This window comes from Microtus pennsylvanicus, chromosome 6, assembly GCF_037038515.1.
Source record: "Microtus pennsylvanicus isolate mMicPen1 chromosome 6, mMicPen1.hap1, whole genome shotgun sequence".
Classification (NCBI taxonomy): domain Eukaryota; kingdom Metazoa; phylum Chordata; class Mammalia; order Rodentia; family Cricetidae; genus Microtus; species Microtus pennsylvanicus.
Window position 1 is genome coordinate 125,736,149 of NC_134584.1, and position 71,637 is coordinate 125,807,785.

The following is a 71,637-nucleotide window of genomic DNA, read 5'->3' on the forward strand; positions in this document are numbered from 1 at the left end:
TGCAAAGGGATACTTGAATCTCTTTCGAAAGGTCTCCGTACTAGTTACTTCCCAGTTGCTATCACAAGATACAAAAGCCACTTCAGGATAGAAGGGCTTGTTCTGGCTCACAGTTTGAGGGTCCACAGTGCATCAGGGCAGGAAGCCATAGTTGCAGGAGCGGGAGGCAGCTGGTCATGTTGTGTCCACAGTCAGGAAGCAGGAAGAGATAAATGCCCATGCTCAGCTGGCATGAAGCCTGGGGCTCTAACCCATGGGGTAGTTCCCTCCGTAGCTGAGGTGGATCTTCCCACCTCAGCTAGTTCAATCTGGATGACTCCTTGGCCCCTAGATGATTCCAGATTCTGTCGAGTTTGTGCTATTAACCATCATTTCAGTAAGTTAGCTGTGACTTAGCCGTTGTGGACGATTGTATGTTCACTTGGCTGGGTCGTAGTGCAGATACACCATCACGCATTGTACCTGGTGTTTCTGGAAGGCATTTTTGGATGAGATTAACATTTAAATCAGTGGGCTTATTCCATCTGGTGAAGGCCAAGTGATGTCCTCAGTAACGGAGGCATTCCGTAGTGCATGGCCTACATCTATAACCTGTGTATTCCCCGTTGTCTGGCCTGCCGATTCGCCCTATAGATCTTCCCCTGCTTCACCCCCACACCCACATACTCTGGAGAGCCTTGATGGACATACCATCGCCACCTGGCATCCTCCACTAGCTCTGGGGTACAGTCTCAGTCACCACGAACGTGAATTCTACTATTGCACAGCTGGGCCTAAGCTTTGCTTCCTTCAGAATCCTCAGCACACCCTTGAATGGGGATCCTGCCCAGAAGAACGGTTCACACGCATCACCTGGGGGACAGGAAAGCAATGAAACTCCCAAATGACTTATAAATTCATGGTTACAGAATCATAGAGTTTGAGGATCTGGGAGAGGTCTAGTTGGCCATTTGGTCACATGGATCCACACTCTCTCATCTGCAGTTCCTATTATGGAGCCCCAAGTGGGTGCTAATTAAGAAACTTAAAGGAAGAACAACTTTCACCTGAAAGCAATATTCATTTTGCAGTATATCTCATGGGTTCGTTAATCATCATGGACATCTGGACATAATCCACCCACCCCACTATACATTTATCTATCCACCCACCCCTCACTCCAATATAGCACTGAGGCAAGCATACAAAAAGTATTTATGGGTTTATCCTCCCTGTTCCTTCTTTCTTTCTTCTTTCTTCTTCATTCAGGATACACGGGCTGCTATATGGATATGGGAGCAAGGCCACTTATATCAAGGCTGTGATGCTTCGGGGACTCTCCAGACCCCTCGGGAGCTACGGCAGGTGCCACCTATGCCAGGCTGCAGAGCCTTGGCACAGCATAATATTAGAGGGAAACCTGAAGATGTCTAAGCTAATTCAGGGGAGAACATGGCCCTTCCCTTCTCTTTGTAACCTGCCAATGACAGGACAGAGGGTGATTAGATGGAGCTGAGGGTAAATTAAATAAGCCACCCGTGGGAGCCGATGGCTCCTGTTTCTTGGGACCTGTTGGAGGTCACTGAGTGAACCATTACCTCTGACTGTGAGAGGGACTAAGCCCATCTGTGATCGATAGTGAAGCTGTTTTTTTTTTTAATACAAGCTAGGTTAAAGGTAATTAAATACTGTGTTCCAGGCATATAAACTGATCCCCACAGGAGGGAAGGAATTAATTTAATTCCACATGCAAACCCCACCCAGGTCTCCCCACAGCTCCATATAATGGACTGAGTGCATGATGAAGAAAGAGAGAGGGAGAGTAGAAAATTGTATTCCAGATACTAGGTATTAAAGCCACCACACTTATCAGGAGCTTGAACTTGATGGGCCTCAAGGCTGATCCGGTATGGCAGACCCAAGCTTCTCTCTCTGCACTTTGGTTTATTACACACAATCTGTGCAAGGGCTGTTTTCTTCGTTAATGGCAATCCTGAATCACTGTCTGTTTCTCATCTCCGCCTGCAGAACAGCCACCCAGAGCAAGGGCTGTGCCATAAATACGGGCCCCATAAAGCCACTGTGGTATAGATTTGCCTTTCTGTGCGCGTGTGTGTCTGATTCACGGATGCGCTGGCAGCCTTCCAGGCTGGAGGAGAGGGAGAGCGCATCCAGCAGCCTCACTCTCATCTGTAATACGGAGAGACTCATTTCCACTTCACAGGCTCAGCTGAGCTGTGTGTCTCGGAAAGACAAATCCCAAATGTGGCCGGCGGGCGGGCGGGCAGGAGGTGGAGGGAGGGAGCGAAGATGAAAGTGGGAAAGGATTGCATTTATTAAGCTGTTTTTCTTTGGGTGAAAAGAAGTATTTATCTGTGATTTCATATATCATGTGAGAGGTGGCTTCCTGCCAGTTTCCAAGATGCCAAACAACCCACTGACATCATATGCTAAATATAGTCCAGCTTTCTCTGGGGTGAATAAATGAGGCTGCTTCTGGAAAGGGGGAGGCCCTTCTCTGCTATGTGTTGATTATGGTCAGGCCGTCAAGCATGTGTAGTCAAAAGCATAGTGTTCACGTCCAAGGAAGGATGGGGAAGGGGCTGGGCATCTTCAAATAATTCTGCAGGTGGCGTTTTTACCACCTCCCCAGGTCACTAGCTGAGTCTGTCGGATGGTGAGTGCTTCTATACTTGTAGGACACACTGGTGTAAGTGTGTGTGTGTGTATACTTGTAATCACTGCCCTGTCCTCCAAATAGCACGGCTAACCTCTCTAAAGGTGAAACAAAAGAATAAAGATAGACACGGGAGTCCCTGTATGGCCAGGAACTTCGCAGAGGCTGAGGTTGGGTGGAGAAGGGGCAGGGTTTGGCATAAAGGCAGCCAGGGCTGTCTGTGTACATTGAAAGTTTGCCAGTAAGGTCACCGTGGACGGTGACTGGTGAACCAGTCCAGCCGGATCTCAGGAACCTTTGATACCCTCCCCTAAGGAAAGCCTGTCTTGTCTGGGACTTGTCCTTGTGTGAAGCCACCTGAAAGATAAGATTGTACCCTCTACTGGCGCCATCCTTTACGCCTACCCTACAGTCTAGCGTGGCAGAAAGATGAAGCCATCCTGGAGGCTTCTAGTGCCCAAAGAGGGGCAGCTGCAAGGAGGGGCGTGGGGTGGGGAAGACAGGCAAAAGAAAATCCACGCAAGGAGACGGGGAGAATGCTTCCAAATCGCTCTTCCTGGAAGGCGCAGCATCCCTAGGACGGATTCTCTTCACAGTCAGGGATAGACTAGACATGGTTACTATGGAAACTGGTGTAAAAGGAGCAAGGAGAAAGGAGTGGCTGACTAGAGAGAGGGAAGGACCAAGGCAGCAACATCAAAGGGGGACACTGGAGAACCTCCATGTCTGATGAGAAAAACAGCTTGTTACTGTCCTAGAAGGGGTCAGGGGTCACCGGGCACCTAGATCCTTTCTCTGGAAACCTGTGTGCCAAGCCCTCTCTCCCATAGTACAGCCCATCAGCTGGGGAAGAACTTCCAGCTGCTGGGGGTGGGGAGGGAGAAGGAGGGCTCAGCTCTGCGGTGGTCAGTGCCGTTTGGTTTGCACACAATCTTCGGGGACAGGCTTAGAGAGCAGGTCATTTTTCTGTGTCCTGATTTCATCACGTGCCTTCCTCCCAGGCATGACGAAGCACCTTGCTCGGGAAAGAAGCCATAGAATTGCTTAAAGCCAAGACATGATGGCGTCGGGAGTTGTACAGACCAGGGAGAAAAAAGTGAACTACCCGGCGGGTCCCTGAGCACACCCTGGAGAGAGGAGGAGGCCAACGCCCTGGTCACACCAACTTCACTCTGTTTCACTGTGGTCATCTGAGGGGCGGGAAAGGGTGATTGCACCCCCTCCAGCTAGGGACAGCCCCTCCCCCCCCACAACTTCCACCCTCCCCACCCCATCATTGCCCTTTGCGCTAACCCACACACAGCCCTGACAACCCACTGTCCAACTGAAACGCACAAGCTGCACAGATGGGCTTTAAATGTTCCAGTAGCCACAGCTGAAGGGTAAAAAGAGCGAACTGAATAGCTTTTACTTAAAGTCTTTTAAGCCAGTAAATCCACAACTGCTTTTGTTTTTGCAGTGTTGGGGGATTGAACCCAAGGCTAAGCAAACACTAGACCATGGAACTATAGCCTCTGGCACAGAGGTTTTTAACGAGATGTTTCAGATTCTTTCACAGCGTGTCTTTGAACCCTGGTGTGTGGGCTCTACCGGTCAAGTATCCGGTGAGTCACATGTTAGGTGCTTCATAGCCAGGCGGGGCTCCTGTGTTGGACTGCAGCACAGCTCCAGAATTTTCCATCCCAGTGACGGGCAGCATCTAGAAATAAGGAGACAGGAGCGTGCGCTTATCCTATGGCCATGAGTGGCCAGGCTGGGTATCTTCTGAGTTGAGACAGCACCCAGCTTTCTCCCAGGAGTGAATCTTTGCAGTAAGACAGCTTCAATTCTTGAGGCTCCAGGGGCTTTGTGACCATTGGGAGAAATGGATAGCCCTAGGAAACCAGAGCTGGGTTAAAGGGGTGGGAAGGGGACAAACCGCAACAGCACCTGTTTCTTTAGGCTTGGTGGGAGGTACTTTAATCCTAAAGCTGCCGGTGTCCTGTGTAATAGCATCCCCAGCCCACAGTCCAGGGCTGCTCAGATGTTAAAACACTCTCAGAAGCGTGTCTGATGACACAGATCTGTAACCATAGCAGCTTGGGAGGCTGAGGCAGGAGGTTCTCAAATTTAGAGGCTGGACATTGGCTTTCCCTCATTGTGCTTCTGGTCACTGTTAGTGCTCGCAAAGTCAAATGTTAGCATCTTCCCTGATGGCTCATCTGCGCATGCGCAGCGCATGCCCAGCACATTAGTGTGGAGAAAATGCTAGAGCTTCCCCAGAATCCCGGAGGCCTTGTCAGTCTTTGGAGGAGACGCTCTTGTGGCAGCTCACTGCCCCCAGGACCAGTAAGCACAGCAAGCAACACCAGCTGAGGGGGAAAGGAAAAGACAGGGAGTCGCTCCTGGTCCAGGGGCAACTGAGAGGACACACTGCCGGCATGGTGATGAGCCTCCAGCAGGCCTGTGCCACAGCATTCCCAGCTAACCCGCTGGGCTTCGAGCGCCATTAGCAGCCCTGAAGATTCAGACACTGACTCCCTCGGCAGGCCAGACTGAGTCCTATGTTTTTCCCTGTGGATCACGGGGCCGTGACTTCTCCGTGGGCTTCTAGCTTCACTCTTGGCTTTCCCCTCCCTACCAGCTGTTGCTAAGAAGGGAAGATGCTTTTCTTGGCCAGAGTTCTGTTTGATTTTTTTTCTATGAAGACAGGATCTCATGTAGTCAAGGCTGCTCTCCCTAGCTATACAGTGGAGGACCATGTTGAATGTCCTCTGGCAGAACTGCAAGCACTCTCAGATATTGAACCCTCCTTCCAACTGACCTTGAACTTCTGATCCTCCGCCCGCACCTCAGAAGTGTTGAGATTATAGGCCCGCACTGCCTGGTTTACATGGGTCAAAACCCAGGGCTTTGTCTGTGCTAAGCAAACCCTCTATTAACCAAGCCTTATCCTCTGCTCTGATTTTGTCTTTTGAGGCAGAATTTCAGTCAGCCTTGGCCGGTCTGGCACTTGCTATGCATGAAGCCTGTTGAATTCCTGGTCCTCCTGCCTCAGCCTACAGAGTACTGTGATTCGATTCCAGGTGAGGGCCATTGAGCACAGCGAGGCAGGGCTCTGCTGAGTTTACTTTCTCTCTTGCAATCTCATCTGGCGCTTTCCCCAAGCCTCGCAGATTAGAGGCTCTCTGAAGGGCACCTGTTGTCCAGGTTCTAGCGTATACTCCCAGGTATAGTCAGTCCTGGGCCCTGACTCTTTGGGTCCGCTGGTCACCTGCCCTGTTCAGCCTTCAGTGGCCCCACAGCAGGCCGAGAGTCTGCCTGAGCAGTAGGCAAATTGAGAGTTGCCCTCCTTTCCCAGAAAAGAGTGTTGTGGCATTTAAGACAACGAAGGACAGGCTAGAGTAGGCATTAGCCTGTGGCCTCTGATGTTTTGATCAGAGGACAGGAGCTGGTCCAGAGACAGAGATGCCTGCCCATTGGCGTCTTGCCAGTGAGCTTGGGGTTACTGGGGGCTGGGGAGTTCGGGGGGGGGGTGTTGCAGAAAGAAATGAGGGAAGAAAAGGGAGGCGCCATGTCATGACTGATGAATGCACGTGTGTGCTGTTCTGATAATAAATCCACTGGCTCTCTGGGACAGAAGTGGGACAGGGTCCTGAATGTAGTGTAGGCCAGTACCTTGGTGTAGATACTTCTGGCTTAGCAAACACCTAACAATCTGATTAAGGGAAGATGGGCTGTTTTGGCTAACGGTTTCCATCCAGGCTGGAAATGGAGAGGCGTGGTGATAGCAGCTGGGGACCACGATTTTAAGAGTGTAAGCGCATGGGGGTGTTTCACATTCAAATGAGTATAGTTTTCATGGTTTACTTCTGCCATTACGGTGACAGCAGGGATGCTGCTGCGGTGGTGGTGGTGGGGGCCCTGCAGATGGCTCCTAGGAGCCCTGCGTCCTGTATGTTTGTGCTGAGTATGGAACTGGCTGTGTGCACAGGGTACCCGAGACAGCGTGCTAAGGTGGAGGTTGAAAGATATCCGGCAACACTAGGAATCCCGCTCTCCCTCTGGAACTCCCTCTGGAATCCTGACCATCTCACATCTTGAGGTTTTCTCCAGAAACAGGAATCATAAGTGACAAGAGTCAGTTGTGAGGACACGAGTAGTTTGGCTTTCTAACGGCGTAGGATATATTCCACAGCAAGCCAAGGCACCGCGAGAGCCATGTTCTCTTGTGGAAATAAGGAAGAAAGGTCTGGGCATGGGCACAGTTAGTAGAGTGACTGCCCAACATTCCTGAGGTCCAGCCCTGCCTAAACCAATTGTGGAACATGTCTATAATCCCAGTCCTTGGGGAGACAGAGGCAGGAGGATCAGAACTTCAAGGCCACCTGGACTGTGTAGTAAGTCTAGGGATAGCATGGGCTCCGTGAGTCCTATCTCAGAAAATAAAAACAAAAATAAGGAGGAAATGAGTGAAATAGTGGCATGGATGAAATATTGGAAAAGATGGCCAGGCTTTTCCTTCACCGCTGGAAAACTTTTTTATGTGGGTAAAACAAAGAGAACATAGGCTATAGTGAACCTCAGAAAGGACCTCCGTTTCACTCGACAATGAATCAAGCGGTGTTTGACGGGTTTGATGAAGGCAGTAAGTCACACAGAAAGAGCCTGGCACGTGAATAAAGCCCAAACCACAAATCTTATTAAGGAGCGTTTTACATATAAAATACGTGAAATGCGAACAAAATTTAGTAGCAAAAGCAAAATTAAATATTTAACGACACAATTAAGTCTTATTAATGGTATGTTCTTTATTTTGCTGATTAAATATTCAGGAGAATTATCATCTCTTTCATCTTTATTACTTAGGCGATGTGTTTTTCATAATTATTTGTTAGGTATTTTCATTAACATTTGATGAATATTAATAGTTAAGATAAAAAACAGTTTTTATTTCTGCGGTAATGACTTTATGGCGGTCACAATATATAACTAAGTGTGTATAATGTGCTCCACTTGTGAGCCAGTCACTGGGTGGTGGTGCCGCCGAGCAGTGGAAACCTGGCTCTTTATGGTGACAAACAGCAACCATCGGGCTCGTCCATTATTTATTTATTTATTTATTTATTTAATCTGCTCCTCTCATAAAGCTTCCTTGCAGGAGAAATATGAGCTGCGAACTTACAGCTAAAACTCGTGAGTCGGAGCAGGGAGACAGGGAGACAGCTCCATGGGTAAAGAGCGCCTGCTGTGCAACTGTGAGGGCCTGAGTTCAGATCCCACGTAGGAGCTGGGCGTGGCCGTGTGCATCTAGAGCCCCAGTGCTGGGGTCAGAGACAGATGAGTCCTGGGTAGACAGGGCAGCTGAAATGGCAAGATCTGAGCTCAGTGAAGAGACCCTATCTCAAAAACTAAAGTGGAAGACATGATACTAACCTCTGGCTTCCACATGTGCCAACATGGGCAAACACATGTATATATATATACACACACACACACATACACATACACACACATGCAAATACGCATACACACAGTGTACACAGAAGCCTTGTACACACTCCCTGAGTCATCGTATATTTTTGAAGATGTATTTTTTAAAATTATGTGTGTTTGTATGTGTAGGGAGTGCAGATGCCCTCGGAGGCCAGAGAAAGGCTTCGGAGCTCCTGAAACCACAACGACAGGCTACTGTGAGCTTCCCAACATGGGTACTGGGACTCTTGGTTCCTTTCTAAGAGCAATACATGCTCTTAACCGCCGGGCCACCTCCTCGGCCCCCTACCTGGTGTCTTAAGATACAAGTTGATTCCCAGTCGGCTACTGATGGCCTGTATGTCTTTCTATCATCCTCACTGGGTCTCATAGTTTAGCCCTCCACACGACGTGCGGCTTACAGTGGCTGCACAGATATTTGTTTCCTCCTGGATTGCATGACTGGAATACATATGGGTGACCTGTCTCAGTCATGTAGTATTGGAAGAGAGCAAACTGGGATGAGCCCAATAACATGCTCTAAGGATGGAGAGAACATGTGTGATCACACTCCCCGCACCGCCAACATGGCCACCACGAAGAGCTGGAAACTTCCTTTATAGTGGGCAGTGCTATGGACAGCGGTCAGTGAAGACCACCAGGCTGACCTCAGGCTCTCCAGCATTCATCTGCAATGTCTCTTCTAGCTGAGCCACAGTGAGACCGTTGTTTACCACCTGCATTGCTCTCGCACCGTATTTGGCTCCCTGTAGAAGATGGGTAGACTATTCTCACCACCTGTCTCTGGTTAGGGGCAACCCTCCAGGACTCTCCATAACCTCCTCCTTCCTCCCTCTACTGTCCACTAACCAGAGCTCCAAAGAGCTTTTCCTACCACTTCCCCCGTGGCTGCAGACCTTTGGAGGAAGCTGCCTCTACATTCAGGAGCTAACAGGGCCCAGTGAGTCACCTCCAGCAGGGAAATCACTGACAGTCGCTGAGAGCATTTCTAGGTTAGTTCCCCTCCCCACCCGCTGGGCTCCTGAGTCTTCAGAAAATAGAGGCACAGGAACTCACAGGCTTGGGAAGAAATATTCTCAGACACTGTGGCCAATTACACGGCCTCATAGGGTAGGGATCTTGCCTGCATCTGAAGATAGGGTGATTTCTAGCTGGAAACTGGTTTCTTGGTGTGTCCTCAACCAAGTGGCTGGTGGCTTGAGCATGTGATGGTGCAGTGGGAATATTGTATCTGGATCTGGGGAGATGGCTCAGCCAGGGAAGGGCCTGCCTTACAAGCACAAGGACCTGAGTTGAGCCCCCAGAACACACACAAAAGCCAGGCATGGTGGTGCACACTGGCCATCCCAATGCTGTGGAAGTAGAAACAGGAGGATCCTTGGCATCCACTAGCCAGTCAACATCGCCTATTGGTGAGCTCTAGGCTAGCAAAAGATGCTATCTGAAAAAAAAATAAAGTGGATAGGGCCTGAAGAGTGACATCTAAGGTTGATCTCTGACCTCAAATATCTCATATATGCAGGAGTGCACATGAGAGCACACACACATGAAAACACACACACACACACACACACACACACACTGCTTCTTCTTTCTCCCTCTGACAGAATGCTCAGAGCTTTACACTGGGACCTCAGTGGGGAGGAGGTCTGCCCCTCACATCACAACAACAGTGTCTGGTAACTGCTGACTGCTGGAAGGGACAGGCATCTAGCTGGACTCCTGCATTCTACAGTTTTGACTTGAGCGCCCAGCATAGGGCAAACTGGCCACTGCTAAGCTGCTGCCCCACACTCTGGCCTGGCCTAAGCCAGAGCCAGTCATCTGAGCTTGTTTCCTGATGTCACCACACAGTGAAAGAATAAACCTTAGACGACCAAGGAGCTGTGGCAGCTTGGGGCCTTGTGATGCTACTGGCAGTCCGCTGGGGCCTCACAGCCTGCCTGGAGGCAGGCACGCACAAGGGCTCTCAACAGCAGAGGGAATTAGATGCTCTCTCACGCACACAGCTGTGGCGGCAGCTCGGCTCTGCCCCTTCTGGACTGCCTCGGGGAGCTGCGTGCTTGCAGGCTCCCTTTGGGGTTCAGAGTAATAGATACTGGCCCCATTTAGGAAGCCCTAGTCCTATTTTTAATACATATTTTTAAAAAATTTTGAGACAGGGTCTCAAGTTTCCCAGGCTGGTCTTGAACTTTCAAACCTCCTGTCTCAGCTTCCAGAGTCTCCAGGATAGTATGCCTGTGATTCCAGACACAGCCCATAATGAACAGACAGATATATGAGAGATACCAGATTCCGTCCTTAAACTCCTAAACTGAGCTAAAGAATGTATACATGTGTTTATAATTCCTGATGATTAATACTAAATCCCCTCCCCCAAAAGTGGCACTGACTTATACTAGTTCAAGTTTTGGAAAAGATGATTTTGCAGAAAACATAATTATTTCTATCACCATTTTGGACAACTGAGTATTAAGGTTGGGCTATATAACAAGTCAAGGGCTAGGGTTACCTTCATAAAGGTCACGGAGGTCAGGAGAACACTGTTGTAATGCTTTATACCATATATAATTTATAATGTATAATATGTAATATTTAATCGCATTTAAATTTCACACTGAAAAGAGAACTCTTTGGGTGTACACGTATGTATGTGTAGATACACACACATGCTTATCTGTGCATGTTCACACCTGTGTAGAGGACAGAGATCAATGCTGGGTGTTTTCTTCAGTAGTTCATACATGTAGTTCATACAGTAGTTCATACATGTTTGGGTGTACACGTATGTATGTGTAGATACACACACATGCTTATCTGTGCGTGTTCACACCTGTGTAGAGGACAGAGATCAATGCTGGGTGTTTTCTTCAGTCGTACTTTGTGTTATTTTTTGAGTCATGGTCTCTCACTAAATCTGGAGCTCATGAATTCAGCTAGACTGGCTAGCCCCAGGTTTTCTCCGGTTTCCATCTTTCCAGAGATGGGCTTACAGGGTGTGCCATCTCACAGAGTCCCGGGGATGTGAACCCAGGTTCCCATGCTTTACCGTCTTAGCCATCTCCCCAGCCCCTAAAGAGAGCTGCCTTGTCCCCCAAGTCCAGATAAGGAAAGGGGAACTCAGAAATCCAGCCCCTGATTCCTCGCTATTTCCATGACAACGCGTTGAGCAGGGTCACCTAGCTGCTATGTGGTCCAAGTCCTATGTGCAGCCCTGATTCTCCAGCAAGTTAAACTCTGCAGACACCGAAATTTAATGTTAACCACACTGAGGTCCTGAAACCGCCTGTATATGTGGAAGGTAAAAACAGACCTGCAGTTCTGCCCTCTTTCCCTGAGAGTAAGGGAAGGGATGGGACTGAGGATGAGAAAAACAGCTTCGAGCCTCTGAGGATTGAGCAAGGTGTAAGGGTGAGTATGGTATGTTCCGGCTGAGCTGGCAGCCCTCCAACCCTTGACTCAGAAGCAGGCAATCCACTCTGGTTTCCTTTTCTGGTTGCCTCGCTGATCAGCCACGGGGCAGGATGCATGCTGAGGCAATGAAATTTGGGTGACAAGTCACCCCGGGGGAGAAGCAGCTACTCATGGGCTGAGTCACGGCTCTGGTGCAGGTATTGAGTGATACACAGTGGGAAAAATGCAGAGCTGTCTGCCAGGCTACGGCCAGAGTCCCAGAAGAACCAGGTCTCCTGGTGACCTGACACTCCCTGGAGATGTGGAAACAGAGAATGAAGATGTCTCCGTGAGACCTAACTTCAGACCTGATTGGAACAAAATCAATCCCAAGGATGCATGGACGTGAGACACGGAATGCCCAAGGGTGACAGCAGTGACGAGGCTGGGAAGCCCAGCCTAACCCTCCCTAGTTTACGAACGCTGGGTTTCAGACACTGTTGTTTGTTGATTTACTCTTTGGGGGGCTCACCACCCAGCTCCCAAATAAATACGTAGACACAAGGGCTTATTATTACTTATAGATGCCCGGCCTTAGCTTGGCTTGTTTCTAGCCAACTTTTCTTAAATTATCCCAACTACCATTTGCCTCTGGGCTTTTTCTTTTTCTTACTTCTGCATATCTCAGTTCTGCTCTTACTCCGTGACTGGCCTCTTCTTTTCTTGCTCCTTCCTCCTCTTCCCCTTTCTCCTCCTATCTAGTCTCTCTGCCTGCCAACTCTCCCCATCCTTTCTCCCGCCTTGCTACTGGTCATTCAGCTCTTCATTAGACCAATCAGGTGTTTTAAACAGGCAGAGTTAACACAACTTCACAGAGTTCAGGAAATGCAACATAAAAGAACGTAACTCATCTCTGCCTCATTAAACAAATGTTCCACAGCAGAAACAAATACAACGCGTCTTAAGATAATATTCCACAACAGGTTACAGCTCAGCGGGCAGAGTGCTGGCCTAACACACACAAGCTCTTAGCATCCATCCTCAGCACCAAATAAGCCCGACTTCATGGCGCACACCTGTAATCCCAGCACTTGGAAGGTAGAGGCAGGAGGGTCAGAAATTCAAGTTAGTTTTCAGCTTGAGGCTAGCCTGAGCTACATGAGATCTTGTCTTGATGAGATAAAAATAATAATAATAATAATAATAAATTTAGAAAAATCCACGGAGCCAGTGAGATGTCTGAGCTGGGCAAAGCCCTTGCTGTGTAAGCCTGGAGCAGCCCCTGGAGCCCACCACAGTGGGTGAGAGAGAGCTGACAACCAGAGGCCCTCCAACCTCCACGCAGGCACCCGTCACAAACACAGACACCTATGCTAATAAATAAGTAAGCAGAGAGGTTAATAAACTTAAAAAAAAAAAAAACCACGAATGAAGATCTTGGTAGAATCGCAGGTCTGTATGCTTCTATATCCCTTCCATAGCTGTCATTGACGACACCTGCGCTGTGTTCTCTGCAAAGGTGAACTGTCAATCAACACGTGCAATGACGAGCGGAGACAACACGCTCTCCCGGCCGCCCTGCTCATTCTACCGACACACCGGCAAGACCCCTGAACACTGACCCCCTCCCAGAAAGACTGGTTGACCTCGGGAGGATGATATCACTCTCTGCTCTTGGATAAAACAGGACCAATGATGGGTACATTTGATCACTTGACCAGTCACCAACACCACTGTCCTGCTTAGTCATTCTGAGTCCTCATCATCTTCCCCCTCCCAAAGCTCAGCTACCTTACGCTATGAGTTAGGGAAAATCCGGAGATGGGCACCGTGCATTCCGCACCCGCTTTGTGATCTATATACCCGTGGCGGCGGCGGCAGCAGCCACAGCCAAGCCCTTTTAATCATAGTACTGTGTTTATTTATCATCTAATCTCTGACTGACTACCGACACAGGCTGCGTATCCTCTTCTTGTAAATCGGGAGGTTTTCTGACCTGCCGCGGCCACACAGGTCATAAGCAGGAAGCTCTGGAGCTCACCCAGGAAGATGTTCCCAGAATCCTCCAGGGTCTTGCTTTATTTGCCAGTGCCATGGACACTGCTGCCCTGTCCGTCCGTCTGTGTGTGTGTGTGGGGGGGGGTGAGCATGAATGCCTGTGAGCGAGCAGACCAGTGGACCGATCTTGGGGCACCCTTCTTCCTCAAGTGCTGTTTGTCATTTGTTGTTGTGTTGTTTGTTTTTGTAAATTTTTTTTCCCACTCTGTAGCCCTGGCTGGTCTGGAACTCACTAAGTAGACCAGTCTGGCCGTGAATTCACAGAGACCCTCTTGCCTCCGCTTCCCCAGTGCTAGGTACAAGCGTGTGGCACCATGCCTGGCTACCATTTGCTTTTTGAGGCCAGGTCTTTCACTGGGACCTGGGTCTCTCCAGTCAGGCTGGTCTGGCTGAGCAGAGAATCCAAGGGATCTGTCTCTGCCTCCCCAAGGCTGGATGACACAGTGGGTCCTGAGGACTGAGTCCAGGTTCTCCTGCTTCCAAGGCAAACGCTTTCCTGACTGAGCCGTTTCCCCCAGCTGTGCTTTGTGGTTCTTGGGCATCCTTTGAGAGGGAGAACTGCCCTTTGCCTATCCCATGGATTCTTTTGGGAGGCTCTTGTCAGTAATCATCTGGCCCTCAGCGATGGAGGCTGGCTGAAGAGTAGGCTGCTCAGTGAGAACTCCTCCTGGCTGGGTACATGTTCATGTGGAAGGAACTTTCCCCCATGAGTAGCTTGGCAGGGTCTGTTGGGGCTGTGTTCCCATCATGAGCAGTGGAGGGAGTGTGAGATCTGTAGGTAAAGAGGAAAAGAAGGAAAGAAAAACAGGAAAGAAACTGGGAAAGGAGGATGGTACGTGGCCCTTGGGAATTTCTAGTTCCAGAACAAAGACCCTGATTTGATTCTATTTGTTCTCAATTGACTATTGTGGTCATCCCAGCACTTCCAGCAATAACACACACACACACACACACACACACACACACACACACACACACACACACATGCACGCACGCACCTGAAATGAAGTTATACCACCTGGGCTAACAATTCTTCAAAGAGTCATAAATCATCTAACAAAAACCCCAACAGCAGGTATGAGAAGCCTTTCTGCAGCAGAGATCATCACATAAAAATACAACTGGTCACAACCGGTCACAATGCGGACGTCTGCTCCTGGGTGCCCAGCCCCAGTGGATATGTCTCCAGTTCCTGCACCTGAGGATCATAGACCATCTCAGAGGCAGAGAGAGGAAGAGTGTAAGAAGCAGAGGACCCGAGAGTCCGCTGTGAGATTGTGTCTCCTAGAAAAGACAGACAAGCCTCACCCACGATTCTGCAGCAATCTGGCCGCCTACACGAGACCCAGGAATAACAGCATCAGTACAGGGGCGAATGTGGAGTGGGGAGTCTCGCCGGGCCGCATCCCTAAGTGGAGAGCTACAGGCAGCTAATGGCTGTGGTGGAGAGGAGAATTAGTCTTCCCCAAGGAGGAGCCCTGTAATTGGCGACACAATACCCAGTGGTCAGCCCTGAGATCATGTGCATACAAGCCATACTGAATGGACTCAGCGGGCTGCCTTTACATATTTATGCATATGTATGCAAAATAGTAAGAGCAGAAGAGGCCCTGTACTTGAGAGGGAGTAAAGCCAGGGCACAGTGGGGGTTGGATGCAATTCGAGTGTAAACTAAAATATGAAAAATAGAAGAAAAAGTAAGCAAACTCTTCCCACAGATCCCGTCTTCCTCTCACCCTTTTCCCGCGTTCAGTTTTTGTTTCCCGTCGCTTTGGTTAGTGTCTTCTGGGGTTGTTTGTGTTTGTTTCTGAGACAGGACCCACCATGCAGCCCAGGCTTGCCTAGAATGTCCAGTGCTCCTACCTCCGCCTCCACAGAGAGTGGGGATTTCAGGTGAGCCCCACCACATGGGCTACCCTTGGCTTGATATATATATATATTACATTTTAGTTGTTTTGCATGTGTGTGGGGGACAGAGAACAGCTTTAAAGGAGTCTGTTTTCTCTTCCGCCACGGGGTTCTGGGGGTTCTGGGGGTTCTGGGGACTGAACTCACTCAGGTCAGCAGGCTTGGTGGCAGCTACCTTCATCTACTGAGCCATTTCGCTAGCCCCACTCTCGACTTTTTAAAAGATGGTGTGTGTGTGTGTGTGTGTGTGTGCGTGTGTGTATATGTGTGCGTGTGTGTGCGTGTGTATGTGTATATGTGTGCGTGCGTGTATGTGTGTATGTGCATATGTGTGTGTATGTGTGTGTGCATGTGTGTGTATATGTGTGCATGTGTGTGCGTGTGTATGTGTATATGTGTGCGTACGTGTATGTGTGTATGTGTGTATATGTGTGTGTGTATATGTGTGCGTGTGTGTGTATATGTGTGCGTGCGTGCGTGTATGTGTGTATGTGCATATGTGTGTGTATATGTGTGTGTGTATATGTGTGCGTGTGTATGTGTATATGTGTGCGTGCGTGTATGTGTGTATGTGTGTATATGTGTGCGTGTGCGTGCATGTGTATGTGTATATGTGTGTGCGTGTGTGTATGTGTGCGTGTGTGTGCATGTGTATGTGTGTGTGCGTGTATGTGTGTATGCGTGTGTGTATATGTGTGCGTGCGTGTATGTGTATGTGTGTGTATATGTGTGCGTGTGTGTGCATGTGTATGTGTATATGTGTGCATGTGTGTGTGCATGTGTATATGTGTACGTGTGTGTGTGTGTATATGTGTGCATGTGTGTGTGCATGTGTATATGTGTGCATGTGTGTGTGCGTGTGCGTGTGTGTGCATGTGCATGTGTATGTGTATATGTGTGCGTGTGTGTGCATGTGTATGTGTATATGTGTGCGTGCGTGTATGTGTGTATGTGCATATGTGTGTGTATATGTGTGTGTGTGTGTGTGTGTGCATGCGTGGTGGCCAGGGAGAGGGTGTATCCTCAGAGGTCTGAAACATCAGATCCCCTGGAGCTGGAGTTACAGGCAGTTGTGAGTTTCCTGACACCAAATCAAACTCAGGCCCTGTGCAGGAGCAGCAAGTGCTCTTTAACATTGAGTCATTTCTCAGGACCCCGCTTTGGGATTTATTAACAGCCTACTTCCGCCCAACCCAACCATCGAGAAAGGTGAAGGGGACAGAAGTCTCTCTCTATCTGACTGTCTCTCTGTCTGTCTGTCTCTCTCTCTCTGGGACACTTGGTAAGACGTCCACCTGCACCCCTCTTGCTTCTGTGTCTGCTCTGATGTTCACACTCTCAGACCTTGAGGATTAGAACTCAGGTTCCCAGTGCAGTCTGAGGCTGCTCTCCAAGTTCTGCCATCTGCTTGTGACATTATGAAGCATCACGGTGACGCTAGTAGCCGCCCACACGGCAGGCACCTTCTTAGGACCGTCCCTCCAGTTAGTTCCACAGTGCTTCTATGAGGTAAGTTCCATTTCTGTGTCTCCTTGACAAATGAAGAAACTGAGGGAGAGAGATGAGTCATTTGCCTGTGACCATCTGCTGACAAGTGGCAGGCTGAGGGCCCAGCTGCCTGACTGCATGCAGACCCTCTACCTCCTCCCTACGGCTGAGGCCTTGGACCCTCAGGCTTCACAGACCTCAGCTGTGGGTTTCGTACCTGCTGTGCTGAGCCCAGAATCCTAGTTAAGAACATCCCCCACTAGTCTTTCTCCAGAAACTTGGAACCCCAGAAACTAGGTGACATCACAGGCCTTGTGGTGATCACCCCTCTGGTCTCTCTTCAGAGGGGACCCTCACTTTTCCAGCTGCTGGGTCAGTGACCATTGCGTGGGTCACAGTAGACACCCTTTCAGGGTTTGTCCTGATGAGATCCATCTGGCTAAGGTCAGCTTCCTTTCCAGGGAGAAGCCCACATCTCAAACTTGCTCAATCAAAGGCCCCAGTGGGGTTCTCCTTGGGAGATGGACCCCACCCTGGGACTGAGTGAGGCTCCCTCCTACTGCCTCTCAGAACCACCCTCCCTCTCCCCAATCATCTTCTTTCATCATTGACAGCTCCAAGCACATATCAGTAAATGTTCAAGAAACTGAGTGTCAAGAGTCCAGCCTAGCGGGGCGGTGGTGCCTTAACCCCAGCATCCAGGAGACAAAGGCAAGCGGTTCTCTGTGAGTTTGAGGCCGATCTGGTCTACAGAGTGAGTTTCAGGGCAGCCAGAGCTACGCAGAGAAACCCTGTCTTGAAAAACCAAGTATAACATGGAGACTCGGGCAGAACGTGAGCTTGAGTCTCCCTGGATTTTCCATTTTCCTAACAACGGTATTTTGGCTGTTCTATCTTTGGCATGAACTCTGTGAAGGGGTCTTGCTTGTACCTCCCCAAAACAGCAGGGTGATATTTCTAGGTCAGGCCTCCACTTACCCTGCCCATCTTTCTCGCCCCAGGACGACCTGGAACCATTCTGTTATCTCATTCCTGTGACCCTCTAACGTGTTGGGCAATGGGACCGTCTCAACTGCAACCACATGAGACACACAACAGACAGACCCAGGAGGATTCTTGACTGTGTGGATCTCCTAAAAGAATCCCTAGGGTGTGGTCTCAGGGTTCAGTCTGTTTTCTTAGCTCAGATCCTTGTGCCTTCCATGCTGAGGTACCAGAAGTTTTCTGTCAGCCTTTGGCCTCTTCCTCTTGTAACTGGGTAGCTACCTTCCTATAGGAAGCTGACGTCAGAGCATCCCCTCTCCCCTGCTCTTTGCTTCACACTCCCCAGTGTCCTCCATGACTTGCATGGCCTCACCCTGCACATCTGGGCCTGCACCAAGAGGCTCTGAAAGGGACCATTCTTGGCCAATGAAGCAGCATTTGCTGTCCTTGGAATAAGGCTCATTCTCTTTCCCTCTGACACCTTGTGCAGGACGCTCTTCTCTATCCAGAGGAAGATCTGCCGAGAGTGAGGACTGTGGGCCTTCCATCCCTCTACCTAGGCTTTGCTTCTATGATGGCCGTCTGCTGATCGGCAGAGGGGAGAAGACATCCCACCCACCTCCACCCAGATGCAATGTCAAATGCACGGCAGGTCCCTCTCACCTGGTTACAGTGGTTCCAGATTTGTGGGGAGCCAGACGGACCTAAGACTGTCTCAGAGGCCCTGATGACAAAGGGAACTTTAGATTTGTGCTCTTGTCCAGAAGTAGACTGGCCAAGGCTGGTCTAGTATTCAAAGGAGTCCAGGTTGTGACTTCTGGTGACCCGGCTCTTGTCCCTGGGCTGTGGTCACCGATGTCTGCGGTATCCTGTGTTCTTTCTGGCAGCATTGTCTGACTTAGATCTCTAAGGTCATTTTCTCTCTGCAAACGGTATATAAGATGCACTCATCCTTCTCCTCCTCCTTCTCACTTTTTTCAAGACAAGGTTTCTCAGAATATCCCTGGCTGTCATGGAACTCATTTTGTAAATGAGGCTGGCCTGGAACTCAGAGATCCACCTGCCTCTGCCTCCCAAGTGTTGGAACTTAAGGCGTGTGGATGCTGTACTTCTGAATAAACTTGCTTGGCATAGCCATCCCCTTATGTAGGACCTCATGATCCCAGCTATTGTCTTCTTTAATTCTCATCCCTGGTCCTACTTCTCAAACGCCTCACCACTCAGGGTCCTTATTCTTGTGGGCTTGGGTCACAGATCCTCTCTCCCTACCTTCCCATCTGTCTTTATGCTCTTGAGATAAAAAACAGCTGGTGCCATGTGAAGCCATCACTTCATGATAAAACAAAGTAGAAGAGGATGTGGTGATGCTCTCCCCTAAATCATATCTCGGGAAAGGAAGACTAAAACAGAAGGTCCGGGCTGGGGGACGACTTGATGGGCAGAGCACCTTCCGTGGAGCTTGAGGGCTTGAGTCCAGCTCCCAGAATCCACGTAAATGCCAGATGTGGTAGCGTGCATCTGTAGTGTTTGTGAACCAATGAGAGAATCAGACGCCAGTTGGCTGGTGTGCACAGGGGCAGACAGCAAAGAAACCCTGCCTCAAATGAACAGGAAGGACAGGGCATGTATGCCCATACATGGGCCATGGCATAAGCACGCCTGCTCTTGCACACAGCAACCTCTCCTGGCAGAACAAAACTGAAGGCTGACCTTTCAGCCACTGTCGATTTAAAAGTTAAAAAAAAAAAAGGAAGAAAACTAAGCTAAACCTCAAGTAAAAATGAGGTCACTGCCTTCACCCGACAAGAAGAAAAATGGTGATTTTGAAATGTTGATTTTCAAAAAGTGGCTGAACCCAGGGTAGAAAGTGGCCGTATAAAAACACAGTGCGGGGCCTGTAAATCAGACCCAAGCAATGACAGACACACTGGCAGATCCTAGAGAAAAAACCACAGTGTTCCCGAAGGAAGCTGAGGCCCCACCCCTCCCCCCCCCCCCCCCCCCCCGGGCTGACAAGACTCTAGGGATGCTAGCCACCTCAGCCAGGCAGCTCGGGTCACTGTCTTGTCCTCTGCCGAGTGCCCAGAGGCTCAGCTTTGCAGACAGTGATATCATTATGTCATTGCCCAGACTGGGGGGAAAAAAAGCTGTCTTGTATTCAGACTTATTTTCTACTTATTTCCTTGGAGCCTTGTTCCCGTGGCTAATGGCTGGGAGCTTCTGGAAGGTGGCGAAGCTTGGCTTAGCCTGGAGAGAAAAGGGCAGGTTCAGAAAGAGCTCCAAGATCACAGTGGGGAATCTGACTCACGCTGGACCTGTGCCTCCTTCTCTGGGCTTTTGCCCTCTGCTTGGTGTAGGGAAGCAGCTCGCCAGATAAGCGGCCCTGTTTTAGGGCTGGCTGTGGCATTCTAGAAGGCCCTGGTGGTGAGGAAGGCGGGTCCTGTCTTGTCCACTTTCCTGTAACAATGAAGTCAAGACTGACACAGGAGCTGGAGAAATGGCTCAGCTGGTCAAGTGCATGCCTCGAAAGCACGAGGGCCTGAATTCTACCTGCAAACCCCACATTAAAAACCATGCTGCTTTCTTGTAATGCCAGGACTGGGGAAGCCGGGACAGGAAGATCCTGGAGGTTTGATGGTTGGTCAGTAGAGCCTAGTAGGCAAGCCCCAGATCCGAGGAAGAAGTCTTGAAAACCACACACACCCTTACACACTCCCCCCCCACACTTACACACTCCTCACACACCCTTACACACTCCCCCCCCACACTTACACACTCCTCACACACCCTTACACACTCCTCACACACACCCTTACATACTCCTCTCACACACACACTCCTCACACCCTTACACACTCCTCACATACCCTTCCACACACCATTACACATTCCTCCCACACACACCCTTACACAGTCCCCTCACAAACAACCTTACACACTTCCCACACACACCCTCCACACTCCTTCCACACAACCCTTACACACTCCTCCCACACACATCCTTACACACTCCTCCCACACACCCTTACACACTCCTCCCACACATACCCTCCACACTCCTTCCACACAACCCTTACACACTCCTCCCACACACCCTTACACACTCCTCCCACACACCCTTACACACTCCTCCCACACACACCCTCCACACTCCTTCCACACACCCTTACACACTCCTCCCACACACACCCTCCACACTCCTTCCACACAACCCTTACACACTCCTCCCACACACACCCTCCACACTCCTTCCACACACCCTTACACACTCCTCCCACACACACCCTCCACACTCCTTCCACACAACCCTTACACACTCCTCCCACACACCCTTACACACTCCTCCCACACACCCTTACACACTCCTCCCACACACACCCTCCACACTCCTCCCACACACCCTTACACACTCCTCCCACACACCCTTACACACTCCTCCCACACAAACCCTTACACACTCCTCCCACACACACCCTTACACACTCCTCCCACACACCCTTACACACTCCTCCCACACACCCTTACACACTCCTCCCACACACCCTTACACACTCCTCCCACACACCCTTACACACTCCTCCCACACAAACCCTTACACACTCCTCCCACACACCCTTACACACTCCTCCCACACACACCCTTACACACTTCTCCCACACACCCTTACACACTCCTCCCACACACCCTTACACACTCCTCCCACACACCCTTACACACTCCTCCCACACACATCCTTACACACTCCTCCCACACACACCCTTACACACTCCTCCCACACACCCTTACACACTCCTCCCACACACCCTTACACACTCCTCCCACACACCCTTACACACTCCTCCCACACACCCTTACACACTCCTCCCACACACATCCTTACACACTCCTCCCATACATCCTTACACACTCCTCCCACACACCCTTACACACTCCTCCCACACATCCTTACACACTCCTCCCACACACACCCTTTAATTCCGTCTCCAGCTCATCCCTCCCCGTTCATCTCCTTCCTCCTCTCCCTGGGGGAGACTGCCGGGCCTGGACCTTGTCTCTCTCCAGTCCCTTCCCATGGAGGGTCCCTAGGATCCCTCCGTACTTTTCTGTCGCTTGCTCGCTAGCTCCTAAAAACACCTGGAATCATTATCCGTCAGGGGTTCGCATCAGTCTGACATTTCTATATCTACGGCAAACACACGCTTTCTATGTTTCGTTTTTAACACAATTATGTTTGTACAACCGTCAGAACTGCTTGAACGCCTGATATGTAACCAACCATGTTAGTGGATGTCGGTACGGTCAGAGCATGGAGCTCCACACAGGGAGTGCTGGCTGTGGCTGCAAAGGTAAAAGAAGCTTAAATTTTAAAACACCAAGCAAAATTACACATATCGCTTAAAAAAATGTCCAAATTAGAACCCTGTTGAGAAAGACGCGTAGAAAAAGACCAAGCATAATCATGTGTTCTTAGGACTTGTGTTTGACGTTGAGAGAGTTGAGTCTGACTGACTTACAACTTGACAGGGTGAAGAATAACAGTGGAAAGAAACCTGGGCTTGTCTGTGAGGAACGCCTAGATTCTGCTCACTGAGGTGGAAGCCCCTCCCCCTCTGTGGACAGTGTCATTCCATACAGGTCCCACGCTGAATAAAAGGAAGAAAGTGGAGCTGGGAATCAGGGCTGGTCTCTCGCTGCTTCCTGTGGGTTCCCTGGGACCAGCTGCCTCACACTCCCGCTCTGCCTTCTCTGTGATGACTGCACCTACACATTGCCTACACATTGCCTACACATTATGCCTAAACTAACCTTTCCTTCCTCAAGTTGCTCCTGCAGGGCATTTGCTGCAAGAACAAAACAGCAATGAGTATAGAAAATGCTGAAAAATAAAGTATTACTTCCCTCTGGGTTTCCCTCATTTTAAAAATTATTAGAGATTTATGTATTTCATAATGAAAATTTTTACTCCTTTAGAATTCATTTTTTTCTAAAGACAGGAAAGATAAATTTGGGCATAACTTAATTTGTAAACTCTTTCTGGTCCCTACTTCCCAACTCTGTGCTGTTGAAGATGAAAGTCACCTGGACCTCTATTGGCCTCCACCAGGGCACAACCGGCACGTTAAAACATCAGGCTTTGTCCTATCAAGTAGGAGGGAGTATTGGGAAGACCCTAGTGTCTTGAGGCTTTCATGTCAGCTCCGTGAACAGACTATGACCTCTCTGTTAGGGGAAGGCTGTCAATCACAGATTCCCCAACAGACCTGGTACCCCCGCTGACTTGTGGAATAAAATGAAAGCCATTCTGACCAAAAAGCCCAGCCCCTCCCTCGGTGCCTATGTCTAGGCACATTTGGGAACTCTGGTTTGCCTTGAGGACTATAGGGTGGTGGGGTGGGGGGGTGGGTGGACTAATTACCAGCCTGGCTTTGCATGCTCTTCATCTGTGCCTGTCTTGTTCTGGTTTTTGGTGTGTGTGTGTGTGTGTTTCTGTTTATGCATGTGTGTATGGTATGTGTGTAGTGTGAGTAGGTCAGAGGACCATGTCAGATGTCATCCCTCAGGTCCCATCCATCCGTTTCTGAGACAGTGTTTCTCACTGGCCCGGAAGTCACCAAGTGTGCCAACCTGACTGGCCTGTGAGTCCCTGCTGCCCGGTGCTGAGACTATAAGCACGAACTATCATCCTCAGATGTATTTGTTTGTTTGTTTGGCTTTTTTGCATGAGTTCTGGGCTCAAGTCCTTATGCTTGCAAGGCAAACATTTTATCTTTTGAACTATTCCACCCCCCCACACACACACCTCATCTCTTGGTTTGGTTTGTGTGTCAATGTGGAGGGCAGGAGAGACTTAACCTGATAGGAAAATCTCTAATCCTACTCCCTGCCTTCTTACCTTTTTCCCCTTCTCTTGCCTCCCTCCCTAAACCCTATTGTTAAGGTCAAAGGTGAAATGTCTCCCACAGGCTCCTGTGTCGCACACTTGGTCCACAGCTGGTGGTGCCACTGGGGGGCGCTGTGGAACCCTTGGAGCAGGAGACATGATTGGTGGAAGTTACTGGGGCCGGTCTTGAGCAGGATAGACTGGCTTTGCTTCCAGAAGCAGCTCTCAGTGTCCTGACCACCAAGATGTGAATGGGCTAATCACAAGCTTCCACTGCCACAGATGGAACTGCATCAACAGCCATGACCCCCCCAACCTGCTGGGAAACTTCCAGCAACAACAACAAAACGTTCCTCCCTGAGCTGCATCATCAAGCATTTTGTCAGTCACCGGAAAGTAGCCGGTGCTCTCCAGACGGTGCTGAGCACAGAGGAATCAAGATCAAATCAGGCATGACCTTGGCCCTCAAGGAGTGTGGGCTCCACTTCGCAGTGAGACTGCTGCAGCCTTGCGCAGTGAGACTGCTGCAGCCTTGCGCAGTTGACGCTGGTCAGGAATGCAGGCCCTCAGGCCTCTGGGTTTTAACAGGTCCCTCAGTGGGCACACGAAGGGCGAGGTGGGCTGACTACGGGTTGCACAGGAGTTGCCTAATTTCTGCAAAGCCTAACTATTGATAGATTCTGGGTCAGCACTAGTATCCAGCGTCCATGGACAATCCCAGCTTATTACAAATTCCACCAGAGTCTATGTGACTGTCACAGGATTCCCAGACACAGTCATGAGGACAGTGACTGCTCAAGGGGATGGAAAGTCCCTGCACCTGCCCAGCTCCAGCCTGGGAGGCTTAGTGGAGGAGCCAGCAGGAAGGGACAGCAGCAGAAGGGGAAGTGGACATCTGCTCTGCAGAGGCTTTGCAGGTGGCGGAATATGGCAGTGGCTGCACCAGAGCCTGGGAAAGCAGGTTTGGGAAGGACGCCTTCCTGGTGGTCACGTCGGTGACGCACATCTTCCTCTTAGGCTCCAAACACCAAATGACTCTGCTCTGCCTCCTGGCCGTGTGTGGTATCTACACATGATCACTGAGGAGAGGAAGTCCTTTGGGGCACTGAACATGCCAGAAGCCCAGGGGCAGCAACTTCCATTTGTTTCTCATACTCTGAAGAAAGAAGAGTTCTTGGGACTAGCATGGAATTTTGTTTATTATTTATTAATGGTGTGTGGTGTGGTGCGTATGTGTATGTGTGTGTGTGGTGTGTATGTGTGTGGTGTGGTGTGCGGTGTGTGTGGTGTGTATGTGTGTATGTGTGTGGTGTGGTGTGTGTGGTGTGTGTGTGCATGTGTGGTGTGATGTGATGTATTGTGTGTGTGGTGTAGTGTATGTGTGTGTGATGTGTTTGTGTGTGTGGTGTGGTGTAATGTGTGGGTGGTGTGTTGTGGTGTGTTGTGTATGTGTGTGTGGTGTGTATGTGTGTATGTGTGGTGTGTGTGTATGGTGTGTGTGTGCATGTGTGGTGTGATGTGATGTATTGTGTGTGTGGTGTAGTGTATGTGTGTGTGATGTGTTTGTGTGTGTGGTGTGGTGTAGTGTGTGGGTGGTGTGGTGTGGGGTGTATGGGTGTGTGTGTATGGTGTGTTGTGGTGTGTGTGTTGTGTATGTGTGTGGTGTGTGTGTTGTGTATGTGTGTGGTGTGGTGTAGTGTGTGTGTGGTATGGGGTGTATGTGTGTATGTGTGGTATAGTGTGTTGTGTGTATGGTGTGTTGTGGTGTGTGTGTTGTGTATGTGTGTGGTGTGGTGTAGTGTGTGTGTGGTATGGGGTGTATGTGTGGTGTAGTGTGGTGTGTGTATGGTGTGTTGTGGTGTGTGTGTTGTGTATGTGTGTGGTGTGTGTGTTGTGTATGTGTGTGGTGTGGTGTAGTGTGTGTGTGGTGTGGTGTAGTGTGTGTGTGGTGTGGGGTGTATGTGTGGTGTGGTGTGTGTATCGGTGTGGTGTGGTGTATGTGACATGTATGGTGTGGTGTGTGTGTAGGGGTGGTGTGTGTGTATGTGGTGTGGTGTGTATGGTGTAGTGTGTGTATGTGGTGTGGTGTGGTGTGTATGGTGTAGTGTGTGTGTGGTGTGGTGTAGTATGTGTGTGTCTGTGTCTATGTGGTATGTTTGTGTGTGGTGTGTGTGTGTATGTGGTGTGGTGTGGTGTGTATGGTGTAGTGTGTGTGTGTGGTGTGGTGTGGTGTAGTGTGTGTGTGTCTGTGTCTGTGTGATATGTTTGTGTGTGTGTAGTGGTGGTGTGTGTGTATGGTGTGGTGTAGAGTATGTGTGTGGTGTGGTGTCTGGTGTGACATGTCCAGGCAGAATGACCAGGAATGGAGACTGGAGAGACAGAGTGAGTTGTGTTGCCAAAGACCTCAGTTCTGACGTGGATGCGGATCTGCAGGGCTAGAGGAGACTTTGCCTCAGTGACATCTTAAACCAGGGTTCCCTTTCACCCAGTGCAGGTGGAGCATAAAAATACTCCCCGTAGGCAGATTTCCTGCCGAGGGGAGGGAGCGCTCAGTCCTGGGAAAGCTGTTTAAATAAAGACACATCAAGTGAGGGACAGCGAGGCTTCACCAAGTTTCCTCACCCAGAGTCATCGGGGTGGACACTGTGCCAAGCTGCCTCTGGGGAAACTGGAGGGAAGTGTCACCACCCTCCAGCCCACATAGGGGGAGGTGAACCCAGGGAGAGGGAAGCTCCTCAGTTTCTCCTGAGAGGAAGCCAATAGGCAGAGCCAGCCTGGCAGCTGCCCCTGGGGTGACATGACCCTCTTCTGCAGAACCCTGCCCTCCTGCTTCCTGCAGCAGCCGCTGGGGCACCTTGCCCATCCCTCGGCCAGCTTTATTTTCAAGTTACCCAAAAATAACAGCATTTGATACGAGGGCTCTGAGGCTTTGGCTGTGGTCATGCTTCTAAATTCTTGACTCAAGGACTGTAAATGAGAACTAGCTCTCTCTCTCTGTGTGTGTGTTTCTCTCTCTCTGTCTTTCTGTCTGTCTCTCTCCCTCTCTCTCTCTCTTCCTCTTCCAGTCCCTTCCCCCAGTCAGACTATTTTTTTTTCCTTCTTGAGATTGGGAGAACCCCAACCAAGGGCTCAGGGCTTAATGGGCCACAGGATATTAATAGTGGTGTTGAGACCGTAACACAAGGCTCTTTGTACCACCCTTGGGGGTGGAGGGAGCTTCCAAACAGCACAGAGAGCATGCCAGCGTGGGGCTATGTGTGGGGTGAGTCCTGCCTTGCTGAGCAGGGCTACATTCTCCATTTGTCCACTCCGCATTCCACATTCCATGGTGAGGATCTATTTCCAGCTTCGCGAGTACACAAGACACCCTATTCATTAAATGCATGCTGGGAAACATTCTTCCCTGCGACATTTGTGTGCTGCTGGGAGCTCACAGACATTAAGCAAATGCAGGCAGTGTGCAAGCCAGGACCTGGGGCTCTGGGCTTGCTTCTCTTTGCCATTTGCTCCTCTTTTCCATGTGTGGTAAATTCCCTCCTCTCGTCCCTAAAACGGGAATAAATACACCATTCATTGAAGGTTGGCTCGGAGTGACAGGTGACATTGGTTTGCAAATGAAGAGAATTGGGCTGGCTTGTCACCAAGCCGGACCATCTGAGCTCAGTTCTCTGGACTCACCTAGTAAAAGGTGAGAGAGACAGTTGCAAGTTCTCTGGTTTTTATACACACACACACTCACACACACACACACATACACACTCTCTCACACACACATACACACACATTCACACTCTCTCTCTCTCTCTCTCTCTCTCTCTCTCTCTCTCTCTCTCTCTCTCTCACACACACACACACACACACACACACACTGAGATAATAATGGGATAAAACAATGTTAAGAGGACCAGAGAAATGTCTCAGTGGTTAAGAGGACTCGCCATTCTTGCAGAGGACCCAGGCTCGGGTCCTAGGACCCATAACAGGTAACTCACAACCACCTGTAATCCTAGCTCCAAGGGATAGGATGTCTCTGGCCTCCAAGGCCCTCTGAATTCACATGCAGGTACCCACACATATACATATTACATACACACATCATTACATATCATATTACATATACACATCATTACATGTACATATTACATATACATACTACATAATTAAAAAATAAAGAAAATCCTATTTTTAAAAAGAAAACGAAGAGACTCAATTCTTGCTTTGAGGCTCTATTTAAATGGGAGCTATTATCTTAATTAAACTACATTTTCATCATGGGGCCAGTTCCTTGATGAGTTAAACGGAAGGAGCCAAACGCTCCATTAATTTGCTACCAGTGGTATTTGGAGAGCCAGGGGCTTCGGGAACACTAATTCACTGTGACAGGGCTGAGTTCCACTTCTGGGTGACTGTGGTGAGCCTTGGGTGGCATTACAAGGGATGTCAACCTCTCTGTGACAGTAACATTCATCTGCTCCAACAGAAGTTCTGTCACCCCTCGGGAAAGGGCCAGGCTGAAGGGCATGTGACTTAGCAGCTGACAAACGCAATCATTCTCAGAAGCCGGTGGCCCAGTGAGTGCTGGCTACTAAGAACTGGGGTTTCAGAAATAGAAAGTTAGAGCTATAAGCCTGTCAGGCAGGATCTGGAGCTTCAGGCACGGCAGACATGCTAGGGCCCTCAGGGGCAGCCTGGAGGCAGGCCCCGAGTGTGAATTCTGAACCTGTAAGGAAAAAAATAGGATTCCCCAAACAAGCAGGAGCCTCCTTGTTTCATGGGCCTGTTCTCCCGCAAGATCTACCTCCGGGCTGCTGCTCTGTGCCTTCCATCATGTGTGCATGTGGGGTGTGTGTGGAGGGGCATGTCTGTGATAGGAGAGCATGGTATGTGGATGTGTGTGTTGTGTGCATGTAGTATGTGTGTGTAGTAGGTGCGTGTGTGTGTATGTGTAATGTGTGTGATGTACGTATGCACGTGTGTGGGTGTGGAGTATGAGAGTATGGGGTGTGTATGTGTGGTGTGTGTAGTGAGTATGTGGTATGTGTATGCGTATTGTGTGGTCTGTGGTAGGGTGAATGTATGGTGTGTGTGGAGGGTAGGTATGTGGACATGACATATGAGATATATATGTGTGGTATGTGGAAGGTGTGTGCTATGAGTTTATGTGTGTGTCGTATGTGCATGTGCTTGAGGCGTGAGGTATGCGTGCTGTGTGTTGTATGCATGGAAGAGTGGGAGGAATGTGTGTGTCATGTGTATATGTGTATGTAGAGTATGGTGTGGGAAGGTGTGAAGTGTGTTATGTATATGTGTGCTGGGGGTAGAATGAGTGTGAGGCATGTGTATGCATGTTGTATATGTGTTATATGTGTGTGTGGAGGGTATGAGGTGTGTTGCATATGTATGTTGGGAATATAGGAGTTAGAGGTGGAGAGGGTGTGAAGCATATGTATGTATGTATGTATGTTGGGTGTACAGGGGGTATGAGGTGTGTATATATATGTATATATAGTGTGTGTGTTAGGGGTGGAAAGACGTGTGAAGTATGTGTATGTATGTTGAGTGTACAGGGGTATGGAGTGTATATAGTATGTTGTGGGCTGTGTGCCTCTACCACCGTGCACCGGACGCCGGGAGCAGAAGATGGAACTATTGGAGACCTGGCCTCCAGCTCTGGGTACTCAAGGGCAAGGCACCTGGCATGGAGTCCGTGCCCTGTGGGGGAAGCCCTGGGCTTGCCCTCTGGTTTGCTGTCTGTCTAGGCCACAGGTTAATGAGGGCAAGACTGACCTTCTCCATATTACAATGGGCCCATTGTATGAGTCACCACTGGCTTTTTTGGTGGACGGAAGCGACTTAGGAAGGAAGGGTTTATTTTGGCTTACAGTTTGAGCATGACATGGCGGCAGGAGCATGAGTTGGCTGGTCACGTGACGCCCACAGCCAGAAAGCAGAGATCACGTGACACCCACAGTCGGAAAGCAGAGAGAGATGGGTGCAAGTGCTTGGCTCATTCCCCTTCTTGCTTAGTTAGGATCCCCATGGAACGGGGCCTTCTACATTCAGAGCGGATCTTCCTACCTCAGTCATCCCGACCTAGAGACGCTCTCACAGACACCTAGAGCTTTGCTTCCTCCGTAACTCTGAAGTTAATGAAGACGAGGCAATACCCCCATCGGATGGTATTCATCCTGAAGCACGAAGATAAGAATGAACATATTTCCTTCTGCCCCGTTTCCTACTGGTTTCTCTGAGGATCAGGCTAAGGCTAATTCATGAACCGCCGAAGAGTCCCTAATGCGGCAACCTTTGATAGGCGCCCCTGGCCTCCGTTACCCCTCCCTCCGCTCGCGCTGCTCCTTCTGGGAATTACCAGGACAGAGAGCTTCGACACCTTCTACCTTCCTGAGTCCTGGTTCAACACAATCGCCCCTCCATTCATTTCATAGCCGTGGTAGCAGCTACTTGGGTCGGCTTCCATCCATGCCTTCTCACGTGGACTGGGAACTTTCTGCGGACCTGGTCCCTCCTACTCCCTCTGTCCTGGTACACAGCATAGCACCTGGGCCACATGAGTGGCTCTGTCATGCGTGTTATGCAAGTGAGTATGTAGAGGAGGGAGCTGGCAAGCCTCACCTGTATGCACACACCAGTGCAGACCTACAGGCTGAAGGACTGGGGGGCCCCCTGCCTACATATCCAGAGATGAGGCTGTTGTGTGGTTCCTGACCACGAGCTCTGTGATGGCTTTGCCTCTATGACATCTTTCAGTCTAGACCCCCTGGTCTTCTGGACCCAGAGTTTCTGGCTCAGTCCTTCCTTGTCTCATTTTCTGCGGGATGCTACTAGGTGTGGCCCGCCCACCCAGGCTGAGCCCAAGGAGTGGGGCTTAGCATCATGTTATGCACACTTACGCAGTCATGTGTCATCCTCACTCTCGTAATCTCAGGGTCACCATCACTGAACCTCCCTTTCCTGTCAACAGCCTAATGAACCCTCTCTTGCAAAGGTCCCAGTCACCCTCTGAGGCAACACCCTGAAAACAGGGCTAATGGACGAGGTGTCCGTGGCCTCAACTGTGATGTCTGTATAATCTTTACCTATGTCTCTGCCACAGTGGGCTCCCTCCCATGCCACCATTATCGTGGGCCACTGAAGAGATGCCACGCCCCACCCACGTATCAGTCCTGGTCCCAGAAGGCCCACGTTATCCTGCACTTCACACTGTTTCCCGTTACCTCTCGTTGACTTGGAACTATGCATCTAGCAGACTCCTCCTTCTTGAGCCCCCAAATACTCAGCACCATGTTCTTTGTGTGTGTGGAACATGTACGTGTTTGCGTGGTGTGTGCACACGCTACTGCAGATGTCACTTCACGTGTGTGTGTTAGGTTGGTGTCTGATAGCTTCCTCTAAAAGTCTCCACCTTCTTTTTCGAGAAAACGTCCCTCAGCAAACCTGAAGCTCTGGTTTGCCCATTGTTAAAGTTAAAGCCTTTTTTTTTTGTTTAAACAGAAAAAGGGGAAGTGATGTGGGAGTGTCATATATCAATCTGTTGATTTCATTGGCTAAGCAATAAAGAAACTGCTAGGCCCATTGGATAGGCCCACCCTTAGGTGGGTGGAGTAAACAGAACAGAATGCCGGGAGGAAGAGGAAGTGAGCTCAGACTCCACAGCTCTCCTCTCCGGAGCAGACGCAGGAGAGACGCCATGCTACCTGCTCCAGAGAAGACTCACGCTATGAAGCTCCGACCCAGGATGGACTTAGGCTAGAATCTTCCCGGTAAGCGCACCTAGGGGCGCTACACAGATGATTAGAAATGGGCTAAATTAATATGTGAGAATTAGCCTAGAAGAGGCTAGATAGGAATGGGCCAAAGCAGTGTTTAAAAGAATACAGTTTCCGTGTAATTATTTCGGGGCATAAGCTAGCCGGGCAGGCGGCTGGGTTTTGGGGACATAGCCCCGCCGCCACGCCCTTATTACTACAGCCCATGAAGTCAATGCGCCCCTCCTCCCAGGGTTGAGGTGATACCCACACACCACCACACCTGGCTTTTCCACGGGTGCCAAGGCTCTGAACCCAGGTCCTCAGTGTTCATTCTGCTTCACCACTGAGTGACTACCTGACCCCTTGATGCTAACTTGTGTGTCTCCTGATAGTCTCTCCAGGGAGCCATCTTTCATCTTTCACTTCCGCTCCACTTCGACATGCCCTGTCTGAACGAGGCCACCTGCCACCTGCCACACTTGTTGGGTCTGTAGCTTAGCGTTCGCGGAATTTTCAGACGAGATTCTGAGTTCTGATTTTTATCTTGCGCTTCCTTCCCCTGCCTGCCAGGAGGAAGACTGCTTGGGAATGATGCAATACCAAGGACTCGGCGTGGACCGATCTCTGCAGCCGGGAACTGATCCAAGCATCTCACACATAGCTTGTGCATAGAAAGATTGGGGTTTCAGTGAGTATTTTTGTTTGTATTTGTGGCTGACTTTTTTTTTTTTTGGTGTAGTTTTTGTTTGTTTTGGGATAGAGTCAGTTTATTTTTTCTTTTTCTTTTTTTTTTCCATTTTTTTTCGAGACAGTGTTTCTCTGTAGCTTTTGAAACCTGTCCTGGAACTAGCTCTTGTAGACTAGGCTGGCCTTGAATTCACAGAGATCTGTCCACTTCTGCCTTAGTGCTGGGACTAAAGGCTTGCGCCACCACGCCCAGCTGGGATAGAGTCTTTTTTAGGCAGTCCAGGATATCCTGGAACTCACTATATAGACCAGACTGGCCTCAGACTCACAGAAGATCCACCTGTCTCTGCTTTCTGAGTCTTGGGATTAAAGGTGTGCACCACCTCCCTCTGCTAGCAGGCTTTACTTTTGTTCATGCTTTTCCTTCTTGCTCCTGCTTCCTTCATGGCCAGCTCATCTGTCCGTCAGGCTACAGAACTGCTGGGTCTTGAAAACTCATATCTAAAATCCCCTTCGCCTTGCATATAGCATGATAAATGCTTGTCAAATAAATTAGTTCATGAAACATCTGGTGTCTAGAATCCTTAAACACCCACGATATTTGTGTTAAACACCTCCCTTTTCATTCTTGTGTGCATAAGAACAGTGGCTCACACAGGTGCATACGGAGGTCAGAAGTTGACGTAGATGCCTTCTGTATTGCTCTCCTCCTTATTTTTTGAGGAAGGGTCTCTCCCAGAACTTAGGGCTTACCGATTCACTAGACAGGCTGACCAGAAAGCGTCTGGGATCTTGTCTCCAACCCTACACCATGACTAGATTGGCTGACCAGAGAGCATCTAGGGTCTTCCTGTCTCCAACCCTACACCAGAAGTTACAGACACAGGCCACTGTGACTGGCTCTGAAGTGGGTGCTTGGGTTCCCGATTCAGACCATCACCTGACCTACTGAGTTATTGTCCCAGTCCCCTGCTTCCTCATCCTTAACTCCTAACTGTCAGCCTGCCTGTGTTCCTGACTCCACGCAGTGTCTGTCCCTGCGTTAGTGTTTCTCCTCCCTCCTTTGTCTCTATGGGGTCTCATCCAGACTCTTCAGATCCCCTTCAAAGTGATTATTTGGCTTTTAAAGCATCCTCCTGTGAGCGAAAGTCCCATGATTTTTAATTGCAATTATTGGAATTATCATATTTGCTATATAGCAGGAGGCAATCCATGGAGAATAATCAGTGAGATGTGTAATTTATGAAATGACCTCTGTCTGCTCTAAGAAGAAATATTAACACGTAAGTGAGAGATGAGATCACAGCTCCATGTATTATTAGGAACTCAAAAGTGTCTTCAGACACTTGTAAAGCTCCCCTTCTCTTCTGGATGGCAACTTCAGAGTCCAGGTATGTGGCCTGAGCCTGGGAGCATACTGCATGGACTTGAACCCCAACCTACACCTCTGCCTGGGCTGCTCCTGGCAGTACTATCACATGACCGAGCCCTGTGTAATGTGAAATCACTCTGCCGCTTGCTCAGCGGGGCTGGAGAGCCCCCGAGAACATCTAAATGCAGGGATGGGAAGATGGCTCAGTCACTAAAGCAAGAGAACATGAATTTGGATTCCCCAAACCCGCAAGAAAAAGCTAGGCATGGTCGTGCACTCTAGTCACCTCAGTGCAGGAGCAGGGGCACAGAGAGGAGGATCCCGGGAACTCAGTGAGAGATGGTCTTTAACATTAAAGCAGAGACTGATGGGGCAGCTATCCGATGACCACCTCTGGCTTCCACGCATGTGCACACAGAGCCAATGAAAGATAAGGAAGGGACAGAGGGAGGGAGGATGGAGGGAGGGAGAGAAGAAGGGAGGGAGGGAGAAGAAGTGAGGGAGGGAGGGAGGATGGGTGGAAGGAGAGAAGAGGGGAGGGAGGGAGGGAGGGAGGATGGGTGGAAGGAGAGAAGAGGGGAGGGAGGGGGGGAGGGAGGGAGGGAGGGAGGGAGGAATAAAGAACCCAAGCACAAGCCAGGAAGAGTGGGCAGACATGCTCCCCTGGATGCTTAGGTCTATGCACATGGTTTAAAGCTCGCAATCCTTAGTTCTTTGTGAGAACAATTCCACATCTTACTCAACACAGCCATCACCATAACTGATTCATAAAAGCACAATTGCCTAATCAACGGGCCAGAAGCACAATGCTGTGAGCGTAGGTCCTCTCCCCATCTAGAGATCCCAGGCTGATCATGCGAATTCTTTAGTGTTGCTTTTCTGGGGAAACGGGGGAAATAACAAGAGAAACCCGTGACTCCCACGTTCGTGAACCCCACCGGAAGAATGGGGCCGGGCCAACCCATAAGCCAGAGACTTAGAGAACGCACCTCATGGCATGTCGTAACTAACGCTTCCTGAACTTTCCATTCTCTATGCATGAGATGAGGGACCAAAACCAAATCACTCTCAAACAGTCAAAAGAATAGGGCGAATTTCACCTTGGCAGACAAGCCCGAGCGCCACACCTGGTCACCGCGCCAACAGGTGTGCCTGGTGAGAGAGAAATGTGTGCACAAGGAGTCCCTCCTTTCCGGTAACGGCGCCCAACCTCCCTCTGCTGGCATCCCCAAGCAGATGTGTGCCAGAGACTACCCTGACAGGGCGGGGCAAAAAGGAAGATGTGTAGGCAGGGAGGGCCAGAGGAGCCATCTCCAGCTTGCTAAGATATGAATCCTGTCACCTCCACTGCTGGCTTGTTTTGTTTGTATTTTTAAACAAAAACAAATTATAGATGAGAATCTAGGAGGCAGCCCTCTCCTCTGGGCTGCTCCGACATGTCCGTGGCACATCCGCCCTTCATTCTTTGTCCCTGCCAAGGCACCGTAACCAGGTCTTTATGAGTCACCCTCATGCTTCCAGTAGCTCCCAATGGAGTCCCTGATCCCGTGAATTCAGCCAGCACAGCCTCTGCCTCAGCCTTTGACTGAGCGCCAGGGTTACCACCCTGCCGATCCTCACTTCAGGGAACACCAGCTGCTGATTCCAGCAGGAATGACACTTCCATGCCCCAGGGTAGACCTTTAGCTAGAGGCAGGTCAGGAAGGGATTGTTAGCGCATGGGCACACGTAAGCCAATCAGAACAGAGATGATCAGGACCTGGCCAATCAGAAAGAAGATAAGAGTTCTGCTCCATTCTGGAAGGATGTCTTGGAGTTTAGGCGCCACAGGGCCGGAGTTCATTCCCCTCTCCATGTGACATGACCATCACCACCACGAAGCCCAGTTGCCATGGTGACCACCAGACAAACGTGGGTCCCAGTCAAGGCCATAAAATACGGAACAATACGGTGCTATCTGGCTCTGTGGTAATGTGGTGTTAATATTTCCCAGAGAAAGAGGCCTCACTAGATGCTCCTCATTCCGGTCACTACTCCCTCCTGCCATAGCTGTGTGTGTGTCTGTTTGTATATATGTGTATGTGTGTGTGTCCCCGCTCATGCGCTAGATTACATAGGAGGTAGAAGGGTTGACTGTGGGTGGGGACTCTTCCATGGTGCAGCTGCCCAAGGTAGCCCATGACCCTGAAGTCACTCACTAGTTCTCCAGGCTAGACATGGGTGGAATCCTTCCATTGGTCTGTTGATGCCTCACTTCCCTTCTTTTCAGCATTCCGTTCTGTCTACTCTGCCTACCTATTTTCTGTCCTATCAAAGGCCAAGCAGTTTCTTTATTAACTAACTAATGAACGCAACAGATAGACAAATGGCCCACCTCCATCATCCCTCCTGGTCAATTTTGAACAAGTTGTTTTCCTCTACCTTGAGACAGGGTCTAATGTAGCTCAATCTGGTCTGGAACTAGCTATATTACTGACAGTGGCCGTGAATGTCTGATCCTCACCTTATTTTTGAGTCAGGGTCTCTCAGTGAATTTCAGGTCCACTGATTGGCTAGACTGGCTGGCCAGTGAGCCCAGAGGTCCTCCTGTCTCTGAGATTACACTGTGTACCACCACACCCAGCCTTCTGCATAGGTGCTAAAATTCAAACCCAGGTCTTCAGACTTTCACAGCAAGCTCTTTGCCAACTGGGCATCTCTCCGGCCCTCATCCTTTACCTGGAAGCCGGGGCATGGAGGGAAATATTAAGTGAGCCAGCAAGTGAAAGAATGAACCACAGTGAGCAGATGTAGGTGTGGAGGATGCTGTTTCTCCGGTCTCCATCCTTAAACACGCCATCTCTTGGCTGCTCCGTCTGGGCGATGGAGAGTCTCAACCTCATCCCGTTGCCACACCACCTCAGCAGACACCGCAGGAGAAACACCTGTGACTAATGGGTGGCCGGGTTTGACCCCGACACCCTGACTAAGTTCCTTCTCGACCTACAAAGTTCTGGTTGACCCACTCTTCATGACTTCCCATGGTTTTTCTGGATCCACCGGCTCCGGGGAAAGGATGCATGACTCTTAAGAAAGTGAAAATTTTGCAAATATAACATCTTCACTGAAGTTCATCTATCTAGTGAAAGGGTTCTTCGGTTCCCCCATAGACTTCTATCGCTTCATTGTTTAATATTTAATATTATTTTATTTTAGTGATATTTATTGACCTCTACATTTTTCTCTGCTCCCCTCCCTGTCTCTCCCCTCCCCGCTTCAATCCTCCCCCAAGGTCCCCATGCTCCCAATTTACTCAGGAGATCTTGTATTTTTCTACTTTCTACTTCCCATGTAGATTAGATCTATGTGAGTCTCTCTTGGTCTATATTGTTGTCTAAGTTCTCTGGGATTGTGGTTTGTAGGTTGGCTTTCTTTGCTTTATGTTTAAAAACCACCTATGAGTGAGTACATGTGATAATTGTCTCAAAATAATGTTTTCTAGCTCCATTCATTTTCCTGCAAAATTCAAGCTGTCGTTATTTTTTTCTGCTGTGTAGTACTCCATTGTGCAAATGTACCGCATTTTTCTTATCTATTCTTTGATCAAGGGGCATTTAGGTTGTTTCCAGGTTCTGGCTATGACAAACAAAGCTGCTATGAACATAGTTGAGCACATGTCCTTGTGACACAATTGAGCATCCTTTGGATATATACCTAAAAGTGGTATTACTGGGTCTTGAGGAAGGTTGTTTCCTAATTTTCTGAGAAATCGCCACACTGACATCCAAAGGGGCTGTACTAGTTTGCATTCCCACCAGCAATGCAGGAATGTTCCCTTTACCCTACATCCTCTCCAGCATAAGTTGTCATCAGTGTTTTTGATCTTGGCCATTCTTACAGGTGTAAGATGGAATCTTGGAGTTGTTTTGATTTGCATTTCTCTGATGACTAAGGATGTTGAACATTTCCTTAAGTGTCTTTCAGCCATTTTCGATTCCTCTGTTGAGATATTTAATATTTTTAAAAATACAATATACAACCTCCCTCTCTCACAACTACACAAAGGCAGTCCTTGCTTTTAAAGTCATACATAAACAGATAAAGATTGCTGTGTTGGCTTAACGCTAGGCTGTCTATGAACACCTCTGAGTAGGGGTTAGTTTTAGAAAAACATTCACCTCCTTTATTTGTGGTTATATTTTTCATTCCCAATAAGTCATTTCTTCTCCGAGCTCACCGGTGAAATAAGATTGCACACAATTGGTATTGACACCCAATGATACCTTTGACCCCCGTAGGAGGCAGCCTGTGGGAGTCTATTCTCTAAGAGCGAGGACAGCAGGGGGCGCCCTGATATCCAGGGTTTCAGAAGGGACTCCTTGTTACCCATGTTCATCTAAGGATGGAGAGTGTGTGTTTGGTGTTACCCAGCACCCTGTGGGCACACAGCCAGTGCTTTTTCAGGGTGGATACATGAAGATCAGAACCCTGCCACGGTGACTGCTCCTTGCTGAGGCGACTACACGCTGCTTTGTTTTGTTCTGTTTTCATAAAGACGTAAAAGTAAACAGGATGCCCTGAGATGCTCTTGGTCTACCAAGATTTCCCAGCCCCATGTGGTGGCTGCTATGTGCATCAGGGGCAATACAGAGGTGTGTTCCCCTGGGAACTTAGCTTCAGGTCTCAGCAGAGAACTCTATTGTGTCCCCATGAAACAGCCTCTGGCTCTAGACACAGTCACAGACAGGGAAAGAGTAGAATTTTTCTCCCAGAAGTTTGAACCAGGAAGCCTTCAAGATTCCTTGATAAAACATGGGGCGCTCCCTTTGGTTTCCATCACCTTTGCCTCGCAGTGTGTGAGCAGAGTCTTCGGGCAAGTTGTGAGCAGGATTCCAGGCACAAAACTCGTCGGTGTCCCGGCCCTGTGCCACCATCGCTGTTGAAGCAATGGCAAGTTATTATGTCATTCAGGCCTGAATAAGGGAGGTCCATAACTTGTTGGGAGAAGCGCAATCTGCTCCAAGGCTGCTGAGGGAGAAATGTCATCACACACACCCTCCTTATTCCTTCTAAGACAGAATTCACTGTGTTGGGCAGGCTGGTCTTGAACTTATGACCCTTCTGCCTCCAAAGTCCTGGGATTCCAGGTATCCGCCACCACACTTGACATAATGTCATTTAAAAAAAAAATAATAACACGGTGATTTTTTTTCTTTTTGGGGGTACTGAAGAGCGTTAAATTGAACAACTCACAAAAAGTCATAAATTAACTGTGTAGCACCTCAAACATATTCTCAGTTTAAGTCTGTTGCACCATCACAGTTCGTCCAAGGGAAAAGCCCGCTGACACAGCGCCTGATCAGACCTGGGAGCTCCTGCACCAACACGTCCTGAGGTTTGCTTCCCAACTGCACTTTGAACATGGTCTAGCGTGGGTATGCTCTCTTGCACACACGGATGTCCCTTAGACACGCATGTTTACTGCACCAGCATGGAACATTTGACTTATTATAGCTACAGCCCTAAAAACCCGGCATGATGGTTTCCAAAAACGGAGTGACATTTGGGCGGCTTTTGTCCGGAGCTTTCTGTAAACTTCGCAAATCCCCCCCCCCCCGCCCCCCAGCACCGGCTGACGGCCTCCAGCAGCCGCGTGTGACCCTGGGGGCCCCAGGCGCCGGAGCCCCTCTTGCCAGACGAGCCTTTGACTTTATTTGGTGCAGCACGCGCAGCCCCGGCCTGCGCGCGCATTCCTGCGGGCGCCAGCTCACGCGCGGGACGCTAATTTTAGCGCGGCAGCTGGCGCGCAGGGCGCCGCCCGTGTCGAGGGGCGGGGCCTCTGGAGTGGGGCGGGGCCTATCGAGAGGGGTGGGACCTGCTGAGTCGGGACGCCGGACGGAGGCGTGGAGTGAGAATTGCCGAGTGGGGCGAGATGGGGCGCGCAGTGGGCACACCAAGCGTTTCGTTTACCCCAGCAACCTCCATCTCCCGCGTGCTCAGCTGTGGCCCCGAGTAAGTTAGGGAGTGGAAGACCTCCACGCGGCGAGTTCAATTCCCTGTGTTTCTCGTGGGCCTGACCCCGTTTTTTGTAACAGTGACTAGGGCTGGCTGCGCTGGAGACTTCCTTGTAAAACAACAACAACAAAAAAACATCAGCCTTCAAAACAGCCACGCAGAGCTAAAAAGGGAAAAAGGAAAGGCCCAGCCTGACCCCGCCCCGTGCGACCCCGGCTCCGCGATTGTGCGCAGATGCAGCAGAACGAAGCCACCGCTTTGATGCTCCGCCAAAAAGCATGGCCGTTGTACGCTGCACAATGCATGCTTTGTGCGCATGCACGTCTGACTGTGTTCCTGGGTCAGAGAGCTGCGGTGGCTCGGTATATAAATTCTAGGACACTCCGTTCTCCCGTGTGGGGAGTTAGCTTCAACTCTACCTTTCACACCCCTGTTAGGTAGGAAGCCACTGTGTCCTTGGCCCAGAGACGGGGTCTTTCCACGGTTGGCTTCGACCCTAAGTTCACAAGTGGATCTAAATTGGGCTGTAGCTGGAGGTGCCTGCTCAGGGGTGTTAAAGGAATGATTGCATTGCGCACACCCATATGGTGCTTATTAGGAGAATAGTGTCTCTAACGACTGTGACCCGCCTGTGAAATTCTGATTTCAGTTGAATGTGGGGTACAATAAATCTTTATCTTTTATCTCTCAAAAGGCTAATTGAACCTTGTTGGCAGCACAAGGAACAAGATGGGGTAAACAGGTTCCAGCCTAGCGTCCCCACCCCAACCACTAGCAACCTTTTCCCTTATAGCAACCCAATCCAGGATGGCTCGGAGGTGCTAACTCAGGTGGATCCCAGCAGTCCTTACTATGCTTTCTGCAGATCTCGATAGCATACTTGAAAAATCATAGCGTAAAAGAACATAATTTGTGACTCACTTAAAAAAAACAACCATACATTAAGATAAATGGAGGCCCTTGGCTGTGCTGAAATGCTGTTTCCGTTTTATTTTCCTGAAGACACAGCCACACATGTGCACAGTTCAGAAGCCCCTGAGCTGCTGCAGGAAAGACGTTTTGTATGTGGCAGAGAAATCTGCAGTGACCTAAATATTTGCTAAGGTTGTTACCTACGTGCACACCCAACAAAATCTGACTCCTCGGTGTCTGCTGGCTGTGCCCTGGTGAGCGTCTGAATGGTTAAAGCGGAGCTGCTGACTCCTTTAGAATCGCTAAGTAAGAGTGGTTGTGGGGTGAGATCTCCAGATTATGTAACAAGTTATTTTGCCCAAAATGTACACTATATTTAGAAATATTCAAATGTGGCGGTATTACACTATACAGGGTGTTTTAGCTCGTGGTGAAGGAAATGCTGTGTGTGTGTGTTTACCATCTGGGTTCTGTAGCCCCATTCCAAGGCCAACCTGTACCTGGTGCTCGGGTTTCTCACTGGGAGTTCTGTCAGCTAGGTCTCTGGATCTAATCTCATGGAGGAAGAAAACGCCCACTACCTGGAGGCGTTCCCTCCGGAGGCGAGTTGTTTGAGCTGCTGAGTTAGAGGGCCAGCCTATGTTCTTCCCAGACTAGTACTGAAGGTGCTATCATTGAAGAAACTTATACAACCACAATAGCCATTGTTTTTTTTTTCATTCAAAATAAAACACATTTTAACCAGGTGTGGTGTCATGTGCCTTTAATCTCATTGAGGAATCAAGGAAGCAGAGCTCTTTTGAGCCAAGGCCAGCCTGATCTACAAGCAAGCTACACAATGAGACTGTCTTAAAAGAACAGCCTTATGATAATGTGTCTAAATAACTCGGCATCATTATCTGTCTCCATGGTGCTTTGGGCCCAATACCTTTCTTGTTGCATGTTTTATATTGCTCAGTCCCACCAAGAGACACACCATGTTGTGATTTAAACACACACACACACACACACAACAATCCTACAATTTTATCTTTTTTTTAAAGCTGTAATAAATCAAAGGGAAGTGGTCTGAAATCAGGTTGACACGGGGCAGGTGACGTATCGATGGGTTAAAAAGTTAAAACCCAGGGCCTTGTGCTCGCCAGGCAAGCACTCCACCACCACGGACTCCTTCAGCCCCGTGCGTTTCCAATCATGATCAGCAGGGGAGTGTAATACCAAGTATGAATTTACCTGGGGGTTCAGAGATATTCATTGCTAATCCATAAACCCAGTCGTTCCCAACTTCCTCTTTCCGAAATTATAAACTATGTTTTATTTTTGTGTCTCAACGGAAGGGGTTTAGCTAGGCTGAAGTGCAGGCTGCCCCCAGACACAGGAAGGAGGGACGTACGTGGTTGACAGTCTAGGAACCTTGCATTTCTGTTTGTACTTCCTACGTAATTCTGCTCCCGTGGGCCTAAGCAGTAGCACAGTGTTAACCTCAGTCCTGGATCTAGAACCCTAGATGATGAAATGGGTATGAATTCCCTTCACAGAGCGTCTGGCCTTGGCCTATGACCAAGGAAGGGCACGTCTTCTCGTTTCCTATGAACAGAAGGCAAGCTGACGAGGGTGACTTGGGACAAATGGTAGCTACCCAAACTCAACGATCAAGGATTCCATGCATACTTAGTCATCAGGAAGACGGGCACTTCACTCTTCACTGATCAAATAAAAATGTTTATAAATCATATGCAAAAAGACCAAGTAATGGACACGTGTCTCAGAACTAGGATTCCCAAATTCTTTAAACTCTTCTTCCTTCCCATATCAAGAATCTAAGTTAACTGAAAACACAGGATGTGATCCTTGACATTTGTCCATGGAAGGTGCTTCTAGAAGATTGTTAAGTGACTTCTGCAAGAGTGTCACTAGCATTTCAAAGAAAACCAAAGCCAAGTTTAACCTTGCTATTGACCTCATCATTAAATGAAGAAGTCACTTTTACTGTTTTTGAAAAAAAATACATCCGGTGAAGTACTAGTGGCAAAAATTAAAAATATGTAGGACTCCCCCCGCCAAAGATGTTGCTGATGTCATCTTAAGATGTACAACTTTGTATAGTCTAGCCTTGAACTTCCTATGGCAGGAGGCTTCCCAGTCACAGGTCAAGAGATCAAAACGTGTGCCCTGTGGAAATCCCATACTGCCTGGAGATGGGCGCCAGTTAAACACACCTGGGGCTTCCCAAGAGGCTGGACCTCCCACTCCACTCCACGGCTTTCCCAGATGCAGACCCCAACCCCACTGTCAGGGTGCTCTCTATGACCCAAGATGGTGGTTCTCACAAAACTCTTCAAAGGGCAGATCCAGGTGGAGACAGACAGGTCAGTGTCCTTGGCGTCTGCTCCTACCAACCCCTCCTGGAGAGTGGCAGGCTCTCCAGCCAGTCATAAAGCAGGTGCTTCCCAGATGACCTCTGCTCAGCTGTGCCCCTCCCACTGTCCTCTCCCTGGCTTCTTTCTCTTTCACCTCACTCTCCAGCAAACCCAACCGCAGCTCCATGTGTCCTTCAGTCTAGCGAATACTGACAGCCACCCTACTCTTGGTTTAAAAAATTAAAAAAGGCCTTGGAAAACGTTCAGTGCTCCCAATTTTATTTTTATTTAATGCTAAAAGAAAAAAAAAGTACTGTAAATCTGACACATGACAGAACACAGGTGATATTTCCATAGCATGGTTTTAAAATATAATGTTGATAGCTAAGATTACACTTATTTCAGTAGACATGAGTTTCATCATATATAGAAAAATTATCACCTTCAACTTAAAAAAAAAAAAGGAAAAAAAAAGAGTAAAGGTTAAGAGGTGGCACACGTTCAAAATACTTGGTGGCCAGGAAAGAATATATAGAAAAGCTGTAAACCGTGTGTACGTTCTCGTAACTTCAGAGTGAGGCCACATGAAAGACACTAACCAGATCTGTTAAATTCTCTAATTTGTTAAAGCAAAGAGGGCCTGCTGCCAGCCCATCCTCTAATATTCTGAGCATGAAAATCAAGGCTGGAATAGTGCTGGGACTCTGACATCATCTATCCAGCTGTGGACAACATCCACAATGTCATCCAGGACGAGGAAAGATCATCCCAGGTCCCCAAGTGAACGGTTTGTGAGTAGGCCAGAGAAAGACTCCCCCCACCCCACCCCACCCTCTCCAGGACAACACTCTGGCTACACAGTCTTCTGAAGGCCACCCCAGGCCGGGCAGATGCACACAGGCCCTTGATCTCAAAGTGCACCCCCCTTTAAAACAGGTCAAGTTTTGTCTCCTTTGCCAGGAGCACAGAAACCACAGGTGGCTTCTTCCGCAGCTGGACAGACTTCCCCCATTCGGCAGGATGGTTCTTTATTCATGTTTTTGGAGAGCTTATCTGCGTTGAGATTGCAAAAGATACAGACAGCCGCGGCAAATTAGGTCAAATGACTAATCTAGTCGTAACATCGATGAGGTCAAATTCCAGTTTATAATAAAGTGCTTAGAGACACATTTATACTACAGACCATAATAGTTGGGTCCTTCACAAACGTCTTTACGGGCAGATGAACTGACGTGTGTGTGTGTGTGTGTGTGTGTGTGTGTGTGTGTGTGTGTGTGTGTGTGTGTGTGTGTGTGTGTGTACATCCGCCTCAGAGACCAGTCGGATCTCAGTCACAGTAACGACGAACTGGTCTACCACGCAAGCCTGTGTAACATCACAATGACTGGTAACAAGAACCTGGAGGACGTGGCGCACTCACAAAAAAAAAAACACAAGAAATACTGTATTTGGTTCAGGGTCACTGGTTTTTGAGCATTAGTAACTTGACTACTACTAAAGAAACTGCCTTTAAAAAGAAAAAGACCAAGTAACTAGAAATGATCAAGCTGGTTAACAACCTGTTTTCAAATGAAAATAGAATAGAAAACAAAACAAAACCAAAAAACACCATAGTAGACTTAGAAGCCATGATTGAGCCTACAAGGCCAAGTTACAAACACCTGCGTGTTAGGGTTTAGGGTAGTGTTCCTGTTGACATTAAAACCAAAACAGTACAAAGAAGGGGGGGGGAACCAACCCACAAAAACCAGCATCACCAAGGGGCGACCACTACTAACAACTAATGACCTGTTGTTGTTTACATCAAAAAACAATCACCTCACCAACGCCAAACAGTGATCAAAGAAATTAGTTTACAAAAGGCTTTGAGAATAGTGGGAGAGGTGGGGCTTGCTCATGTAAAAACCCTTCCTGTTGGTAGCTTTCGCCAGTTTATCCTTCTTCCAGAACAGTTCTAGTGACTTAGTACTTCAGACAGACCTAAGGAGGAAACTGCAGGCTCCCCCAGTGATCTACGCCCACAGGCCCCTGTCAATGCACACACCGCACTAAGCACCCAGTACAAACCGGTGTACATATCGTGACAACAGCAATGGCCGCAAGAACAGGACAGGTAAACGAAAGGAACAAACCAGAACACAGAACAGCAGTGAAACCGACCCCACGAGTTCACCTGGCCTGCAGCCGTCAAGGGCTCTGGCATGCTGGGAAAGGCTGCAGCTCAACAGCAGCAAGGCCATCTTTGCACACCACCCTTTACCAGGCAACTCTTCCTACAGCTGGAAAACAACCGTGGGGCAACCGAGGAGCATGCAGCCTTGAGAGCTTACAACTGGTCACGTGGGCAGAGTGAACACGGGTCAATTTGCCTTCAGTAAAAAAAAAAAAAAAAAAAAAAAAAACAAACCGAAAACCTCCCAAACACAATCCTGCAGACATTTCAAGCAGCACCCGTGACTATCAATATTGCAAGAACCGAACCATCAACAAGACAGGATTCGCACCCCACTTCCCCACTGAGAGGACCTGCGATGTGGGTGGCATCTCCAAGGGGCATGCCCTTCTGGTAAAAGGTGCCCTCTTTTCTCTCACTCCCTTCCTTCTCCAACTGACCTCCAGCCTGCAAGGGGCCAGCAATGAGGAATGACAAGACAGTAAGGCAATCTTACAACGTCAGAAAAATGTATTTGGCTTTTTTTTTTCTCTTTTAAAATAAGTGCATACAAATACGGCTAGAAGCATTTGTTTGCCAAGTGCTCTTTAAAAAAAAAAACAAAAACAAAAACAAAAAAAAGCAGCCAAGTCGCAGCCTACATAGAACGGCAACTGTCACCAGGAGAGTCAAGCAGACAGCCTAATAACGTTAACAAAAGAAGAAAATGCCTTTTAAAGTACATACCTTTTGTCGTCAAAAAAAATATAAACACAATGTATTCAAAAAAATCAAAATTATACAGCCATGTTTATGAAGTCTACATTTCCCTTGTCTTGGATATATATATTTATATATATATATATATATGGAGATTTATATACAGTTCAAGAAGTTTAAGGGTAACCGTGGGCTTTCCTGATGGCAGAAAGTCACGAGTCTCTCTCTTTCTTCACTTTCACGTCTCCGGCGAGGATGGTGGCAATCTCTCCTTGCATGAAGGCCCAGGGGACATTGGAGCCCACCAGAGGGCACTTCTCCCCGCTTGGACAATAGACCTCTCCACTAGCGCCCTGCTGTTTAATGCTTTGTCTGGAGCAAGGGAAACAGAACTTGTGCGAAGGGACAGACGGGCACTGCACAAAGTGGGTATCCTCCAGCCGCTCGTGGCAGAGGGTGCAGCACAGGGGGGCGCTGGCTGCCAGAGAGGAGTCTGGGAGGCTGGCAGGGTGCACCGGCTCCAGTCCTCCTGCGCTGCCAGTGGCCTGGCCCCCCACCTCTCTGGGGCCCAGCCTTCTTTGGTTCATAGAGGAGGGAGAGGAAGGGCTGCTGCTGTTCCTCCGGGTGGTGGAGTGAACCTGGGTGGCATCTTTCGAGGCGTGACTGCCCCCCGCATTGTCTGCTACTAAAATCAGGGCTGCCATGGGGGACTGGCCATTCTGAGCCGCTTCAGGCGGTGTGGTCCGGTTGGAATGAGGAGAGGCAGTAGGGGGTGGTGGAGACACAAAGGAGGATGTAGGGGTGATGGGGATCTTGAGCCCTTCTGTGGAAGTGGACAGCCAAGGCTGAGCCTCGCCATTGATCTTAGGGGGCCCGACTTCCCCTTCCGGTTCTGGAGAAGGCTTCCTTTTCCTTGCTGTTCTTGCAACTGAATAGAGACAGGCATGGAAGAAAAGGAAAATTAACGGAAACGCACCCATAGAGACATTTCCCCTCTCCCAAAACACACCTCGTACACAAGTTCTGCACGCGGCTTCTAACACTCCCTCTAGTAAGGGGCTTGGAGCCTGCACACCACTTCCAAGTGAAGCCAAGTCATGCGAGCCTGCCTGAAAGGTTCCAACCCCGAACCGGCGCATGTGACTGCTAACGTCCCCGGCAGGTTAAAGGGTGACTGCTGCCCTCATGCTCCCATCCAAGAATGTGCTGGGGAAGGAAAACGCCGTGTCTCTCTGCCTATCAGCCCGCTCTGACTCATCCCTGTTGTGCTGGTTCAGCAAAGGAACCACGTTGCCACTCAGCGCTGGTTCAGCCTTAGGCCGACCAGGAAGTTGGCTGTTTGTTGTTTCTGGGCTAAGGCAAAACCGTGCAAGAGTGGCTTCCTCAGCACACACGCGTGCTCACTGTCTCCAGCCTCCACGCCCTCGACCCCTTCTCCCCTCGCCCCACAGCCGCCCCTACCTGCTTTAGACCCGTTGGCCCCGTTGGCCTCGAAACCCAACAACCTGCCTGCAGTCAGGGCCGGCTCCTTCTTGAACTTGCTCTCGAAGGGCCCCGAGTGGCCGTGCTGGTGCAGCGCCAGTAGCGTGTCGCGCACCGTCTTAGGCCTGCTGGCCCAGTCCTGCTCCCCGGGTGCTCGACCCTTGCCTGCACCGTCGGCGCCGAGCTCGCTCGCCCCGGGCGCGCCGGATAAGCTGTCGGCCGGGCTCCGGTGCGCGGGCTGTGCCTTCTCCTTGCTCGGCTCACGCGCCTCGTGCTCCGCCGCGCCCGACACCGAGGCCGGTCGTTTGTGGGTGCCCAGCTCGGTGGGCTGGGCGCCCAGGCCCGATGTCCCGCTCACCGCGGCCAGGGTGGCCGCGGCACGGCCGCTCAGCCCCAGCGCGGCGGAGCCGTTCACCAGAGGCACCAGGGTGGGAGGCACGGCGTGTGCCCGCCGCGGATTCGGGCTCTGGCGATTCAGCTCGGGCGGCTCCTCCAGCTTGGAGAAGCCGTTGGGCACCAGGATGCCGTTGGCCGGCGCCGGCTGAGGCGCAGCCGACTGCGGGAGGCCTGCACCCGCACGCGTGCCGAAGTCGGAGGCCAGGCGCGAGGCCCGATCCGGGGCCAGCGGGTAGCGCTCCATGGCCTGAGCGCGCGCGGCCTCTGCGCCCGCGTGGCCCAGCTGCGGCGGCGGCTGCAGCAGAAGGTCCTTGGCCGACAGCGGCGGAGGCTTGGCGGTCGAGGGTTGCGCGCCGGTCGGGGAGCGGCCCTCGGAGAAGCAGCCGTGAGCACGCTTCAGCTGGCGCGCCGTCTCGATGACGAACTCCACGCGGTCGGCGCCCTCGTAGTTGACGCAGCCACGGCACACGGGCTCCGTGAAGTCCCAGATCATGGCCCAGGGCATGCGGGGCAGGTCACACAGGTAGCACGACTGGCGCCGGGACGCGGCCGCCACCGCCACCGCCGCGGCCATGTCCGCACAGCCCGCTGCGCCGCAGGAGGAGCCGGGCGAGGAGGGGACGCCGCCGCCCCCTACGGGCCCCGTGCGCGCGCGCCGGCCGGCCCAAGCCCGCGTCTGCGCGACTAGCGGCGGCGGCGGCCGCAAGCGAGGAGGCGGCGGCGGCAGAGCCCGGGCCGGCGCGGCGCCCGCACGGCGCCCCCGGGGCACGAGGGGCGGCGGGCGCGCGGCGGGGCGCGGCTGCAGGTCCCCACGGGCGGCGGGGCGGCGCGGCGTGCGCGGGGGCGGCGGCTCGGCCGGGGCCGCGGGCTCGGGCCTCCAGACCGGGGCGAAGACGGGCCGCGAGCGCAGCAGGTCGCGGTGGCGCCGGGCGCGCAGAGCCGCGCGGGGGACGGGGGACGCGGGGCAGCCGCCGGGGCAGCTCAGCCCGAGCGGCGGGACATGCCGCGCGCGGCGGCGGCGGCGTGCAGCTCGGTCCTAGGCCCCGGCGCGGCCGCTGCACGACACCCGGTGCAGCTCAGCTCCTGCGTCGCTGCTCTCGCTGCTGCTACCGCCGCGGCCGCTCCACTTCTACAGACTTGATTCTTCGACAGCTCCGCACGGCGCCTGCGCGGCCCCCTCCCTCCCTGGCGCGCGCGGCCCCGTGCGCCCGCCCTCCCTCCGCGCTCTCGCGCGCGCCGCCCTGGATTCTTCCCTCTCTCGATCGCGTGCGCGCAGGGACTGGAACGCCGCACGGGTTCGCGCGGCCTCGGCGCTGCAGGTGTGCGCTCACCCGTGGGGGGGGTCCCCGACCCCCGCCTACCCAGCCAGGATGCCCCACCCCTTGACCGTGTCCTTTTGATTAAATCGTGCAAACTGTTTTATTTTCCACGCAATGTCACTTTGTCGTTTGTTTATTGGCAGCTTCCCGGGCATGGGATTTCGAGCATAGCAAGGCGCACTTTGGACTTTTTCTGAGTCTCACTTGGCCAAAGCTGAGCGCGCGCGCGCAATCAGCACGCTCTGCCCTGCTTTGGTCGAGGAAGCAACACACGGTCGCTGCCCCTTTAAGTTTCACAAACTCCGGATGGCGGCCTGGTTCGCTCAGGCAGACCCGGCCTCCTTTGCGCGCGCACTGAAGAGACGGTACACAACTCAAGCTCACCAGGGCCCTGGGCGCCGCCGCCCCAGCGTCTTATGTAGGTCCGCGCGGTAAGCGCGTGACGTGGACAAGGGACGCCGCCACTGCGCAGTCTCCGCACCGACGTGCCCAGCGCCGCGGGCCCTGAGGCCGAGCCGAGCTGGTGCACATTCCAGGGAGCTGGGCTCTGCAGCGCGCCGCGTCACTGCGCAAGCCCCGCCCCCGGACTCTGGCTTGCAGGCCCTGCACCCCCCCTCCCCCCCCAGGGCCGAACTTGGAGTAGGCAGGCCCGGGCGCCCGCTACCCCCGCTGTGCGCCAGGGGCGTTCGGCTGGCTGGTGCACCTGGCTCTCCGTCGTCCCACCCGGCTTAGTCCAGTGGGCGCAGACGAGCTTGGCCGCTTCGCTTCGCTGCTCCCTTCCAAGGTGGGCAGTGCGGGCTGCCCAGAGTGGACGGAACTCTGAGATGTCCACTTTTGATGGGGAGCAGGGATTGGTGTGTGCCGTCTGTGGTCGATCGCTCAGGCTGACCCTCTCATTTGGGACCTACACACTCAGTTGTCTTAGTGTAAGCGCCGCTTTTGTGGTGAACAACACAGGCCCACTTCTCTCCCCAGGACTGGAATGAGCTGGTTGAGTGTGGGAAGAACAGGGTACTAATTACATTATCTTTCCTACAACTGGATTGGAAGGTGGAAAGGGAGGGGGAAAAAAATCCAGCTGACGTTTCTCTCCAGTTGCTGCTATTGAAAATGCCAGGCTGCTTCAAAGAATAGCCACAAGAGGAAACACGCCCCATAGAGAAGCGGCTCGGGGAACTGCTTAGAGCACAAGAATAAACCTGTTGGAGATGGCACAGAAAGCTTAATGCCAGATGCCAAGGGCGTCCACGGGCTAACCTTGAACGTCTCTCTCGGGGCTTTCCAGAGAAGGTACACCTGTGTCTAGGGCCTCCCCATCTCCCCTTCCAGTCATAAGCCGGCCTCGCCCTCTCCAAGGCTGGAATGGGGCCTACCCGGATCCATTCCCAGAAGCAGCTGGTGCCAGCTGGTTTGGGCACCTGCTCCAGGACCTGTCAGTCTGGTCACTCTCTTCCAAGACCCTGTGCCACTCATCTGAGCACGTGATCTTGCCCGTGGAGATACTGAGTGGAGATGAAGCCGCCCTGACTGCAGAGTTATCTCAGTGCGCTAGGAGATGACCCACTAGGCAGACACCGAAACGTTAAAACAAAGCAGAACTCTGCATACAAGCGTGGCCTGATTATTCTCGCTCCACCTGCCAGCGGCCCTCGATGCCCTCTCCAGGGAAAGCCGCCACTACCGCCCAAAATAGAATTACTGAGGTACAATGTCTGCCTTGAGAAAGGCTAAGTGGAGCTTTACTTCTCCAAAAGACCGGCATTTCCTTTGTATTTCACACCACTGGCTTCATGTCGAAACTCAGCTGTTAGAACTTCCCCCTAGAGATGCCTGCCTGCTGGAAAACGGAAAGACCATTTCAGACTGGGCTGTCCACCATAGAAAGGAACCTGGATCCACGGGGTTAAAGCAAGTTCTGGATCCAGGGCAGCAATTCCTTATACTGTATCAAGAGCCTTTGATGCTGCCTGGCCTTTCATGTAACTCTGGAGCAGTGTTTCTTTCTTTCTCTCTTTCTTTTTTTCCTTAATCGATGTATGCTAAGTAAACATAGCTTTGTTTCTGTCTTCCACCCGCCCGCCCTCCCTCCCGGCACAGACCGGAGCTGGATCCTGTCCAAAGTGGCTGCTGGAGTTACAGCCTGCCTCCTCCACACACAGGAGCGGGGTTTCTAGGGTGAGGCAATGCGTCTGCAATTCGCACAGACAAGGCAGGAATTGTAATTGTAGCTCACCATGTGACGACTTATGAAAGAGGAAGTTGGTATGTTTTAGTCACGTAGACTGCCCTCTTGCTTAAGGCTCCGGGTCCTCCCAGAAGAGTCAGGATGAGCTTTGCTACTCAGAGTCAAGGTTACCAGACTGGCTGCAGCAAGTGTGTGTGTGTGTGTGTGTGTGTGTGTGTGTGTGTGTGTGTGTGTGTGTGTGCATTCTTAAATGGACAGGCAGGCAGATGCAGCGGGCTGAGACGGCTGCTTAACCAGAACGCTGGAACCTTGTGATTTGTCTGAAGAACTAAAGGAAAATCCTCTGCAGGGAGGGGCTCTGTGGAGACAGATGTGCAACGGTTTTCCTGGCTGTCATTCCTAAGATTTCTTCTTTTAAAATAGAGATCTCAGTTTAGGGGCCAAATGCTATTCTGTTTGACAGACACGAACAGCAGTTTGGGAAGGGATTCTAATGCATAGTTCCACAGGTGAAAGAGCTGAGCCCACACTCAGAGCCTAGGACATGAACATCTGAGCTCTGGATCTACCCTCTAGGCCTCACTGCAGTGAGGTGCCCTTGTGCATACCTGGAAGCCATATGCCCACTGTCTGCAGGGCAGGGAGCTATGAGAACACCCACATGGAGTTCTACCTTCAGGACCCCAGCAGATTATGGGTACCTTCTGCCATGGCGTTCTAAGTTTGCCAACTTCACCCTGTATCCAGATGTGGATTCACAGTGTCACTTCTATACAGTGCAGCTTTCAAGGACAATAATGGTGAGGCCTGGAGGAGTTGGCCCAGGGGGTCAAGCACCTGCTGCACAAGCCTGAGGGTTTGTGTGTGAGTCACCAGAATCCATGTAAGCTGAGCACAGTGTGTCCGTAATCTCAGTGTTTCTACAAGACAGAAGGCAGAGCTGGGAGAATTCCCCCGGAAGTTAAGGACCTGGTGCACAAAACAAGGATTGACAAGAGACCCTGTCTTAAACAAGACGAAAGGCCAGGATGGGCACCGGAGGTTGCCCTCGTTACCCCGCACTCGTGGGCATGGGCGCACACGTGTGCGTGCAAACACACTAAAACAGAAATGATGTTGAAAGCACAGTGAGGCTTTCCCATTTCTGACCTTTGCATCTGTGAAGGAGAAAATAAGGTGGCCACATGTCACTTGTGTCTCTGTGGGTGGCACTGCCCACCTCACTGATGCTGGCTAAGTGTGGTAAAACCAGAAGAACATGCTAATGTGAACGCACTTCTGAACACTGTAGACATGACAACAGAAATGAACCTTCTAGAACTGGTTCAAGAGCTTTTCTCCTTACATGCGTGAGACAGTTTCACTGTTCTTGAGATGCCTATTCCTTTTCTAGGAGTGCTTTCCCCCGTTTGACCTCCCCTGTGCAGAGAGGACATTTGGTATTATAGAAGGGCTTGTGTGTGGAGGGTGTAAGAACCAGATCCAATCACCGGGGCTTATAAACACCACGTCGTACAAGCCAAAGCTGCTGTCACCAGCCTGTGTGTCTGCATTTGTACAGCTCCCCATCCAAAGCAAAACTGGGGTCTTGATGTAAGTTAATTACTGGCTGTGCTGGAATTTAAAGAGCCAAACAAACAAACAAAAAGATTAAAAAAAGAAGTAGGGAAAATAGACAAAGAAGAGATTGAGGTCACACCCTTGCTCAGTCTACAAGGAAAGGTTTCAGGAGACCTGGAAGAGATTCAACAGCCTTGGTGCCAGAGCCCCCTTCTATTGACTTTTTGAAAAGAGCCGGAGGGAGGGCTCTTGGCTGCCTGTGGGTTTCATATATCGTGAACACACTGGCTAGAATCCTTTGGAAGATAAGCAGTAGGAAGGTGTGCGGACAGCGTTTGAACATATTAAAAGCCCAGTATCCTCTCATTAGCGTTCTGGCTTAAAAACAAACATTTCCCACAGTCATATTCAGTATGAAGGACGCCGAGATAACCAAAACCTGGTCCAGCTCTGAAGGTTGCAGATGGTAAGTGATGTAAGTGATGCCGTGGTCTTTCTTATGTCTCTCACAGGGACATGTTAAGAGACTCTTTCAAGCACACGTGCTATCCTATAGGCTGACAAGGTGGCTCAGTGGGTAGGGTGCTTGGCTGACAAGCCTGATGACTTGAATTTGGTCTCCCAGAACCACATGGTAGAAAGAGAGCTGTGACTCCCAGAGATTGTCCTCTGACCTCCACATCCACACATGCACCATAGCCTGTGTGTGCGCACACACAACACATGTGTACTCACATAAATAAATACATAGAATATGTTTTGCAGGCCAGGCTTAGTGGATCAAGCCTTTAATCAAAGCACTTGGGAGCAGAGGCAAGAAAAACTCTGTGAGTTTGAGGCCAGCCTGGTCTGCATAGTAAGATTCCTGCCACAGAAACAGAAACAAAAGAGAGTTGCAAATTTGAGGCCATTAGGCTGCATATCCCTATCTCAAAACAAACAAACAACAAACCAAAATACCAGAAAAACATCAAAATTATAGCTGCCAATAAAGTGTTATGGTCTGGAACATGCGTTTGCTTCTTCCACAGTTTCAGGGCCTAACAAAAGAATGTTCCGATTTCTAAATATAAGCAAACACAGGAGCCAGGTGCAGTGACATGCGTCTGGAAACCCATCATACAGAAGGCTGAGGCAGGGGGATCACGAGTTTGAGGCTACCTTCAAATTACATAGAGAAACTCAGTCTCAAAAACAAAACAGGACAAAAACAAAGAAGGCAAAACAAAACAGTTAAGCATTGCTTGTATCTCTGTAAGAACGGGGCGGGGTTGGGGGGATTTCCAGTACAATTCACAAAAGCCTCAGACCAAGAAAGATTAATATTCACGACAAATGAAAGTTACAGACAAGTGACAGTTGCTTCGAGTCCAGGTCCAGTTGGCAGATCACGTCCTGGCCTTTATCTGCCTTAGACAAAAAATTGCTGCTGGCCATAAGATGAAAGATTCTGGGGTTACTTGGGCGGTAAAGTGGTTATCACATTCACCAAGCTGGAACACGTCACCCCAATTCTTAGTGACGTTTCTTCCAAAGCGGAGACTAGACTCACAAAGTTCTCTTCTCCTGTTGTAAGATTCCAGTGCTGACCCCTTAGCAGAGAGTGGGCACCCGGGTGCTAAAGAGAAAAAAAGCATAAAACCACCTAGGCAGTCATAGTTCTAGAAGTTCACGGTTAGGAGGGGGTTGTGGGATCTACCAGGAAGATAACGCACACAAACAAGCTCTCCGTTGTTGTCGGAACTTCTCTTGAAATAGAAGCTAGCCAGTATAAACTAGACTGACTTTTATCTTGACAAGATAAAATGTATTTTTGCAAAAGAATGCCCTTTTGCTGCAGTGTGTGGCGTTTGTGACAGAGTTCTGCTGGCTTAGTTACTCACAAACTTAGTCAAAACAAAAACAGCGGGGTGCGTGTGCGTGTGTGTGTGCGTGCGTGTGTGTGTGCGTGCGTGTGTGTGTGTGTGTGTGCTTTTTTAAAACAACCATTATGAAGCTAGAGAGACAGTTCAGTTGGTAAAGCTGCACACTTGTAACCCTAGCACTGAGGAGAGGCAGAGGGACCCCTGAGGCTCACTGGCCAGCCAGCCTGTTATGATTGGCAAGCTGTGAGAGACCCTGTCTTAAAAGAAAACCAAGGGAGATGGTACCTCAGGAGCAACATTAGAAGTTGACTTGTGGCTTTCACAGGTACACACATTGCACTCACATTTATATCTATATGACAGGCACACATATATACATGCAAATGCACACTCTAATTATTTTATGTCTTGGGCATACATTCAAATGTTATCTTCCATCTCAAAGTCTGGAAAACCACACAGTACCATTTTCTTCTTCAGTACTCGTTGGAGACAGAAGACCCAAGTCAGTTTTTTGTTTTTCTTTTCTTCTTTCCTTTCCTTTCTTTTTTTTTTCTTCCCAAGACAGGGTTTCTTTGTATAGCTTTGGCTATCCTGGAACTTGCCTTGTAGAGGAGGCTGGCCTCGAACTCACAGAGATTCGCCTGTCTCTGCCTCTCAAGTCATTTTAAGAAAGTCGAGAGAACTCCATGCCAAAGGAAGTGAAATTAAAAGAGGAAGTTTTCTTTTATTAATTGTGGTGTCTCTGTAGGAACCAGTACCTCCCTTCATGTGATTCTAAGGGAAGTGCAAGCCACGGAAAGAATGGACATGGAACCCAACCGAGGTTCATACAAGGAGGGAGAAAACCTGTATGGGTAGCTCTCCCAGGCCTGGATTCAGCAAGCAAACCCTGCTCCAGAGAATGGTGGCATATACTCCCCTAGAGTGACAGCCCGGGAGAGCCTGTTTACTAAAAAGCTTGTCACACAGGGAAAATGCAAATCTAAATGAACTTTGATGGACTTGCTGGCAAGCCTCCCAGCCCTTCCAGCAAATTCCGACGCCAGGAAGTTGGTTTTGAAGCATGCCTGGGAACTGCACACATGAGGACTTTCTGGGTGTTATCATCTTGTACATTACAGGGAGGCAGATTTGAACTGTGTTCGGTGTCTCCTCTGACTCCGTCTATCTCTGTCTAGTTATCAGAGCAATGTACCATTCTCCATGGCTGTGGCCATCCCTGGCCCTCGCCTCTACGGAGGTGGTAACTGAGGCACCAAGGCTAAAAGGGATTTGTCTGGAAACAGAAAATACGTAGTTAAGCTGTAGCTAACATTCAGATTCCCAAACTGGAGTTCTCTCTTTCGTTCTCTGGCGGCTATACACCTATTTGTATTTTCTTCCTGGCTCCTTTATTTACAGGTATGTAAATATCTTGGTAGAGACTGGGGGACCCAATCTGCTCATACCGCCGCTGTGAGATGTGGTGCAGGCCACTTGGACACCCCTGTCCATCGTTCTCCTTGGGTGGAGGAGGATGGCCAGTCCTGATGTCATGTCTCCCCTGACCTCTCAGATGGCCGGTACAGACAGTGGGATACAGAACATGAAAAACCCAAGCCAGGCATTCTTTTTACCCCTCAGGGGATCTCAGGCAACACAAAGACCCTAGGAAATGTTGGCCCATTGCCTGGGGGCACTGTGCATGCCAATGAAACTGTGAGGTTAGATGGGTCCGAGATCCTCACATCCTTGGCGAGCACGGTGTCTGCAGGCTTAGGCTCAGGGTCCAGCTGAAGAGATGCAGAACTGCCTTCTACAGTGAGTTTAAACCAAATGGGCAGCATCAAGCATCCTGGGCCTTATGGGAAGAGCTCATGTCTTTGTGTCTATGTATGAGTTTACATGTATAGGTATATAACGTTTGTGTGTGCACATGTGTGCATACGTGTTACGTGCATGCCTGTATGTGGAGGAAGCTTGAACCAACTTCAGCTCTCCACTTTCTCTGGCTGTCCTGGAACTCACTCTGTAGGCCCATCTGACCTCCAACTCACAGAGATCCGCCTCCCTCTGCCTCTCAAATGCTAGAATTAAAGGCCTGCGCCATCACTGCCCGGATTTCCGCCTTATTTTTCCAGACGAGGTTTCTCACTGAAACTGGAGCTCTCCCATTTGGCTAGACATGATATCCAGTGAGCCCCAGAAGTGTTCTCCAGGCACTGAGATAACAGGTGGGCACGGCTATGCCCAGCTTTCTTTATATGGGTTCTTGGAGGCGGAAGTCTGAACTCAGGTCCTATATTTGCACAGCACACATTTTTTACTGACTCTCCAGCCACTCAGACCGCTCTTTCCACAAGAAACTGCATTATTTACATCAAGTATACATGAATCTACACATGTATGTAAATATGAATTTCAACATACATGCTTATCTATACACAATTAAAATTTTAAAAGTTTATTCTTTGAAAATTTTACATGTGTGTGTGTATATTTTGATCCTATTCACCCCCAGTTTCCCTTTTATCTCCCTTCTCTCTCACACAACTTTATGTAAATATATTTACTCTAATTCATGTTTGTGTGTGTGTGTGTGTATGTGTGTGCACATGCATGCTCACTTGCTTTGGTGCACACGTGGAGGTCAAACAGCAGCTCTCAGGAGCTGGCTCTCTCTTCCCTTCATGCAGGTCCCAGGAGTCAAACTCAGGTCGACTTTTTACCCTGAGCTACTTAACCAGCCCATAAATATGTACCCTATAAATATATGCATATCTGATGAGCAACGTGTCATAAGCATGCTACATCAGAAGCATAGATGAACACAGATCAGAAAAGAGACCCTCAGTTGGTGTTAGGATATGTTGGCTTCACGCTAGAACCCTGGCCTGGCAGCCCACACTATGCCGGAGGACGATCCACGGCGCTGCAAAACAGAACAACAAGAGGCCTTTCAGTCGCACAAGCAACAAACAAAAGTGGGTTCTGTAGGCCACCAGGCGGGCATTCCACTGGCTAGGTCGGCAGGATGTGGAAACTTGTTTTGAGGTTTCCACGGGCATTCCCACCCAGGATTTTCCTGCTTCATATCTGTGGCCTCTTTGGGGTCTGCATCCTGAATTCATAAAGGACCTTGTGAAAGTAAGGGTTCAGGTATTCGCCTCAACGATCTTCTCTTGATGAAATGTTCTGTTTGTTACAGTCCTAGGTGGTTCTCATTTATCTGGGTGTGATTGTGGGAAGACAACATACTTTCTTTTTTTTTTAAGTTCTGTGTTTCAGAAGCTGGGGGTGGGGACATATTATGGGTACAATTTGCTTCATTTCAGCTGTTCTTTAGAAATCAGAAGGAGACATCTCTGTGGCTTGTCTCAGAAAGGTCACTTCATGTGCCTTCACAGACATGTTCCAGAGTCAGGGCTCCCAGATTCCTTGAATTCACAGGGTGGAAAAAGTCTCAGCAGACCACAGCTGTAACAGGAGACATTTCTTTTAAAAGCCTGGAATGCCGAAGCCCTCTCCGCCTGCAAACATGTCAGGACAAGACTTTCTGGGACACTGTCAAGTGGTTTGGGCTCCAAGTTCTACATTCCGTACTTTTGAGGTTGTTTTCTGCTGGCCAGCAGCCTCCAGATGATTTTCATGTGGTGGGCGCCCAGGCCAACCTCCTCGTTCCAAGAAACATAACCCTGCTCTGTACAGTGTCCTCCGCATTTTAGCAAAGATCAGGGGATGCTGGGCTTTTTGTTTTTAGTTTTTATGAGTGTGTGTGTGTGTGTGTGTGTGTGTGCCTGCGCGCATGCGAGTACCAGCATGTGTGAATGCAGGTGCCTGCTGAGTCTGGAAGAGGGAGCGTGAGATCCCCTGGAGCTGGGATTTCAGGATGTTGTGCGCCATTGACACAGAGCCACCAGACATGGGTGCTGGAACCTGACTCAGATACTGGAAAAGAGCCGCAAGCTCACTTAACTTCGGAGCCATCTTTCCAACTACCCTTCTTTCAAGACGAGGCCTCCTGTAGCTCAGCCTGGTCTTGAACTCACAGAGCAGATAAGGATGATTTTGAACTCAGAATCCTCCTGGCTTTCATTTCTCAAGTACAGATTACAGGCACGAGTTACTACATCAGGGTTTGTTTGCTCGTTTCTGTTTTGTGGGTTTTTGTTTTGGTTTTGTTTTTATTTTCACTGCAAAATAGGGGTGGAACCCAGGGCCTTGTGTGTGTTGGGCAAGCACTCTCCCAAACCCCAGCCCTCGCTAGGGTTATGGTTGTCAGTCTGTGAGCATCATCACCGCAGTTCTGAACAGACAAGGGCTTCAGCAGGGGAAGAGGGAAGAACAGAGGGAAGGGTAAGAAAGGAAAGGAAGAAGGAAGAATTCCATGCACCCCTCAAGAAAGGGACATACGCTAGATGCAGGCCGTTTCTCCTGCCTCACAGAGCCCTTCAGTTGCTTGAGGCTGGCATTCAGGGACTGGAAAACCACACCGCACGAGCTCATCAGTGCACAGTGTAGCCCAGACCTGCCTAAATTAAACACCAGCTCTCTTGCCCTTCTGCCCCCCTTACTGTGCCTGCAAAGAGTTCATTTCAGAGGCGCCACTATCTGCAAGACCCAAACAAAGGTAGTTAGCTCTAAGCCCTGTCCTCATTTCGTGATTATAGACCAGGCCTGAGTGACTGGTTCAGCGCTTCCTGCACCAGATTCTCAGCCCAAACACAGGGCTCGTGTGATGACTGAAAAGGAAAGCCTTTTCTCATGGAACGTTGGAGGATTATTATTATCTTCCATTTTTATTTCGACAGGGTTCGCTGTGTGTCCCAGGCTAACTGTGAACTCACCATGAAGCTCAAGCTGGCCTCAAACTTGCAGCAATCCTCCTGCCTTAGCCTCTGGAGTGCAGGGATTACGAGCATGTACCTCCATGCCGATAGAAAATTATTTTCTAATTATTTTGGTGTGAGATTTCCCAGAGATTAAGTCAGCAAGGACCTAGTCTGACAAAGGACAACAGGACCGGAGGGAGGGTCAGACTACAGGGGTCCTTTGAAACGGTCCATTTTGCAGACTAAGAATACAATTTGTCAACCTTTCTTATCACAGTACATACATTATGCTAGTTTGGTGAAAGCCAACACAGCCAGCAGGCAGACGAAAAGTCAGCTACATCCTCGAAACTTTCCATAGGTTGTATAATTGAAATAATTCCACAACGTGGTTTCGATACTGGAGATTGAAAACTCTTGTTTGTGAAGTAAGATCAGAAATCCTTCAGTAAGGATGTCACTGGCCACGGCACACTGCTACACTGGCCAAGTCCAAGGCCATAAGGAACCAACAGTCGAGTAGAAATAAGACCTGTCGGGGTGACTTAGAGGGTAACCCACCAGATACATAGCACCGTGTTACCTCCAGCTGGGAGGCACTGAGTGCAGGTCCAGCGCAGTCTCAAGAATTTGTGGAAATACTGTGATTATCTCCTTGCTTAAACATTTCGTGAAAGCAGCAATCCAGAAAGAAAGTGGAAATCGGCTGATTTCCTCACATCGTTGCTTTTGGTATGTCTGCCTTGGAAAATGCTCGATTGATCCCAATGGCACATTTCCTGAGCTGACCTGACCATGACTGGGCTCTCCCATTGATAACTGTCAACATCATGAGGTCTCTGTGAAGAGTCTGAACGGCTTTAAGATTGATTCGCTTGGCCGTGGGCATTGATGTTGCCTTTGGAAATGTGGCCATGTGACAGTCTGGAGGAAGGGTCTGAGCAAGCAGGAGTGCAAACGGGGGCTGTGAGGGAGGCAGCTGAGAAATGGTAGTGAAGGGGAGGGAGATAAGTGGGGGCGTGGCGGTAGGAGAGCCGGCAGGACCGTTCAGGCGTGGAAGTGGAGCTGGGCGGGGGGGCTAAGTCCCATCCCCAGAGTCCATGTAAAAACTACGGTATGGTGGCTGGAGAGACAGAGGAATTCAGACACCTGGGGCTCCTTGGCCTTCCACCCCTAGCCTACTTAGCAAGTTTCAGGCCAATAAGAGACCCTGTCTCAAAACCCAGGTGGACACGCCAAGGTTGATCTCTCATTCCATATGTACGTGCACACGCCAACACATGAACACGTGCTGCTGCACACGCACATGGCATCACACCCTTGCACACGCACATGGCATCACACCCTTGCACACGCACATGGCATCACACCCTTGCACACGCACATGGCATCACACCCTTGCACACGCACATGGCATCACACCCTTGCACACGCACATGGCATCACACCCTTGCACACGCACATGGCATCACACCCTTGCACACGCACATGACATCACACCCTTGCACACGCACATGGCATCACACCCTTGCACACGCACATGGCATCACACCCTTGCACACGCACATGGCATCACACCCTTGCACACGCACATGGCATCACACCCTTGCACACGCACATGGCATCACACCCTTGCACACGCACATGGCATCACACCCTTGCACACGCACATGGCATCACACCCTTGCACACGCACATGGCATCACACCCTTGCACACGCACATGGCATCACACCCTTGCACACGCACATGGCATCACACCCTTGCACACGCACATGGCATCACACCCTTGCACACGCACATGGCATCACACCCTTGCACACGCACATGGCATCACACCCTTGCACACGCACATGGCATCACACCCTTGCACACGCACATGGCATCACACCCTTGCACACGCACATGGCATCACACCCTTGCACACGCACATGGCATCACACCCTTGCACATGCACATGGCATCACACCCTTGCACATGCACACAGACACACACACACCTTCATGTGTATGCGGGCACACACATGAAGTGTGGAAATAGGCTTGATTTCCTTTTGCAAATAAAACATAACCAATAAGGTGGGGTGCCTTAGACATCATACATCAAGACCCCAGGTCTTCTAGAAGGCTCCAAGGACCCTTAGCTGTGGAAAGTGGCTCCGGTTTCCTGCTTTCTTGGGGCTTCCCAGGATCCCAACCCTAAGCAGAGATCACCAAGTCTGACCCCCAAAACCAAGGTTTATGAATGAGCAAGCAGAGCAAACTGCACCCCAGCGTTGGAGGGTCTTGTCACAGCCTGAAAGCCAGAGTCTGGAAGGACAACAGCGTGTGTAGAGCTTAGGGTGGGTGTCCCGTCCACAGCAGAGAGCCAGACTCACGGCCAGGCGCTGACCGCCCTGAATAAGTCACAGCTGAGCCCGGTCTTAGAACCGAACTGGTCAGGAGCACAACTGTGGTTGTGAGCTTCCTTGTATTTGATGGAGAATGCATGCCGGCGGTAACTTTCTCCATAGGCACTTCACATATTTAAGTACGCTTGTGTTTATTTTTCTAACAAATGAGGAAAGTTCACTTTGCGTAGTCACAGCCCCCACAGCCCCACAACCTGAAACCTGACTTTGCTTAGATAGCAGAATCTCCCCCTGATCCAAGACTCCTGCTAACACACCAGACTCCACAGAAAAGCCTCCAAGACACTCCTTGGCAGAGTAACTGAGAACATTCTGGAGAGTCGACGACCAGAAGAAAACATGGCAGCAGAGGCAGAAGGAAAGAATGCTCCAAGGCTGAAGGCAACGGTACAGCCCAGCTCCCACTAGGCGAGACAGGTATCTGGCTTCTAAGACACCCTCCAGTCTCTTTGGACCTAGTGAGAAACATCCTTGGGTACCCAGGGGATGTGGGCACAGAACAGCATCACAGTACAATCCGAGTCCAAGATCAGACCCCAAATCTGCTCCCTCTCCCCTCTGCTGGAATGGTGAGGGGAATTCTTTACTCTTGGAATTCGTGAGAAGGCAGCTTACTCCAATGTCTCAAAAAAAGAAAGAGAACAATCAGAAATTTACAAATCACTGTGGGAAGGGTATTTTATAAAGCATCACACATGAACTCGGGTGCGTGTGTAGTCATGGCGTGTTCACAGCTGCGTGTGTGCACGCTCATGTCCAAGGAGGCGGAGGGGGGAAGCCTGGTGGCCAGATCTATCATTTTCTACCTTATTCTCCTGGGGTCAGGTCTTTCACTGACCCTGGAGCTCGACTGGAACTCAGGGAGCCCCATCGATCCTCCTGCCTCTGCGCTCTGCAGCACTGGGGTCATACTATACCACATGCAGCTTTTCTGTGTGGGTTCTGGGGATTCCAACTGAGATCCTCATGTTTGATGGCAAGCACTCTTACCCTCTAAGACGTCTCCCCAGGCCCTGATGACATTTTTGAACTTTACCGTGGCAGAACTCAAAGCTGTGAAGGCAGACAGCCTAAGCGTCACGCGTAGGTCCCACAGGAAGGTTGACGTTTGCAGAAAAACACAGCCTCGAGGTTTCCATCAGTACCTCTCTGCCAAGGTCATTTCAAAAGGAATGGGAGGGGGTGCTTAAGCTTTTCCCTTTGTTAAGTCTTCATAATCATACCTGCAACAAAAGGGCTGTTTGGATCTGTTACTGAGAAAAGGTATAATTGACTTCCAGAATATTCTTTTAGGAATATGGTACCCTCTGGGAAAGAGATAATCTAGTGTGTAGCCCCTCAGCCTTTCAAATGAATACCTCATATGTCTGAGATTTCCCTTAGGCTTAGCAAAAGAGTATCCTAAATTGTGTGTGTGTGTGTGTGTATGTGTGTGCGTGTGGAGATCAGGCCAGAGGACACACACCCAGGTGTAATCCATTGATTGCTATCCGCCTTAAAAACATCTTTTCTTTGAGGCAGATTCTTTCACTAGCATGGAACTCACCACACAGACAGATTGTGTCAGCGGGAAGGCGAGCCTTGGGGAGCTGTCTCTGCTTCCCTGGTGCTGGTAGTCCAAACACACACCACCACTCCTGGCATTTTTCACATGGATGCTGGGGATTGAACTTATGCCTCCAGGCTTGTATGGCAAGCACTTTATTAACGGAGCTACCTCTCCAGCCCCTCTAAACGGTGTTTGTTTTTAAAAGTACAAGTGGCCTGGCAGTGTGGAAGACACTCGCGGCTGTGTCGCAGAGACGGCTGGGGGTCTTGTCCCTGCTCTCAGCCACAGTACAGGTAAAGCAGCCACCACTGAGTCAGCTCTTCAGCAGACATGCTGGTCTCTGTTGGCGTCTTCCATAGAGAATTTGCCCTCAGTTTTCTGAAGCTGTGGCCCCCGCTGAAAGAACAATTACCGCAGTCCCAGGAATCAGCACCATCACCCATTTATTACAACAACCGCCCCTCCAGGCTTGTTTTAGTTTTCCAAGGCACAGACTTTCACTACCAGGGAGGAGGCCTGTAGAGACAGACCATCACGAAGTTTGGTTAAGGAGGCAGTATGTCCCAGCCCGCTTCCCAGATGAGTGTTCCCTCTTAGGCACTCCAGACAAAAACCAATGGGGAGCTTGGTTTCTCACCATATACTTCTGGGCTAGGCCAAAGCAGGCATCTCTAAGGATAGTCAGTTAGTCCTCCATACTCTCTGGTCCATGAAAGAGCTGACCGACAGGGCCTGATTTCACAACCATCTCTAGGGAACTCCCCCGAAAGTCAGCCATCTGCTTCTTGAGAAGTCCCTGGATACTTTTTTCTCATTCTGAATATTTCTTTTCTGTCTGTTTTTTGTTTGTTTGTTTGCTTGCTTTTGTTTTGAAATAGTACTTTGTTGTTGTTGTTGTTGTCTGAGACAGGGTTTCTCTGTGTAACAGTCCTGGCTGTCCTGAAACTTGCTTTGTAGACCAGGCTGGCCTCAAACTCAGAGAACTGCCTGTCTCTGCCGCCAGAGTGCTGGGATTAAAGGTGTGCACCACCACGCCCACCATACTGTGAGTCCTAATGTTCAGTCTTTTCCTGTGTGTTCACTCTGTGTTGGCCCCTGGCCTCTCTGTATCCTGCAAGCCTTACCCTCCAAATTGGATGCTTCAGTGAAGTTGGCTCCTTATCCATGGACTCAGTGTCCATGGCCCCAGCATCCACACAGGGGAAGAGGAGAACCAATCCTCGGGCTCTCCTCTGACTTCCACTGTGTGCTGTGGCAAACACATGCACACAGGTATAAATAAAAAAATGTAAATTTTTTTAAAAAGTAGATTCGCAGCGTTACAAGAAATTATACCAAGATCGTGCATAGCCTTTCGCCAGCCCCCTAGAGCACGGCTGTACAATATCTCAGTCGGGATGCTGACCAGCCCCCTAGAGCACGGCTGTACAATATCTCAGTCGGGATGCTGACCGGGACAGTAATAATGGGCATCATCACCATTGCAGCCACCCTCATGTGGCCTCCCAAAGCCTCCCTTGCCTCCTGCCTTGCTCCAGCCCTCTCTCTTCACTCTTGGCAACTGGGACTCTGTTCTTCATTTGTATAATCTTGTGTCGTGTGTCAGCTTTGAGGACCTGCCCTTCCCCATCCCTGAGGCTGCTGTATGTTACTAGATTGCTCTTCCTTCTCGGGTGGACCCGTGGGGTGGGGATACGGTGGTGCATTGGTCGTTTCACACACAGGTTGTCACAGCTCCCGACTATCACACCTCAGGCTGCTTATACACACACAGCTACATGCTTTTACAAGTATTTCACAACTATTTTCTTTCTGTCTATAGCTTGTCTTTTCTTAGTGGGTTCTTTCACAGGTCAGAGGTTGATCAGTATGGTGAGGTCACACATTTAATCTTTCCTTTAACACATCATGGTGTCAACTCGTATCTGTTTTTCCTTGCCTTAGCCATCCAACCGGCATGACGACACACACGTTTAATCTCAGCACTTGGAGACAGAGGCAGGCAGATCGAGGTGACTTCCAGGTCCACGTGGTCTAAATGGAGAGCTCTAGGGAAGCCAGCTGCTCTCTCAAAACAAACAAAAACAAACAAAAAACCCTGCCATCACGTCTTCCTGTATTTCTTTCTGAAAGTTTTGATGGGTTTATGTTTTAGATTTAAATTTGAGATCCATTTTTGAGTCATACTTTGACCATGATGTGAGGTTGTGGTTGATGGTCTTTTGTTGTTGTTGTTATTTGGTTTTGGTTGTTATTGTTTTGCTCTTACAACACCAAGGGGGGAGGGGCCAGGGGCTGAGGAGACGGAGAGAGGCTCTCTTTCCATTTCGTGTCTGTGTTAAGTTTGTCAAAAATCGATCGAGTGCGTGCTCGTGTGGGTTCTCTGCTCTGCTCCATTGATCCGCACGTCTGCTTCTCTCCACTAATGTCACACCAGCGTGGTTACTATAGCTACGTGGTCTCCGCTAAAGTGGTTCTTCTCACGCTTTTGTCTTTCTCAATTGTTTGAACTATTTTAGGTCTCGTGCTGCCCCTGTAACTGCAAGAACAAATTTGTCTACATCTATGAAAAGCCGCCTGAGAATTTTTTCTTTTTTTAAATGGAGATTGCATTAACCCATTAAGTTAACTTAGGGAGAAGTAACACATGTGTGTGTGTTGAATCTTATAAAATATGGGCACGTGTGACTCTCTGTTTCCTCCCTCCCTTCCTCGTGTGTGTGTGTGTGTGTGTGTGTGTGTGTGTGCTCATGTGCAAGTGGAGATCAGGCGGCAGCTGTGGAGAAGTCGGTTCTCCCATTTCTTCATGGAGCCAGGTCATCTCTGTTTCTGGGATGTTGTTTTGGGCTAACTGGCTCACAGGCTTCCAGCAGTTCTCCCGACTCCACCTCCCTGCCCTGAGATGGGAAATGCGCGTCACCACGTTGGCTCTTTACATGGGTTGTGGTGGCCAAACTCGGGTCTCAGGCTGGCACAGCAAATGCCTTTACTCTCTGCACTATCTCATCTCCCACCCCCCAGACTTTTTCTGAGGCAGAGGTTGGCCAATTACATAGGCCAGGCTGGCCTTGAACTCATGGTGATCCTCCTGCTTCTGTTTCCAAGATGTGGGGATTACAGGTGTGAACCACTATGCCCAGCTTGATTTTTTTCATTAGAACTTTGAAATTCTCGGCATGGAGATTCTGCACACATTTGATTAAGTTTATACCCTAGCATTTTATGCTCTCTGGAGTGGCGATCGATGGTAGGTGCACTATGACATTTATTTCCCTAAGGTTTCCTGTTAGTCCACAGAGGGATGACCGAGCTTTGTGTGTTGGCTTGCATCCTTCAGTCTTTCTGAACCCACACGCTTGCATTCAGGTTTCATTTGAAGCCACGTGGAATTTTCTATGTGGTCTTCCATACCATTTCCAGAGAGCTACAGCTAATGTACATCCTGCTCCCCATGAGAGGGGGACACAGTTTTCAGCGGTAAACGTGTTAGCTGCTGGCATCCTGCTAGTTTGGTTTGGTGTGTGAGGGAGCTATGCTGTCCCCTCTCTGTTAACTCGCTCTGAGTTCCTCTAGTGAGTGAATATTGGATTTTTGTCACTTTTTTTTCCTGGTTTTGTTCTTCAGTTTGCTGATACAATGTATTCCATCGGATGACATTTCTAACATTGAACAGATTTGGATAGCGGGAATAATTTGGTCACAGTGCTGCCATGGCAATTTGAATGAAAATGGCTGTAATAGTCTCATAGGAAGTGGCACTATTAGGAGGTGTGGCTTCGTTGTTGGAGGAAGTATGTCACTGGAGGTGGGCTTTGGGGTTTCAGAAACCCAAGCCAGGCCCAGTGGCACTCTCTCTTCCTGCTGCCTGCCAGTCCAGATGTAGCATCCTCAGCTGCCTCTCCAATACCATGTCTGCCTGGGAGCTACTCTGCTTTCCATCATAACAACAATGGACCAAGCCTCCGAATTGTAAGCCAGCCCCGGCTCAATGTTTCCCATTATAAGAGTTGCTGTGGTCATGGCGTCTCTTCACAGCAATAGAACCCTGAGACGTGTGTGTGTGTGTGTGTGTGTGTGGTGTGAGTGTGTAATTCTTCTCGCATGCTGTTGGATTCACTTTGCTCACATTTGTCCAAAGTCAGGACGTCGGTCACAGGGAGCATGTGTGTGAGGGCGTGTCTGACCCCTCCCTCCTCTCTTCTGCCCACCATGAAGGGAGCAGCTTTGCTTCGGCACCTCTGGTTGCCACTGTAATGGTTGACTTTGCTTAGCCACCCCCTCGCGGAGCCAGCCATGAACTGAAGCCAGGAACCAAAATAAATCTTCTCTCCATTGTTTCTGTCAGTAATGTGCCCCCCACCCCCCAAAAAAGGTCTGACTACCACAGGGACAAGTGTCTTGTCTGGAAATATAGTGTGAAGGAGCCTGGTCCTCCATAGTAACCATGATGCTGGGGCACATAGCTCTCAGCACGAAGGAAAAGCCTTCCTGAGTGGGCACAGCCTTCCCTGATTGCCTCTGCAGTGGCCTCCTATTCTGTGCTCTTATGTCTTGATGTCAGCAATGATACATTTCAGAATGTCCTGTGCAGCAACACACACAGCTCTGGGTTTGACCTGACAGGGGGATGGGGAATGAAGACATGAAAGGCACATGCCTGGACAAGCCGCCATCGGTGGGCTGCACAAGCCAGCAGCCCAGGGAAACTCAGCCTGTCTATTCTAATCTCAGCAAGAGGTCTCTGTAGGGGAGGAGTCTCCAATCCCACTCATTCTGGAGGAGGAGGCTGCACACGCTCTCAGTACCAGCACTTGGACTGAGGGAAGGCGCGCCATTTCCAGAGGTCTGAGGCGTCAGCTTCCTTGACGTGGCTATGCTCCTGTCAGCGATCCACATCCACTCAGTACCTCATCTGTTCCCCACAGTCATGGGTTCCTTTATGACTGTGTCTTCATTAGGCAGAAAACACCCTCCCAATGCAAATCACTAAAATGCAAACCAGGCATGAGATTTGTGGCCTAAAAGAAAACTTGTCTGGGCAGGCCGTTCAGATTCAACCAAGGGCAGCCTAGTAGTTAAAGTTAATTGTCAACCAGACTCAACCTAGAACCACCTGAGAAGAGAATCTTAATGAGGGGCTGTCTCCATTGGCTTGCCTGTGGGCCTGTCTTTGAGGAACTGTCTTAATTAAGTTAATTGATGTTGGAAGGCCCAGCCCACTGTGGGTGGCTCCACTCCCTAGGCCAAGGGGCTGGAGGATGCTGGGGGAAGTCCTGAACCATCTAAGAGTGGAAGAAGCTAGCTGAGCACCAGCAAGCAAGGAAACATGTGTGTGTTTGTTCATCACTCTTGGCTGTGGATGGGATGTGACCAGCTGCTTAAAGTTTCTGCCTCGAATTCCCCACAATTATGTAGAGTAAACTAGAATTATAACCAAATAAATAAGTCCTTCCTCTTAGTGAGCCACCACAATTAAATGTTATATTTTGATAAAAAAAAATATCCTTCCTCTTCAGAGCATTGCATCACAGCAACAGACATGAAGAAGGAGGAGAAAACCAGCATCTCCAGGGACAGTGACCCCTGCTGCAGATGTGGCCCCTGCTGCAGAAGAGGGATAGAGAGTGGTCCAAAATGTTGGTGGTGCTGGGTGGCACTGGCTTAGCGCAGAAGCTCAGCACTTCTCTGTTTATGCCACACAAGAGTGTGGAGAGAAAGGTCTGGGGGGGGGAGGGTAATACGCTACAGCCAAGGTTACAGAAAGGGACACACAGAATGTCACTTCTCCCATGGTGCACTTTAGCTAGCCCATTATTTCCTTTGCTCCTAAAGATCCAATTGCGGCTGTTTGAGCCCACAGGGGCTCTCACTCCTTCTGCCGTCTTTGGATGTAGCTGTGTGAACTTGGGCTGACTGAAGGAAGTTGCCACTGTTTCTGTAGAGAAAAGGCCTAGAGCAATCACATCCCGGGTATGGGTTGGGGGTTTGAATGAGACTGTTCTCCATGGGCTTTTGTCTTTAAATGCTTGGTCCCCAGTTAGTGGAACTGTTTGGGGAAGGATTAGAAGGTGTGACTTTGTTGGAGAAGGTGACTCACTGGGAATGCCATTTTCAGTTAATTCTCTCTCTCTCTGTCTCTCTCTGTCTCTCTGTCTCTGTCTCTCTCTCTCTCTCTCTCTCTCCCTCCCCCCCCTCTCCCTCCCTCCTGTGGTTATGGATCAGATGGGAACTCTCAGCACTACTCCAGCATCTGAAATCATAAGCCCCACATTAAATGCTCCTTTTTAAAGTCGCTGTGGACACTATGTCTTTTCACACCAGTAGAGAAGTAACTATGATGGTGGGTGAGACCCAGAGAGGCCTCTACAGACCTCACCCCTGGGACCCATGCATGGGGTCTGATTTGGAAATTAGGTCTCTAGAGGTAGTTAAGGGAAGAGGTAGGACTGGGCTAGAATGGGCAGAGTCCTGCATGACCAAAGTCTTCATGGCAAAAGACGTGTAACAATGGAGACAGATTATACACATTTACAAATCAAAGAGTATCAAGGATTCACACAAAACCAAAAGTTAAGAAACAAGTGGAAACAGATGGACCTCTAAGCCTTCAGAGTGGGCACTGTTCTCCTTGTACCTGGTCTCTCACTTCACCCTTCAAACCTGGGAAATCAACTTTTATTGTTTTTGATTGTTTGTTTGGTGGTATTGGTGGTGTTTTTTGAGGCACAGATTCACTATGGAGCTCTGGCTGTCTTGGATCTCATTACGTAGACCAGGCTGGCCTCAGACTCACAGAGATCCTTCTGCCTCTGCCTCCCGAGTGCTGGATTTAAAGGCATGTGCCTCCATGCCCAGCTGTTTTTATTGTTTCAAGCATCCAGCTTTTGGTAATACATCATGGAAGCCACAAACATACACCACCGAAGAGTAAACACACGATAATATCATCTCCCCCCATCCCCATGTAAGGCTTACAGCAGAGATACCCTGAACAGTCACAGTGACTTGTGACATCATCTGTGGTGGAAGCCAGCACTCCGTAGGTTTGGCATTGGCTCCGTAGATATGGCTGGACAGATGTGGCGCACACTGAGATGCCTTTGGGTTGAAGCAGCCATACCTCATTTACCATCTTCTTCCCTTCGAGGCCCAGGAGTTCTCAATAAATATCAAAGATCTGCTTCACTTGTCTGGGGAACTATTTCTGATGGGTGATTAACTTGCCATCATTTCCCATGAAGATGGAAGTGCAGACAAATCTAATTGGGTGCTTCATCAGAAAAGCTCACTCAGAAGCTGAAAGATGCCACCGGGAGTTTCTCTGGTCCTCGGAGTCACACCCATCAGGCGTGACCTACAACAGGGTCTTGTCTCTTTTTCCTATTTTTTGACAAGGTCTTATGAGCCCAGGCTGGCCTAGAACTGTCTCGTAGCCAAGTTTGACTTTGAACTTCTTATTCTCTTGTCTCTTCTTGAATGCTAGGTTTGTAGAGGTTCATCGTTAGGCTCAGTTTTTGAGGGGTTAGGGATCAAACCCAAGGCTTCGTGCATGCTAGGCAAGTACTCTTACCAACTGAGCAGTATCTCCAAACCTCAGTAATGGGTTTGTTAAAATCTGAAAGTCCCTCTGATGTTGTGAGCCTGACATTAGACACGACTTCAGTTTCTTCTGAATTAGGTGTGTTCGGCCAGTTTTAAAACCAGCCTGCCTGAAGTGGTAGCCTGGGGCTTCCTGCACGAACTCATCTTAACAGCCCTGAAGAGACTCCAGCTGAAGGGTGTCTCCCTCAGCAGCACCAATAAATGAAATAGCAGCAGATGCAAAATCAGCCCCCCGGGGCTCCTGGCGGGGCACAGGGTGCTGGTTTCATGGGCGGAGAGCGACATGAATACGGTTTATAAACTGGGAAGGACAGTAAAGAAGTCAGTCTTCGGTTTATTATTTTTCCTGGTCTGTACCCCACACTGTAACAAACCTAAAGACTTGAAATGTCGTCTTTCACATCTCCTGTCTGGGGCTGGAGAGATAACTCAGAGGTTAAGAGCAGCCCTTCCAGAGGTCCTGAGTTCAATTCCCAGCAATCAATGGTGGCTTATATCTCTTGTTGGTCAATCTCTGACCCAAATGAGGGGTATCCAGGACCACTTAGCTGTCGATTTTTGACCCTGTAGCTCTCTTGGTTGGATCAGGTGTACACCTATGTGGTGAATGTACCAATTCATACGGTCTACTTGTATGAACTCATTTT

The 71,637-nt window shown here is 49.9% G+C and overlaps 1 protein-coding gene across 2 annotated transcripts; it reads right to left on the minus strand.

Moving 5' to 3' along the window:
• Positions 1-43,199: 43,199 nt before the first annotated feature.
• Positions 43,200-48,406, minus strand: Irf2bp2 (interferon regulatory factor 2 binding protein 2). 2 transcript variants are annotated; one of them, XM_075977711.1, is made up of 2 exons: positions 47,319-48,406; positions 43,200-46,737 (listed from the first exon to the last, which is right to left on the minus strand). In XM_075977711.1, the coding sequence occupies exons 1-2, from the start codon at positions 48,259-48,261 to the stop codon at positions 46,022-46,024; spliced, it is 1,659 nt and encodes a 552-aa protein (XP_075833826.1). In that variant the 5' UTR covers positions 48,262-48,406; the 3' UTR covers positions 43,200-46,021. The 2 variants fall into 2 exon arrangements, with proteins under 2 accessions (XP_075833826.1, XP_075833825.1); XM_075977710.1 differs by having other exon boundaries at positions 47,271-48,406.
• Between the last annotated feature and the right edge of the window lie 23,231 nt (positions 48,407-71,637).

Coding starts and splice junctions, on each gene's coding strand:
- Irf2bp2 (XM_075977710.1), bottom strand. CDS start 48,261: ATGGCCGCGGCGGTGGCGGTGGCGGCCGCGTCCCGGCGCCAGTCGTGC. Junction 46,738..47,270: donor GGCCAACGGGTCTAAAGCAG/GTAGGGGCGGCT, acceptor GTCTCTATTCAG/TTGCAAGAACAGCAAGGAAA.